Source organism: Lissotriton vulgaris, chromosome 8, assembly GCF_964263255.1.
Source record: "Lissotriton vulgaris chromosome 8, aLisVul1.2, whole genome shotgun sequence".
Taxonomy (NCBI): Eukaryota; Metazoa; Chordata; class Amphibia; order Caudata; family Salamandridae; genus Lissotriton; species Lissotriton vulgaris.
Window position 1 is genome coordinate 341,707,951 of NC_141696.1, and position 72,089 is coordinate 341,780,039.

Genomic DNA, 72,089 nt, shown 5'->3' on the forward strand with positions numbered 1-72,089 from the left:
GTACTCATCCAAGACCTCCTTTATATTCACAGACAAACTGTACTCCATTGTCTGTTTTACTTTACACCAACATCACCTCAGGCCACTTGGAATAATTTTCGATTAAAACTAAAGTAAACCTCCGGAAAAAAGTCAGAGTCATAGGCAATAAAGGAAGAATAGTAAGAGAAATAGCACTGGGAGAAAAATGAAACACAGCTAACAGATATCCTAAGAGAAACAGCAGACAAAATAGACACTGATTGCAGACACTATTCTTTATATGTTCTAGGTTTTTATCAATCACATCACCGAAAATCATTGAAAGCAAAGTATTATCATATGATGTATCCTTTGGCCCTAGCAGTAACAATGGTTTAGCTTCTCTCCATAAAGACATTTTGAAATCTACACGTGAATTACTTTTAAAATAGTTTTTCCCATCAGACCTTAAGCAGCAGAACCACAGAGCAATGTGCCTTCCAAAGTAATTGCATTATTGGTGATGTATAAGCTGTATTAGAAAATACATTAATTGAAGTATGGGTTCTCTGATTCCCTCCAGTCACTGTATGACACTAATGAATTGGAAAAATAGAGCATTATAAATGCTTCTGTTGAAAGTATTTTTCAATTAAAATCAACTTTTTGTTCTAAAGTTGAAGACTCGTTAATTGCACCTTGTGAAAGATTGGGTTGGGAAAATTGGATGAAGAAGTTTGCTAATGTAATATTTAATAATTGTATGTAGACACAATTTGACTAAATTCGAATTCATGGTCTTTAATACACTGTTGGAATATGAACGTATTGTAATTGAGCCCCCCGACAATGATGGTAAAGTAATTAGATTATCCAGCGAGAGGCTTATTGAAGGGGCATACAGGCAACTGAATGATTGACAATGTTATATAAATCTATATCAAAGATCCAATTAAGACTTTACTCAATAAACTGAACACTTTGATACACGGATTGGGCAGGGTGTACTCAGTTATGATGAGGGAAAAGCCTTAGTGCCCCAGATAGCCCCATTTTCAACAATTTGATTTTCTCCCTAAGACAGCCACATTTCTGACCATGTCCCCAGGCAGACCTATCATCGGCAGTAATATTAAGATGCATGAAACCAAATTGTAACACATTGACATGTCTGATTTTCTATATGACTGTATAAACGTCATACATGAATGATTGGGTGGATATATATACTCTCAACAACAATACCTGAAACACATTACAGTATTGTAGAGGCAATTGAGATATATGCTATGAATGAACATCTAATAATAAACCACATGTAAAAAAATACATGAAAGCCTGCTGATGTTATATATAACATTTGATGCACTTTATCTCCGACCATTCAGCATCTTACTTAGGACATAGTAATATGCAAATTGAATTTTCCGAGCACATTAAGGAAAGTAGTTATTTTCTTTTCAATGGGAAAAGTTTTCTCCAATGTTGTTCCAAGTATAATCCCCGATAGTCTGCCCATCTCTTCCGAGACTTGGGATGTATCTGGGGCATCCTCTTGCTTTATATATATATATATTTTTTTGGGAGTTCAAATCTGCTTTATTGTACAAAATGAATCGTAATACACAGCTTTTCGCGCCTACAACCCGGAGGCCGGCAACAGAGTAAGGTAACCATAAAAAAGCCTCATGACCGGCATCCCGGAGGCCCGGCGGCACTGCATATATGTGAGAAAGGATAGTAGTACAGCCTGTGTTGCAGGGCAGTTAAGGATGAGCAGCAGTAGAACAATGTTTTTTTTTTAAAAAAAACGTTATTGTTAGGAAGGAATAGTGGTTAATCAGTTGCATACATCCAATCGGTAATCGTTACATTTCGTACAAGTTATCTTCGCAGTAACTTACGGGCTACATTCTCGTAACTAAGACAGAGTTTCTGCTGCGTCACGGGTCTCGTCTATGCACCCAATGTATGATATTTTTTTCCGTAAAATGCATTCCCTTGATAACCCCTCCCCCCAACCTCAGTGATGGCTACATCTCTTTCCATTTAAACCATTAAGAACAAACTTCCCAACATACCCCCCCAACCATGTGTCATCGTAACCCTTTGACGTCTCCCACTGTCGTAATTGGCCCGTTCGGATTAGCGATTAGCTGAACCTACACGTTGTCCTCCTTAACTTGGCTATATACGATAACGCCATTTTTGAATGTTGCAGCGGCCATCTTAGACCATGAGCGGCCTCGTGGCCGACGTGCCCTTTAGTCCTTTGTCCGTTCCACTGACCACTCTTGTCTGCCCAGCAACAGGCTATTTTTAGCCCTGGTCAAGCCACACATGCGCAGTTCCCACTGACCCGTAAACCTTCAGGAATGTGCCGCTAACTGACCAGTGGGTTTGAAACCCTCCAATGAGCTGGCAGTATTCCAAAAGATGACCATATATGTCTCTAAAACTGTGTCTTTACTTGTGTCGCCTATCTTTTATTGCCCCAAAATTGTATATAAACGGGGTCACACCGGTGTTCGGTGTGATACCTCTTGCATTACCGAAGGGTGCTGTTTGAGTGTACCACCACCCCATGGGGTCTTAATAAACTTGTTCTTTGCCTTTTACAGTTTCCGTGCCAACAGTTCTTGTGTGTAAGTGGGTAATCTCTGGAGCGTGTAGGCCTTGGGAACCCCGAAATACTTCAATTGGCGACCACGAAGGGACTCATCGGCGACTCGGATGCCCGAAGGAGAGGTCGTGACGAAGGCTTGGAAACCCGCCATGGGCGCGCGCTGCCACGAGTGACCCGAGTCTTGGCTGCCACGGTGTTTTTTCCTTTCCTTCCGATCTGACCTTCCAGGTGGCGCCGGTCTCCGACTGAGTCTTTGAAGTGTCTGCATCGCTGCGAAAGTGCCGTTTGGCTGATTTGGCTTATAAGACCTTGGCAGTTGGAACCTGAACATTTGAGAATTTGGTAAGCTTTGTGTTCGGTAAGGTAGTCTTCGGACGCTTACTGAAGTTCTGCGATTTGTGTTCGGTAAGGTAGTCTTCGGACGCTTACTGAAATTTTGTGATTTGTGATCGGTGAGGTAGTCTTTGGACGCTTGCCGAGTTCTAGGAACTTTGATTTGAGTTAGCTAACATTGTGAATTTGTGATCTTTGAACTTATATGTGTAGTGCACTTCACATAGGCAGGCATGTAGAGATGTTTCTCTAACTTTGTTTTTTTCCTTTGAGCGGTACAATCGTGTGGAGAACTGTAAGTGCCATTTTTGTCTGGTGTCACGCTTTCGTGATACTTTTTGAACATGCCTGTTTTCAGCACACTCCGAGGAATGTGTTGTTTTGGAGAAGGTACCTCAATTAGGTTAGCGGAATCACAGCCGGCTCCCCCAGAGGGAACACCAAATAGGGACATGTATATCAAATTCGGCCTTCCACCTATTATGTACAGTAAATTATGGCATAAGTACACCAAGGCCGATCCTGAATTGCAATGGCCCCTACACGGGTCGTACGATTTGAGTAAAATCCAATTTGTAGAGCAATGTATGTTTCAACGTAGGTCTAGACAAAACATGTTTGATTGCGTGCGAATGTGGGAGAAAGCGGCGCGTGAGCGAATGAAGCGTGAGGTTGCCTTGGCGGACAAAGAGCAGCGCAAGGCTGCTCGGGATAAGGCTTTACAGCTTGAGGAAAAGGAGGCTCAGGAGAAGAAAGAAAGGGAGGAAAGGGAACGTAATTTGCAAACGACTGGTCAATTTCCTATTCGCCGACCACTTTATCCTGTCCTTAATAATGAAATCGATGATTTTTCTTTGTTAGATCGGTCACCGCCCCCGTACGTTTCGCCGACGGCTCCGGCTGCGGACCTTGAGGACGATGGACAGGATCAGTCGAGCCAGAAGGGGGTATCGGCTCTCAGGTTTACTGCGGATAGGTCCGCTCATTTACGCAGTTGGGCTCGTAAAGTGAATAAGCATTGTGTTACTCAGGAGCAGTTGTTAACGGAAAAGAAAGGGTGGTCGGATCTTGAATTAATGTATTTTCTGTCCAGTCTGGCGGATGAAGTTGTAAACGCATATCGTGAACTTTCTGATACGCTTGAGCCTAAAGTGTTGTCGGTGTATCGTGAGAATTTAGCTAAAGGTGATTTTGATCTTTCAGATGTTGATGACCTGTTCAAGCAATTGATCAAGCTGCGGGATGAGACAACCCATTTGCGACAGGAACGGAAAAGGAGGCAAAAGGAGTCCGAATTGGAGAATAATGGGCAGGCTAAAGAGTGTTCTCTCCGTGGTTCAGATAAGAGTTCTGCGTTGCATGTTATGCCTATGCGTGAAGCTGCGCCTTTGTATCTTCCACCAAAAGGGGAAGGTACGGATGATGATAAGTTGTCGAAGGATGCGAAAGGGTATTTTGTGTATAATTGGGTATATACGCCATGGAATAGAGCAGATGTCATGGCATTGAAAAATTCTTTACCTGATCTTCGGAAGAATCCAGTGGCATTTTATGAAGGGGTGGAGGGGGCTATATCGTCTTGTGTGATGACTCTTGTAGACATAGATTTGTTTTTTGGGCTAATTCTACCACCCGATATGTGGAGGCAAATTCGTAAAACTAATGATGAAACGATTTTGGGGGGGACATGGAAATAAATAAATGCTGCAGACTTAGATAGGGAACCAGCATGTAAGCCTTGTCAGCTAATACTAGATCTCCCAGCAGCTATCTTGCATAAATTAAAAACGCTTGTTCCCTCCAAAAAGATTGATTGGACCATGTTAACGTCGTGCAAACAGAAACCCGATGAAACGGTTTCAGATTTCTTTACGCGCTTCGAGGAGGCTTTTCATGATTACAGTGGTCAATCTTTGACAGAAGATACGGGTCGGCATTTGTTTGTAGATAAGTATGTGGCTAATCTCCTACCAGAGATTGCAAAGCGATTGAAGTCGAGTGAAAGTTCCTGGGCCACGGCGACCCCTGCGTCCTTGTTAACTATGGCTATCGTAGACAGGTTGAGGAGAGGGGCCGTGGCCAGGACGAACGAAATACGTTTGATAGACGGAATCAATATCAGATTTCGGAAGGAGAGAATGTGGAACATCAGGATTATGTGCATGCATAGGATTGCGTAGGATGGGGTAAGGAATCAGTTGAAGTGCCAGTAGATCAGCAAGGTCCATATGTAACAGCGGGTATTTTGGGTTCTACTGATCAATTTCTAGTCGACACCGGAGCTACTCGTAGCGCGCTGTCGAAAAACTTGGTTCCGAGGGCTCCCCTGTCTGGCGAAATGATTACGTGTGTAGGGTTTGATGGCACACCCTCCCCCAGCCCATTGTCCAAGCCCCTTGCACTATGCATTGACAAATACTTTAGTTTTGGGCAATTTTTGTTATCACCTCATACCCCAGACAATATCCTGGGCATTGATTTGCTTAAATATTTCCGAGCGACGATACGCTGCGCTCCAGAGGGAGTGCGGGTTATCCTGAACGACAACTACCCTGACCCTGATGATTGCCCTGACCCTGACAGATTTTATGCCATTTTCGATATTCCTGCTTTGGCCTCTCTGCCGCACACGTTGTGGGCGACATCAGATACGGATGTGGGAGAGATGCGCATTCCACCAATACACATTACTGTTAAGGAGGGGGCCCCTCTACCACGAGTGCCACAGTATAAGATCTCGAAGGAAGGTGAAATTGCACTGACACATATTGTTCAGGATTTGATTTCTGCAGGGGTAGTGGAGGAGGTCCCTTATAATGTTTGTAACAGCCCTATTCTACCGATTCTTAAAAGAGATTCAGATGGCAAGATCTACCGATTTATTATTGATTTGCGTGAAATAAACAAAATTGTCATTCCCCAATATCCAGTGGTGTCCGATATTACGACTTTACTTACTTTGGTTCCACCGACGGCCACCACTTTTAGCGTTATTGACTTAAAGAATGCGTTCTTTTCGATCCCTGTTCACCCAGATAGTAGATATCTGTTTGGTTTTACGCTCAATAATAAATCGTATAGATTTTGTCGTGTTCCCCAAGGATATACTGAAAGCCCTAGCATCTACAGCCAGGCTTTGAAAAGGCAGCTAGATTCGTTTAAATTACAGCCTGGCGTTGCTCTCATCCAGTACGTGGATGACCTTTTGCTTGCCGCCGACTCCTACGCACAATGTGAACAGAGTACACTTGCATTACTTTCCTTTTTGGCACAACATAATCACAAGGTTTCCAAGAAAAAGCTTCAATACTGTAGACCCCAGGTGACCTACCTCGGTCATCTGTTGTCTAAGGAGGGGCGGGCATTAACATCTGATCGAATTCAAGCAATTTTAGATACACCAGTCCCCCGCACACAGAGAGATGTGCGTGCCTTTATAGGGTTGACATCCTTTTGTAGACAATGGATCATGGGTTTTTCACATATCATAAAACCTTTGCTAGCATTACTGTCCAAAGCTACACCGATGCCGCTTGAGTGGACAGACGAATGTCAGAAAGCTTTTGAACAGTTGAGACAGGCCCTTTGTTCCGCACCCGTGTTAGGAACACCAGACTACACGAAACTTTTCACATTATACGTGCACGAGAATGATGGGTGTGCGTTGTCAGTGCTAGTGCAGTTACACGGGGATAAGCAGAGACCATGTGCATACTTCTCTGCCATTTTGGATCCTGTAGCACGAGGGCTGCCTGGGTGTTTTCGAGCAGTAGCGGCAACAGCAGTAGCCATACGACAGAGTGAGGGCATAGTGTTATCACACAAATTGTTGGTGTTAGTTCCTCATGCAGTAGATGCCCTGTTAAACCAAACAAAGACCCAATACCTCACGAGTGCACGACTTACAGGATACGAGCTGACACTCTTAGCGCCACACATAACATTGAAAAGATGCGCTACTTTGAACCCCGCGACTTTATTGCCCTATCCGGCCGAGGAGGGTCAGGAAGAAAAACATCACGACTGTGTTTTCCTGACTGAGGAACAGACAAAGAGTCGTGTTGACTTACAGGATGTGCCACTTCCTGATGTGGATGGGGAACTGTGGGTTGATGGATCGTGTTTGAGGCTGCCAGATGGTACGACTTCCGCAGCATATGCGATCACGACTCTTAAGACGGTGGTCGAAACAGCTAGAATACCACAAAAATCGGCTCAGGCAGCAGAGCTGATAGCTTTAACAAGAGCCTGCGAATTGAGTGCTGGCCTATGTGTGAACATATACACGGACAGCCGGTATGCCTTTGGAGTGGCCCATGACTTCGGGCTTCTCTGGAGGGAACGCGGGTTCCTGACGTCACACGGGGAGCACATTATGCACGGAGAGCTAGTGCGTGATCTCCTGAATGCGTTGCTCAGCCCTAAAAAAGTAGCGATAGTGAAGTGCAGTGCCCATAAGAAGATTACGGATAAAGTGGGTCAAGGAAATGCCTTTGCAGACAGCATAGCAAGGCAGACGGCTATGTCCCGAACTAGCTCCCCTATGTACGTGGTACAATCACAGGCTGAGAGATGGAGTGACGCTAGAGCAGAGATACGGGATATTCAAAAATCAGCTACAGAATCTGAACTTGCGGCTTGGGCAGCAGATGGGGTACTAGATGACGAAGGTTGTTGGAGAAGCAAAGACATGGAGAAGTGGAAATTGCCTGCGGCTTACTTACAGGCGATGGTCCAGATGACTCATGGACTGGCCCATGTCGGAGCCCTTGCAATCACTCGTCTTTTAACACGAGTTTGGGAACATCCGGAGATTGCAAATACTGCAAAGAGAGTAGTGCAGACCTGCCTGGTGTGCTTGCAACACAATCCTGGGAAGGGGACCCATACTCCGAAAGGAGGGTTCGTTCCACCTTCTGCACCGTTTGAAGTGCTTCAAATGGATTACATCCAACTCGAGCGCTGCAATAACCTGAAGTACGTCCTAGTGGTGGTGTGTGCTTTTAGCAAATGGGTTGAGGCCTACCCCACGAAAGATAATACGGCTTTGACAACAGCTAAGGTGTTGCTTAAGGAATTCTTTCCTCGCTTTGGAGTTTGCAAGTTTTTGTGGAGCGATAATGGGCCCCATTTTGTTGGAAAGATTGTGGAATATGTACTGAAGGGGTTAGGGATTCAGCAAAAGTTCCACGCTGTATTCCACCCTCAGTCAGCAGGTTTGGTCGAGCGGTACAATGCCACGTTGAAGCTTAAGCTGGCCAAAATTGTGCCGTCTACATCGTTGAAGTGGCCAGATGCGTTGCCGCTAGCACTACTATCTCTCAGATCAGTACCCCACTCACGAACCGGCCTTACGCCCTATGAGGTGGTGTTTGGCCGCCCTATGAATATCTGGGGGGTGCCCAAGCCGCGATTAATACATGATGTGCCTTGTGTTATGATGAATGATTATTTGGCACGATTAACAAATGATTTGCTCTCTATTCATCAACAGGTTCGAGAAGCGCTCCCTGATAACTCCGCTGGAGAGGGCCACGATCTTCGTCCTGGGGACCATGTAATGGTCCGTTCGTTTGAAAGAGCAAGCAGTTTGGAGCCCAGGTGGAAGGGCCCTGAGCAGGTCCTCCTGGCAACCCGCACCGCAGTACGAGTGACGAACAGGAAGCGGTGGGTGCATTCGACACATTGTCGCCGTGTCTCTCCGGATCTGGTGACTCCTGCTGTGTTGACTGATTATAAGGAGATCTTGGAGAAAGAAAAGAGCCCAGCTGTGACGTCGGCCGAAGTGGAGGGAGCCTTCCCGGACCAATCTGCTACCGGAAGAGAGCGCTACGATCTGCGTCCACGATAAGAAGATTTTTGTTCTTTTTGTTAATGACTGGTTGGTTACCGCTCCAGGTTTGTGAAACGGAAACCGGGAATTCCAAGGGGGGGGGGATCAGTTCTGCCAGAGTAGCGACACCCGTCTTGGCCCGGAGAAGAAAACAACGGCTACCTCGGAGTTCAGCACCGCATTTTTCCTTTTTTTAGGTATACACGCACGTGTATCTGAGACAATCTGTGAACAATTTGTGAACAATTTGTGCCACTTGAGACCTTGCACAAACTTTCTTGAACTATGGCATCAACGGCATCCCGTGATAAGAAAATATTGGGTGCCTTTCTCTTTGTTCTAACTATTGTGGTGATAGCTGTTATGGCCTGGGTAGTCGAACTTGTGGTGCCTGTACGTGAACATTTGCTGCCGACTACCCCGGCACCGTCTGAACACTTTCATTTTACATTGCCTTTCCATGAAGAGCGCCATCGCCAAACGTACTTAAATAACAGCTTCATTCAGATTCTTCACCACACGCATAATATGACCAATACCTCTAATTGCTGGGTGTGTGGAATGTTGCCTGGGCACCAGAAGAAAGGGGGCACCCCACTTATTCCACTCCCGTTTTCACACAATGGGTCATGCAATGCCTGGTACACCCTCCTCTTTACTCTGAGATGGCCAACTAAAGGGGGGGTGCTTTTCCGTTTGAATAAAGTATGTTCTCATGACAAGGATGGGTTTCCCCGGGCTGAGGGCACACGTTTCGAATGGGAAGAATACAGGCCTGACAATGTATCTGCTCCACGTGTATATAGCAATCAGCGAAACGTGAATGTATCCAGTGCTCATGTCATAAATGTCATTGCCACAAAAGCCGATTTATGCATTAGAAACAAGGGCACGATTGCGGTGGGGAAAAGCGAATGTAATATTACTCTCACGTTTGATAGCCCGAATGGCATTTCATTTGTTGCATCTCGAAACACCTACTTTATCTGTGGGACGAAGGGGTACCATCAGCTTCCAGTGGGGTGGTTGGGCACGTGTTACGTATCGTTTGTGCTACCTCCTGTATTCATTGCCCCTCCAATGTACCACAACGATTACACTTTGTACCACGATTTCGTTTTGAACAGGGTTAAACGAACTGTTGCCCTAGAGGACATTGATCAAACGGACACTACGTTACAACAGTATGTGGATTTTAATCTGGGACTATTTTCCTTTGTGGGGGCTGCATTGAACAGCCGGAAAATAAGACGGCTGACACGCGTTGTTGAGGCTGTTGCAAATGACACCGCCGTTGCCCTGGGGAATATTACTGAGGAACTACAGATTTCTAGAATTGTTACCCTCCAAAATCGGATGGTTTTGGACGTGGTTTTGGCAGATCGTGGGGGAGCATGTAGAATTATCGGAAGCAGCTGTTGTGTTTATGTCCCGGACAATTCTCCCTCTGTGTATGATGCTATTTCCAAGCTGCATAAAATAGCTGCCGAAATACACCCGGACAATGGAACTTGGACACTTTCTGGATGGTTCTGGTCCATGATTGCAACTTGGGGCTGGAAACTGTTGACAATTCTCTGTATACTTGTGGGAGCAATGTTCTTTATATGCTTGTGTATTCAATGTGGCCCTGCCTTATGTTCAATGTGTCTATCAGCTTGCTTGCCATCGAGGCGGGCTCTTGCCCATGACAAAATAATGCTACACAAAGAGGTGACACAAATTATGTTAATAGACATCGAGGACGAACATCCAGACTATGTTCATTATGAGGTAGATTCAGCTAAATGCTAAAAGGGTCGTCTGTCGTAATTGGCCCGTTCGGATTAGCGATTAGCTGAACCTACACGTTGTCCTCCTTAACTTGGCTATATACGATAACGCCATTTTTGAATGTTGCAGCGGCCATCTTAGACCATGAGCGGCCTCGTGGCCGACGTGCCCTTTAGTCCTTTGTCCGTTCCACTGACCACTCTTGTCTGCCCAGCAACAGGCTATTTTTAGCCCTGGTCAAGCCACACATGCGCAGTTCCCACTGACCCGTAAACCTTCAGGAATGTGCCGCTAACTGACCAGTGGGTTTGAAACCCTCCAATGAGCTGGCAGTATTCCAAAAGATGACCATATATGTCTCTAAAACTGTGTCTTTACTTGTGTCGCCTATCTTTTATTGCCCCAAAATTGTATATAAACGGGGTCACACCGGTGTTCGGTGTGATACCTCTTGCATTACCGAAGGGTGCTGTTTGAGTGTACCACCACCCCATGGGGTCTTAATAAACTTGTTCTTTGCCTTTTACAGTTTCCGTGCCAACAGTTCTTGTGTGTAAGTGGGTAATCTCTGGAGCGTGTAGGCCTTGGGAACCCCGAAATACTTCACCACAGCTCGTAATAGCCTGCGCCGCTATTCGTATTGCAGTAAAAGGCCAGGTCATTGCCGCCCATGTAACCTTGTCATGTTCCCGAGGCCATCGCCCCGCAACCGTTCAGTTACTCCTCCTCCCCCTCTGAGTCTGATTCCTCTCCCTCTGGTAAGGGCTCACAAAGTTCCCCTCTGTACATGTTCCATGCCGCCCAGACTTTGTTCCATTTCCGGGGCGCTGCTCGAAGCACATAAACCGCTCTCTCTGTCACCATTAGGATGTCCATGTTTTTAGCCCATCTACCGGCGGTGGGCACTTCCGGCGCCCCCCATTTCTGTGCTATATCCCGTTTAGCTACTGTCAATGCCAGTGACGCCCAAATCAGTTCATATCTACCCAGATCGTTTGGGTCCCAGATGTTTAGAAGGCACTTACGTGGTTCGGGTAAAATGGAAAGTTTGAGGGCCTGGGAGATGGATCGGAGCACCTGTCTCCAGAATTCGCGTATTTGTGGGCATTCCCATAGTGTGTGGAACAGTGTCCCTTCCTCCCCGCAGCCTCGCAAACAGAAGGGGTGTGTTGCTCTTTGTATTTTGTGCAGCAGTGTCCTGGTGTAATAGATGCGGTGTAAGATTTTAAGTTGTACCAGTCTGAGCTTACTAGAGATTCCCACCTCCTTCGGGGAGGCCAGGGCCTCATTCCATTCAAATTCGTCTGTCTCACCTAGTTCCCCTTCCCATTTTCCCTTAAGTTTTAGCGTCGGGTCTTTGAGATTGTTGATCAGCTTTTTGTATGTAAGGGAGGTGGCGCTTTGGAGCATGAAATCTGTTAGCAATCTATCTTCCAAAGGAGAGGAGTCTGGTAGTGTGGTGCCGGCAGGGATTGCCTGTAGTAATGCATGCCTAATCTGGACATACCGAAACGTTTCTGTGAGTCCGAGGTTGTATTGCTGTTGCAGCTGTGGAAATGGTATTACTGAATCATTGTCCCAGAGGTCTCCTATTGTAGAGATGCCTATTGAGTCCCACCGCTCAAACCCCTTACAGCCTCTCAGGTTCCCCAACGCCTTCGTGTCCCACAAGGGCGTCATTTTAGTGAGTCGGCCTACCCACCCCAGACGGGCCTGTGCCACGTGCCATAGCGCTGCCGTGTGTTTGGTCGGACCGATTAGGGCCTTCAGTTGCGACTTGTTATAGAGCACGGACAGCATACAGTCCGTCCCAAGTTGTGACCAGTCTGCCCGATAGGCCGGGTCGTCCTTCGGGGCGTGGATCCAGTAGTTTATAATCTTGAGTTGGGCCGCCCAGTAATATAGCTGAATGTTGGGGAGCGCTATGCCTCCCTTGTACCAGCTCTTTACCAGCTTGTCATACGCTATGCGCGCCGGGCCTGTGTTCCAGAGCAGGACAGTGACCAGCGCCACAATCTGTTGGAAGTAACGCTGTGGTACCAGGTGTGGAGTATTTTCCAGGACGTAGAGGAGTCTTGGGAGGGCCATCATCTTGTACAATGCCGCCCTGCCCAGTAGGGTCAGGGGGAGGGCCGCCCAGTGCTTAACATCTGCTCGCAGGCGATCTATGGGTGGTTTTAGGTTGTTCACAAAAAAGTCTGCTTCCCCGCTCGCGATGACAATACCTAGGTACTTGAAAGAGGCCGACGTCGTAAGCATAGGACAGTTCCCCTGCAGTCTTGGCTCCGGGCCTTTTAATGTGTATACGGTGGATTTCGACCAGTTGAGAGTGTAACCCGATGTGCGCCCATGCGTGTCACAGAGGTCTAGTAGGGCTGGGATGCCGGTCTCGGGTGCGGTCATGTATATGAGCATATCGTCTGCGTATAGCGAGACTTTGTCCTCCCTTCCCTCCTCCCATTTGATGCCTGCGAACAGTGGTGTTGATCTGATTTGGATGGCCAAGGGTTCAAGCACCAGCGCGAAGAGCAGGGGGGACAGGGGGCAGCCCTGCCTGGTCCCCCTGCCCAGTGGGAATCTCGGCGACGTGTGGCCATTGGCCACCACTTGTGCAACGGGTTTCGTATAGAGCAGCCGTATCCACGATATGTATTTCGGCCCAAAACCCATGCGTTCCAGTACCACGAAGAGGTATTCCCACTCTACTAAGTCGAACGCCATTTTGGCGTTGAGAGAGAGGATTGCCGCCTGTTCCGTGAGGAGGTGTGTACGGGCCAACACTCCGTGGACTCTTCTGAGATTCAACGCAGTGCTCCGGTGGGGCATAAAGCCCGACTGATCAGGGTGGATTAGGGTACTGAGATGGGGCAGCAAGCGGGTAGCTAGAAGTTTAGCTAGTATTTTGGCCTCCATGTTCAGTAATGATATCGGGCGGTACGAGGTGCACGCCGTCGGTGGTTTTCCCGGCTTGGGTATTGCTACAATCGTGGCCGTGCGTTGATCCAGCGGCAGCTCTAGTCTGTCCCTACTCTCTAGATACATGGCCAGTAATGGGGCACTGAGGTCTGCAGCCACGGTCTTGTACCACTCTACCGGTATCCCATTAGGGCCCAGTGCTTTACCTGACTGTAACGCCTGGATCGCCAGCTGGATTTCTTCCCCCGTCGGGTCTAGTTCTAGGGTGTCCCTATCTTCGTGTGTAATGCTGGGGATGGTAATGTCTGCGAGTGTTGCCGTCGCCATTTGTCGTGTGACCCTCCGTTCCGGTGTATAGATTGCCTGATAGTGTCGTGCTAATTCGCCAACTATGTCTTCTGGGTGTACCAGTGTCCGCCCATCCTCTGTGTTGAGCCTATGAATACCTCTCACTCCATTCCCTCTCTTATCCAGCCATGCTAGCATACGACCCGCTTTGTCGCCCACATCGTAGATTCTATGTCTAGTGTTTGCGATGTATCCCTTCTCTGTCGTTTTGAGGTGGGCTAGGTATTGTTGCTGCCGGAGCATGAGTGTGTGTGTCGCGGACGGGGAGGGGTCTGTCATATGAGCGTTATTGGCCGTGTCAAGTGCAAGTTCCAGGTCTATGAGTTCCTTTCGTGAGTCCCGTTTGTGTCCCGTAATCGCCGCAATGGCGGCCCCCCTGAGGACAGTTTTGTACGCCTCCCATAGGGTGGAGGGCGACTCTACTGTGCCTGTGTTTTCAGCAAAATACAGCGACGTCACCAGTTTGAGTTTCTTTCGAATCTTGGGGATTTTCAGGAAATTGGGGTAGATTGGGTAGAGTCAAGCATTCCGTTTCCCTCCGGTGGTCAGCGATAGGACAATTGGAGAGTGATCCGAGACCCCCCTGGGTAGTGTGTCCACTTTTTCTACCATATCAAGTCCCAAACCCAGTGTCATGAAGTAGTCTATGCGAGATAAGCTATTATGTACCGCTGAGTAGTAAGTGTAGTGGGTGGTCTCAGCGTGCAGTTGCCGCCCGAGGTCTACAAGGCCTAGGGCTTCCGCAAAGTCTGACAGTGGTGCAGTACCTCGTGGTCGGGTTCTGGAGGGAAAAGTGTCCTTAAGTGGATCCATGACTGCGTTAAAGTCCCCCCCAACAATCGTGTCGCCATCAGGGAGATCAAGAAGGAATTTGCCCAGTGCTGGTAGGGCCACAGAGTGTAGGGCTGGGGGAATATATACTGAAATCACATTTAGGGTCCTGCCCTCCCACTGCCCATGGATCGCGGCAAAGAGACCTTGGTCGTCCGCCATCCGGCGGGATACCATAAGGGATGAAGATCTTCTCACCAGTATGCCTGTTCCCCTGGAGCCAGTAGTGAAGTCGGCGTGGACCGCCATTGTGTACCCACGTCTGTCTAGGGCTTTGCAGGTGGATCCCGTGAGGTGGGTTTCTTGTAGGAGGACCACATCTGGGTTTTGCCGCTTTATGGCCTGGAGGACCAAGCCTCTCTTGATTTTGTCACCCAGGCCCCGGACATTCCATGTCAGAATGCGTAGTGGGGGAATCCTCCCGGCCGTGGAGGTGCCCTCGGCGGGCGTGTGATTAAGTGGCCTGGCCATTAGGCTGATAAGGGGGTCTTGCACACAACGTGTGCTGTGGCTTAACCCATGCGTCGACTAGTGTCGTGCTGTGTAGGAGACATGCAGATGTCAGGGTGATACTACAATGTAGGTGGTGAACGATGACTACAAACAAGAGTAAACATTCCAACATATAAACTTCAATCCCATCCCCCCTCCCTGCTACCCTGCTCCACGGACAAACTCCCGCCCGCATCCCCAACTGTGCAGAGTGCTTCAGCCCTCCCCTATTCATCTTACTTGCTCGTAGGGTTGGTGAGTCCCCTCTGGGCACTGCCTGTGCCCACCCTACTCAGCCACGTCCGAGCCACGGTCCCGTGGCCCACACAGTCTCGAAAAATAATACAGTTAAATGGTACACCGGAGCCAATTATCCAGAGTCTAGCGGGTCTCTCTCAAGGTCTGATTCTATTTCTGTCTCGCCTCCCTGGTGTGGCAGGTGGGAGGACTGACTGGGCGGTGTCTGTTCAGTACGGTGTCGCGGTCGGTCTCGCTGTGAGCGGTGCCGTTGCCCCGCTGGTCTCCAGCCCTCCAGCCATTCTTGAGCCACCTCCGGCGTGTCAAAAAACCAGGTCTTCCCCTCAGCCACTATCCGCAGTTTAGCAGGGAACATCATGGAATACGGCAGTTCCCTGTCGCGCAGTGCTTTCTTAACCTCCGTGAAGGACTTACGTCGCCTGGCCACCTCTGCCGTGTAGTCTGGGAAGAACGCTAAGGTTGCATTTTGAATCCGTACTGGTGGTGAATTCCTCGCCGCCTGCAATATTGCGTCCCTGTCCCTGAAGTTGAAGAGCCGGGCAAGCACCGGTCTCGGAGCCGCCCCCGTCTTAGGTGGGCCCCCCGGGACTCTGTGCGCTCTCTCCACCGAAAAGAAGTGCGACAGGCCCTTGGGCTGGAGTTTGTTCTTGATGAGGTCTTCTACATAGAGGTCCATGGCCCCCTTCCCCTCCGTCTCTGGAAGCCCAAGGATACGTACGTTGTTACGGCGTGAACGCCCTTCCTGGTCGTCCAGCTTGTCGTGCAGGAGTTTGGTGAGTTTTTGCATCCTTTCCATGGACAATTGGAGCTCTGAGGTGTCTTCCACGAGTGATTTCGTGACCACTTCCACCTGCGACACCCTCTCCGCCATTTTGTGAAAGTCCGCTCGCAGCAGAGATACTTCTGAGGAGATGGCGCCCACTGTAGTTTTCACTTCTGAGAGTGTTTTCATGATGTCTTCTAGCGTTATTTTCGTCGTCTTTTCTGCTTCCTGGGCATGGCCTGTGGAGGGTCGCCCTGTAGTTTGCTGTTGTCCCTGGTGTCCATAGGCGAATTTATCCAGCTTGGCTTGCGTGGATCCGCTCCTGAGGCCTTTTCCCGCCATGGTGTTGGGGTCTGCGAGTGCCAGGAATATGTCCCAGGCGACTGTGGCCTGCGAGTCGATCGAAGTCTCTGGTAGGCGGTATCAGCCAGATAGTAGTAGGTCTCACTGGTCGTTAGCGTGGGAGTCGAGGAGCCGCTGGTGCGTTTCGTGTCGTTGCCCCCGGTAGTCTCTCTCCGGGATGGAGCGGTCACTGTGATCCCCCCCTCGCTCTTCTGCACTGCACCGTCTCTCTCTATCACAGCGGCTAGTATAGATGTCGGGCCCGGGCTGCTGCCCTCTCTCGTGCACTGGACAGGCCGCCGCGTGTTGGGTCACTGCCGTTGTGTCGACGCTGCTGGCGTCCAGTAGGGTGCTCCTGCGTTTATGTCCGGCAGGGCGTCGTCCCCCTGGGGCACCGTCTAACTGGCTTCAGTTCTGGTATGTTGTGCGGGCCCACTGCACCCCCGCTCCCATGCGGTGACTGATATTGCCCCCCGTAGTGTTGTGCCGCCAGTTAAGTTCTCGCGGGGGGGGGGTGTTGCAGGATGTTGTCCCCGTTCCGCGCGGCCCAGGCTGGGGTTGCACTGACCTCTGCGCTGTTCAGGTCCCGCTTGGTGGTCGTAGCAGCCCGTTTGCCACCGGAGGACGCCGCCAGGAGTTTTAGGCTTGTTCGGAATTTTCCGGCAGGCACCGGGGTGCGATCACTTCCTTTGGCCGGCTCCGCTGCACTTCCGCCGGGGTCCGGATGTCACGCAAGGTCGGTGCTTCTTCACCGGCTGTAGGCCCCAACTCGCCACACGATGTAGCTCAGGCTCCGGTGCATCGATTTCTTTGAAACTTGGACCGGTGACACCGCTTGGGTCCCGGACTCGAACGCCGCCGCTTCAGGCGTGCTTGGTGGCGGATAAATGTGACGGATATGTTGAAAGGCTGCAGTGCCCTCGGGAGCTCTCACACTATGCGGCCGCCATGCTTGGCTGCTAGCCACGCCCCGCCAGAAGAACAATGTTTTTTGAAAGTTTTGTTCATAACAGCTAACGAAACACCCCAACGATAGAGTAATTAAAAGGCAATTCATGTTCGCTCAGCAGGATAATTGGTAGTGAACTTGTGTGGCAGTCCAGGCAAGCAGAGGTGGGCATAGTACTGTAGCCGCAGCACAACTGTCCTAACATTAAAACCACCAATATCAGGAAATAGTGATGTGTACGGAGCCCTGGTGTGTTGCCTAACAGAAGGTGTACTAGCATGTGGCGGGTATGGCATAGGGATTCCCTGTGTGATAAAGGAGGAATGATAGGCAACCCGAGGAGGGAGGTCTACGATGCCAGGCACCGCGTGGGGCCCGGGGAGTAGGTAAAATCACCACAGCCAGAGGGCAAGAGGTCCCTGCGAGGATCGTCCAGAAAGGAAGTGTGTATACGTGAGTGGGGTCTATGGCCCGGTCTAGAGCACGAACCAGGACGCTAAACTGTGACAGGGTGGTCCCCTGTCGGATCTACGTCATCTGAGCGTGCGAGTATATAGCTCACCAGTGGATCCCAGATGTCGCTGGGCCGACTCGAGATGGGCAATAATTCAGCGAATGTTGTATGTTGGTCTTGACAGTAGGTCAAGTCCGCCAGCCAGTCCTTAAATTTGGGCGCCCTGCCTCTGCCCCATCGGCATGCCACACGCCTTTTGGCTAAAAGTAATGCGGTATCAACGAATTTGCGGCAAGCCCTAGGGAGCTGCAGCGTGTACCCCAGAAGTGTCATCAATGGATCCATGGGTACCGTCTCCCCCGCCATCTCCGCGAGAGCATCTGTCACCTGCCGCCAGTAGCATGCCACCTGGGGGCACTCCCATGCTAAATGTAGAAAGTCGGCATGTTCGGCGCGACAGCACTCGCAGCGATCATCACCCGCCAAGCCAAATCTTCGTTTCCTCACCGGCGTGTAGTACACCAGTTGTAGGAATTTATAGTGGATGATTTTCAATCTGCTACTAGCAAAGATGCGGGAGGTGAGCGCACAGCAATGGTGCCATTGCTCGTCTGTTATGTCAGTGGCAACTGGCAAGCTCGGTAGACCAGCGCATCCGAGCACTGGATTCCGTCATCGGAGCAGCTCCCCTGAGCTGGCGGTAAAGGCCGGAGACCAAATGGGCCCCGTCCTGCGAGCACAATAGGAAATGTAGTGGAGGCAGGACCTCGGGCTCGTTGGGAAAATCGGGCAAGATGTCTCTGATCCCTGCTCGCAGACGTATATAATAAAAAATCTCGAGAGGGGTGCGGTTATGTGTCGCAAAGAAAAGGTCCGGCGATTTAAAACGACCATCGGAGAACAGGTCACCCCAACAGGTAATGTGAACCTTAGCACAAAGGTTACGGAAACCTTGTTCCCACAAAAGGGTGAGATTAGGGTGATAAGTAAGCGGCAACCTGGGCGAGTAGAGTAGGTGACAAGACAAGCTCTCGGCTATACGGCGCCATGCATCCAAAGTACATGAAACCGAAGTATTCGGCGTGGTTATGGATGATTCAGGGCAGTGTAGCAACCCATTGAGCGGGAGAGGATGCACTATCCAGTCCTCCACCGCTATGTGCGGCATGAAAGGGGTAGGAGCCATCCAGTGGTAGGCGAAGTGTGCCTGCGCACACTGGTAGTATGCCTCAAAATCAGGGATATCAAAACCTCCCCTGTCATAGGGGAGGGTTAGCGTGGACCACTTGAGCCGGGGGTTCTTGCCTCCCCAGAAGAGCCTGCGCAACTCCATCTTCAGGGTCTTGAAAAAGAAAGCACCGGGGAAGTAAGGTATATTGAGAAAAAGATAGAGAAAGCGGGGAAGGATCACCATTTTTATGAGGGATGCCCTTCCGGCCATGGAGAGCGGCAGGGTGATCCAGCGATCCACGGAGGCGGTCAGCTTGGTTATTACCACTCCGTAATTGGACCGCAATGTCTTGTCCTTGTCCCGGGAGATACGAATCCCCAGGTATCGGAGGTCAGACCGACACCACTCCAGTGGATAGTCAAGAGGAAAATCAGTCACCGCTTCCGTTAAGGGGAAGAATTGTGACTTGGACCAGTTGATGTGTACTCCTGACATCCCGCCGAACGTAACAAATTCCCTGAGTAGGGGATTGAGGTGTGTCTCAGGGTGCTTGACATATAGCGTGATGTCATCCGCATATAGGGACACATCAATTTGACGCAGTAGGCATTGCACCGCTCCATCTCGGTGTAGTTGACGCAAGCGACAGGCAAGAGGTTCAATCGCTATGGCAAACAACAGGGGAGAGAGTGGGCATCCCTGGCGCGTGCCTCTGGTGATTGCGATAGGCTGCGATAGGCGACCATTAATCAGTACCCTCGCCATGGGACGAGTGTAGAGTAGGCGGACCCAAGATATAAACAATTTTGGGAACCCCATGCTGGCTAGAACCGAGAATAGGTCAGGCCACTCAACTGAGTCGAAAGCCTTAGTTGCATCGAGGAATACGGCTGCAACAGGTATATCAGGATGAACTGTGCGGAGCAAAGAGAACAGGGTACGAAGGTTGTGGGAAATAGACCTGCCCGCCACAAAGCCTGATTGATCAGGCAGCACAAGTCTGGTCATCAGCAGAGACAGCCGGGTGGCCAGTACTTTAGCAAGTATTTTAACATCACAATTTAAGAGGGAGAGCGGGCGGTAAGAATTGCAAGATTTGGGATCTTTATCTGGCTTTAGGAGAGAGGTGATCACCACTTCGCGCATAGAACAGGGAAGCGCCCGTCACAGAGGGATTCCGAAAAAACCTCGCGGAGCACAGGGGCCATGATGTCGATGTATGCTATGTAAAACTGGGCAGGTATGCCATCGAGTCCCGGGGCCTTGCCATTCCTGAGGGACATGATGGCCTCGCGGACCTCATCCAGCTCGAAAGGTGCCGCCAGGAAAGCCCTGTCTCCATCGCTGAGCCAGCATAGCGCCACGTCGTTGAGGTATTCAGCAAAGGACGTGCTTGACCCCGTGGTGGAAGTGTAGAGCGAGTGGTAGTGCGCCGTGAATGTATTAAGTATCTCATCCGAGTCCCTGACGGTAGTGTCGGGAGTGTTTGTGAGTTTGAGTATAATATTATGTGCTCGTGGAGATTGTGTGAGTGTGGCCAGCACTTTCCCGGGCCTATCTCCCTCGCAGTATTTACGGGCTTGCCAGTGTTTACCACGGAACTTAGCTTCCCTGGCAGCTTCCTCCTCGTACCTCAACAGTGCCTCTCTGAAAGCAGCATGCGGTTCGGGTCCCGTCTCAGACACCATGCGGAGTTCCAGAGCTCGCAGCTCCTTCTCCAGCGTGCTGATCGAATGAAGGATATCACGTAGCACACCATGGCTCTTGGAAATGCAATATCCCCTAATAGTGACCTTAAATGCCTCCCATATGTGTTCAACCGAGTCTACTGATCCCTTATTTCTAGTAAAGAAGTCTGCTATCTCCTCCCCCAGTTCAGTGCGAAACAGGTTGTCCAGAAGAATATCAGGGTGGAGTCGCCATTGCGGCCTCGGGCTATCCCACCCAGGTGTACGGAAGTGTAGCAAGACAGGACTGTGATCAGAGTATGTTCTCGGCAGGTGAACCACCCCTACCAGCTCCGCAGCTATGCCCCTGGTGACCAAAAAATAATCTAAGCGTGCCCACGTTCCAGTGTGTGAGGTGAAGTGTGTTACCTCCCTCCCATGAGTGTGCAAGTGTCTCCAGGCATCTAGCAGTCCACCCTCCACGATCACTCCTTCCAGCGCCTCTCGTGCTCTAGGCTTATAGGAGCAGACTCCATCCGCCCTATCCAACTGAGGTACCAGCGCCAGATTGAAATCCCCACCCCAAAGTCAAGTCAAGTCAAGTCAAAGGATTTGTATAGCGCGCTACATACCCGGAGGGTCTCAAGGCGCTTGAAGAAGGGGGGGATTACTTGTCAAATATCCAAGTTTTAAGTTGCTTTCTGAATGCAAGGTGGTTCTGAGTGAGACAAAGGTGAGTGGGGAGTGAGTTCCAGGTTTTAGCTGCGAGGTAGGAGAAGGATCTACCTCCCATGGTGGTTTTATTGATGCGAGGTACGGTAGCAAGGGCTTGGTTGGAAGATCGTAACTGGCGAGAGGGGGTGTAGAAGGAAAGTCGTGTGTTGAGGCATTCGGGTCCAAGATCGTAAAGTGCTTTGTGTGCGTGGGTTAGGAGGCGGAAAGTAATCCTCTTATTGACGGGGAGCCAGTGGAGGTTTTTCAGGTGACTAGAGATGTGGTCTTTACGCGGGATGTCTAGTATGAGTCTGGCTGATGCGTTCTGGATGCGTTGGAGTTTTTTCTGGAGTTTTGCGGTGATACCGGCGTATAGGGTGTTTCCGTAGTCCAGGCGGCTTGTAACCAGTGCATGGGTGACTGTTTTTCTGGTTTCGGTGGGGATCCAGCGAAATGTTTTTTTGAGCATGCGAAGAATGTTGAAGCATGATGATGAAACGGCGTTGACTTGTCTGTTCATAGAGAGTGAGGAGCCCAGGATGACGCCCAGGTTCCGTGCGTGGTCCGTTGGGATGGGTGCTTTTCCAAGGGCCTCTGGCCACCAAGAGTCATCCCAAGTGGAGGGGGAGGTACCTAAGATAAGGACTTCTGCTTTGTCTGAGTTCAATTTCAGACGGCTGTGCTTCATCCACTCGGCTACTTCTTTCATTCCTTCATGTAGGTTGGTTTTGGCGCCGTTAGGGTCTTTGGTGAGTGATAGGATCAGTTGAGTGTCATCCGCGTAGGAGATGATGTTGAGGTTGTGTTGGCGTGCGATGGCCGCGAGGGGGCTCATGTAAACGTTGAAGAGGGTGGGACTGAGTGAGGACCCTTGGGGTACGCCGCAGATGACTTCAGAGGCCTCTGAGTTGAATGGTGGGCGGCGGACTCTCTGCGTTCTTCCGGTGAGGAACGAGGTGATCCATTCCAGTGCTTTTCCTTGGATTCCGATGTTTTTGAGGCGCTGTAGAAGGGTGCTATGGCAGACTGTGTCGAAGGCTGCGGAGAGGTCGAGGAGGATGAGGGCGACTGTGTCTCCATTGTCCAGTAGAGTTCGAAATGGCAACCCCCCTCGCATAGGTGGAATATGAGGAGAAAGTGCGCTCCCCGGCCCATCTGCTCGCAAAAGCGGTCCTACCCTGTGGTGACAAATGGGTTTCTTGCAACATGGCAACCTGTACATGATGTCTATCAAGATAGGCAATGACATTGCGACACTTTTTGGCATCATTCAAACCTCGAACATTCCAGGACAAGCAGGTCAATTGTGTGTTTGCATTCAGAGCAGCCATAGATAGATCAACAATAAGCACAATAGTGCCAACAAAGGCAGCGAAATAGGGCCACCCCCACCAGCACCGGTGCACACACCAGAATAGAGTCCACGCACAGAGTCCAGTCGATGAATCCCTCTTAGAACACCCCCTCCCACCCACCCAGCATCCCAATCATGCCAGCAGCCAAACATCCCCACCCAGCAGTCCTCCCCCCACCCTTTCCCCCCCAACCTTAGCAACAGCAACAACAAAAACATCAGCAATTCAAAGGGGATCACCCAGTAGGGGTAAGACATAGAGTACGCACAGCCACTCCCCGGTCCATAGCTCCATTACTGTGCCGGCCTCGGTGGAGACTAGGGCCAGGAGAGTGGTCCTTGGTTTACATTGCCACAGGAGTGTAGAGTCCGTGCAGGTCCATCATTCGCAGTTATCCCAATGCCTGCGCTCTGAGCAATAGAAAGAGTTCAAACCAGTGCAGATAATGCGCCTAGTGCAGTGAATGTCGGCAGTTAATCATCGTGTAGCGCCGGAGATAGGTCTGCATCCTCTCGTTCTTCTGCGGCCTCGCGTTCCTCTCTGCGTGCTTTCCGGAGTGATTTTAGGAAGTCCTCCACTTTCTGCGGGTTGGTGAAAAACCGTTGCTTACCCTGGTGTGTAACTCGCAGCTTCGCAGGGTATAGGAGCGCATAGTCTACTTGGGCCTCTCGCAACTTCTTCTTTACTGGGAGAAATTTGCGTCGCTCTTCCTGCACCATTGGTGTGAAATCCGGGTAAATGGAGAAAGTGACGCCATTGTACTGTAGCGACCTTTGAGACCGGGCCGCCCTTAGTGCGGTGTCTCGGTCCCGGTAGTTCAATAGTCTAGCAATAATGGGCCGTGGTGGAAGTCCAGGCTTGGGCACAGGCGCCAAGGATCGGTGAGCTCTTTCCACGATGAATTGAGGAGAGAAGGCATCCTCCCCAATCGAGCCTTTGAGCAGTTTCTCGATATATAGCTCCATCCTACCCGTGTCTGTGGATTCTGGTACATTGGTGACTCGTATGTTGTTCCGGCGGCTGCGGGCTTCCAAGTCCTCATTTTTAGCCGCTATGACCCTGAGCAGATTGTCCATCCTGGTCAGTTGTGCCGTGTGAGTTGAGGCGGCATCCGAGTTGTCAGATATGCGTTGCTCCGCAGACGTGATCCGCTCCTCGTAACGATCGACCTTGTGCACCAGCGCGTCCAGCCGAGCAGTGACTCCATCGACCTTTTCAACGACGGTGGCGAACCCTTGTCTCATTTCCTGAATCAGGTTCTGCAGGTCAATGTCTTTAGCAGGAGATATGGTAGCCTTCGGGGACGGCACGCTGGGCCGAGGATCCACCTGTGTCGATTTTGCGCCCTTTTTGGCGCCATCTAAACTGAGCTTTGTTTGGCGGTTCTCATGCCGCACCATGGTGGCAACTGGACGCAGCACCTGAGTGCCGTAGAGCGTATCAGTACTTCGGGCGATCACAAGGGAAGTCAGTCGCGCAGTCCATGCAGGTAAGTAGCAACGCAACAATCGCCGGACAGGGCAGCGCACCCGTGGATCAATAAACGCCCAGCAGGGGGCACAGGTTCCTGGCAGTTCCTCACGTTCTTCAGGTGTTCTGGTGACGAGGGGCGACAATGCCCAGATAATAGTGGCACCAAAGCTCCCCCACGCGGTGCTGGCAGGCCGCGGGTGCAGCCACGCTATGCAGCGTCGATTTGAAAGGCCAGATGAGTAGGCTCAGGAGGAGGCCGAGCTCCGCTCAGAGAGGGCGCCGCTGGGGATCCCGCCCCGCAGAGGCACAGTCCAGGGTCCCCTTATGCAGTGTAGTACCAGGGGAAAGGGCCAGACCAAGGCAGCTTGGGGGACACGGCTTCGCTGTCAGTGAACCCTGGGAGTGTAGTGGCAGGCAGGGGTGCCCTCGGCCCCAAGCACAATTCAGGATTGTTTCGAAGGCAAAGTCAGATGCAGCGGCACCGTCCGCCGCGGGGCTCAGGCACGACCCCCGATTCCAATCCGGACAGCCCACAGGTCCGCGCTGCCCCGCCGAGAGTACCAGCTAGATGGGGCCTCTCCGATCGCCCGGGGGCCGTCCCGCCCCACGGCGCTCCCTCAGGCGCAGGAATCAGCTCGCCTGCAGCCCCAGCGACGAGAGTCAGCAGCAGCAGGGGGGGGCCCTCGCATGGGAGAAAGCGATAGCCACTTACCCTCGCTCCGAGCCCCCACGCGGTGTCCGCTCGAGATCCGGGCGGCCGCCCAGATTCGCGGCCTTCCTCCTCGTGGTCGTCCCCGATGTCTTGCAGGTAGCTGCCAGTTCCAGAGCGATCGCCAGTGATTTTTCAAAAGCCTGTATCTCCAGTCCCGAACCTCGCAGCGTCACCAGAATTGGGTCAAGTGTGGGCAGTAGCGTCCTGCAACAGACTAGGGAAAAATCCAACGATTTAGCACCCAGTGGCAAAGGATATATATATAGGATAATTAACCAAGGAGCGGGAGCTACGCGCCTAGGCAGCCATTCCGCTTGTGCGCCCTCTAGCGCCCCCCTCTTGCTTTATATATTGGTAGTTTCAGCCCCATGCAAAAATCAAGGCCCTTTTTCAATACCCCAAACCGTGGTGGGGAGGCTTCTTTCCATGCCCTGGCTATATCCAGTTTCACCAGCGTGGGGCCCAGGAGCAATAGGTGGCTTTTATATATGTTGCCCCCGATATCATCAGTAATGTGAAGCAAGACTAGCTGAAGCGAGTAGTGGATATCCCAACGTAGGACTTCTGACAAACATGTGATTACACCCCGCCAGAACCTAGAGAGTGCATTGCACGGCCATAAAAGAAACGAATTCTAATTCAATATTATTAGCAATACAATACCATCTTCATATCCCTATAGATGCCTCTCCAAAGGACAGATCCATTCATGCATGGAGGATTTGTGCAATTAACACAGATTATATAAAAGCAGTCAGTGATACTGCAGTGGGATTTCGATGCAGAGTCTATCTAGATAGTTGCTTAGTGTAATTTAGGCAAAATTGTTATTTAGCAGGAAGTTCTGACGTCAGACATAATAAAGAAAATAGCATCACATTCTTGGTAAGTTAATTGAGGCAAACAAATTATTTGTGCAAAATTATGAACACTGGCTCGCATTCACTAATATTAAAGAAAGAGTTGCCAGACATTTATTCAAATGTAAACAAACTGGTAAAAACTCAGCAATATGAGAATACTTTGTAATGATAGCGATATTTTCAGTATAGAAATTAAGAAATTCAAAGTTTCCTGGGAAATGGTTATCAGTTTATTATAAGATCTGTATCGATTGCAGAAGTATGATTGTCGTTTACATTTCAGTGTCCACGTGGTCTACAATATGCAGGCAACATTACTCACCACATATTGGTGCAAACAGAAAGAAAGACAAACTTTTTCCAGTTGCTTTCTATTTTCAGGAATTTCATAACATTGATATGAAGTATCTGTTATATGATATAACTATCCTTTCCCTGACACTCTTCAACCTTTATGTAGAACTACTAGCTGAAATGTGCAAAAATGCAAACCTCTATCAACCAATATGCAGACGACATGCATAGTTACCTGAAAACCTAAACATTTAATGAGCACTGGCAAAGCTAATAGGTCTTGCCTATGCGAGAGCTAATGGCTTTAGCAAGGTGTGGTGTAGACTGGACTGGAGTAAATTGGGGTAGATTAGAGTGGGGTAGATAAGGGTGAGGTAGATAGGGTAGGGTAGATTGGGGTAGAGTATAGTGGGATATTTTGAGGTAGAGTGGAGTGAGATATTTTGAGGTGGAGTGGAGTGGGATATATTGGAGTAGATTGGAGTGGAGTAGATTGGGGAAGAGTGGAGTGGTGTAGACTGGGGTAAATTGGAGTTGAGTGGGGTATATTGGGTGGATTATAGTAGGGTAGAATGGAATTGCACCTGCCTCATGAATATTCATGAGGCAGGCAATATGCAACCCCATTAGTAATCGCAAACAATGTCTAAGACACTGTTGTACATTCCTATTTGCAAGTCACAAACGACACAATTTGCGACTCGCGAATGGTAGGGTCTTACATTTGGCCCTAGGTCTGACGTATTTATTGTGAAAAGTGTATGTTAAGATCAATAGGCATTTAAGTGTGGATTCTTATTACTCTATATTAAAGCCTACAGATAGGTATTTTGTTACATGGAATCTCACTGATTACCATAGTAGGGAATGGTTTTGGGTGTTGTTTACCCTATGTGACAAACCATGGGTATAGAAGGTTTGCGCTGTGATAATTATTTTTTGGCCCTTTTATGAGAGAGGTTATTTTTCTTAGCCAACTGTAATATTGTATATCTTTTTAATTTTATGACCATGTGTCTGATGGTTGCCTTATGGGGAAATCATGCGCTCAAAACAGTAGACTTGAGTCGGTTATGGCTACAAACTACAGGCCTGGTTGGTGCACCAAGAAATGGGAAGTCTGATGCCATAGGTATGGTCTGTTTATTTTGAAACGTTAGGACAAAGGCAGTTAATCTAACTTATTGTGAAATCCATTTGTTAAAGCCAGTAAGCCTTGGGCAGGTATTTTGTTACATGTAATCCCATAGATTACTGTAGTAGGTAAGGAGTTTTGCGTTGGCCACCTGCTCTGAGAAATCCTGGGGGTTTTCACTGTGATGATTCTTGTTAGGCCCTGTTGAGAGGAGTTGTATATTGTTTTGCAATCTGTGTTGTTTTACATATTTGTAATTTTATAACTATATGAGTGATGCTTTTGTTTATGTGCACTTGAATCCGCTGCCGTTGGGTAAGGTGTAAAGCCAAAAGTAAAGGGTCAAGGTTTCCTCAGTTCATTAGGAAAAGTAATTCCGGATTTCATAGGTTTGATCTGTTTATTATGGAATATTATGACAAACCCAGTAGGCCTTTTTTGTTATTTATTTTGAGAAACATGTGTTAAGGGCAATAGGGTTTAAAGGTGGGTTGTTATTGCACTGTGTTAAATCCTGTAGGCAGATATTTTATTACAGACAATGTTGCAGATTATTGTAATAACAAGGGTTTAGGTGTTGGTGACCCACCTGAATAAACCATAGATAATATTCACCATGGTTATCCTTATTAGGTTTTATTTGTTGGGATTTTATATTGGTCTGACAACTGTGATTTTTATATATTTGTTATTTTATCATGGTATATCTGATGCATACCTTGTGGCAGAACATATGACCAACACAGGAGGCCCGAGTAGGTTATAGGAATAAGCCAACAATAAAGGTTATAGGCCTGATTGTGTATCATGAAAAGTTATGATAAAGGGAGTAGGCAGACATATTGATTGTTACACACATATGTTAAAGTCAATATGCATTTAGGAATAGATTGTTCTTACTTCTTATTAAAGTCTACAGATAGGTATTTTGTAAGATGGAATCCATAGCAGCCATATTTCTTTTTATAATTTACCCCCTCTGACAGATTGTGGGTAGAGAAGATTTGCACTCTCAGAATCCTAGTTACGCCCTCTTATGAGAGATAGTATTTTGCATTGCCAGAAGTAATTTTGTATACTATGTCATTTTAAGACTGTATCACTGACGCCTGCCTTGTGGGAAAGCTTAAGCTCAGTACACAATGCCTCTTTTGGTTATGGTGACAAGCGAATACTAAAAGCTAGAGTCCTGATTAGTTCACTAGGAAAAAATATGTTTGATGCAATAGGTCTGATCTGTTTATTATGAAAAGTTATGATAAACAAAGTAGGCCAGACATATTGACTGTGAAAAGCGTATGTTAAACCCAATAGGCATTTAAGGGTGGATAGTTATTTCTCCTTAGTAAAGCCATCAGATAAATACTTTTTTATATGAAATGTGACAGATTACCTTTGATGGGGAGGATTTTTTTGTGGGTAGTGGTGCTACCCGGGCACTCCTCGTTGGGGTGAAACATGGGTCTTTAACTGCTCACAAATCCAGAACCACTGATCTTCAAGTGGGTATGTAGCGCAGAGTGTTCACACATGTGGATCATGCGAAGGGTTTAGTTTAGCACCACACTCACTCCTTAGCAATGCCAGCGGCAATAAGGCACGTTCCCCAAAATCAGAGCACTTGCTTTTGCAGGACGATGCAATGCCGGAGTTAAGCAGGTTAATGTAAATAACAAGGACCCCCTGTTCAAAAACTGAATTTGTAATACAGGGAAATAAACATTGTGACAAAAATTAGACAATTGATAATACAACCAGGGAGGAACAGTATGAAGAGCACAACAAACAAATAAAAAGTACCAGATTAAATTTATTTCTAAATGTACATATTCATGTTAAAAACACTCAGTGCAAAATCATGAGGACCAAATAATTGTAAAAACAATCGATCATATATAAATAATATATTTATAACACAATTACACAAAAAAATATGTAGTAAAACAGTGGCGAACAATATAAGACATCGACGCGCGTTTCGGCGTTATCAACAGAACGCCTTCATCAGGAGCCACAATCAATCTGTAAGACATATATAAAATAAATTAAAAACATGAAGGAGTCGTATGAAACTCCCATTATACAATTAACAATACATGTACATTTTTTTTGTGTAATTGTGTTATAAATATATTATTATATATGATCGATTGTTTTTACAATTATTTGGTCCTCATGATTTTGCACTGAGTGTTTTTAACATGAATATGTACATTTAGAAATAAATTTAATCTGGTACTTTTTATTTGTTTGTTGTGCTCTTCATACTGTTCCTCCCTGGTTGTATTATCAATTGTCTAATTTTTGTCACAAGGAGTTAAGCAGGTCACATGGTCTTTGATGTCCCTGAGACCTCGGGGAGAAGAGGGGGCAAGCCAGCAATCCCTTGGAGTCTCTGGGGCTTAGTCCTCTTAGTCAGGCAGAGGTCAGCTGGAGCAGGGCAGCTCGACAAAGCAGGGAAGCATTTCCTTAGAATAGTCAGGCACAGCAGAATGGTAATTCTTCAGGGCAGCAACCTTTACTCCAGCAGAGCCTCTTCCAGGCCCAGTAGTGTACTGATTTGATCAGCACTGAGCCCTAATACGTATACTCCAATATGCCTTTGATCCAGCTTTACAAGCCTTTTCAGTGCTGTACCTGATCCACTACCAGCAAATAATGGACAGTCATGGACAACGCCACAGGTATGCAATCACACAACTGCGCACACAACACACAACTCCTGGAATGATATACAGTTCCTGTCCACATCAGACACTCTGGTTGGGACAGGAACACATCCCCAAGTGTACCCACACATGTCCTACCTGTCACAAAATCACCCCTCTGCATCCAGGTCACCCATCAACTGCAAAATCACAGCAATGTCCCTGTCAAGTCTCTGCAGCGGTGCAGACACAGGAAAACCTGCAAACAATGTAGTAGGCAGGGCCAGCGCCAGGCATGGGCAGTCCACAAAGATTCACAGGGCACCACCTCCACCCTTCACACACTACACCCCCACAGCCATTTGGGGACATGCTGTGTGCTCCTCCTATGCCGCCGCATATTTAACCAGCCCGGTGTACCCAGACCCTGCACAACACACACCAAACAACCAGGGAGCCTGTCTTATAAGGTGGGGGTGAAGAGGAACACCCTGGACAGAAGCTCAGGGGCAAGGCATTCCTCCTCCCCCACCTACCCTCCACTCATGTCAAGCAAACTGAGTCCAATCACAAAATGAAGACTCACACTGCATGTGAATAACCACTGAACTGTCCACGCGGCCTGTCAATTCACACACAAACAGCCAATACTGACACCCAGACACATACTCATACCATAGGGCAGGAGCAATGGAGGACAATACATGGGCTAGCCAAAGTGAAGTGGACAGTGCTGGAAAGCCATGGAGCAAGCCCCAAAGCATATGTACATCACATGCAAGAGAAAGAACATATCACACCACACTTAGGTCATCAAATCAGACATGGGTGGCACAGTGAGTGGAGTCAAACCAAAGTGACCTCTGTGCAACAAATCAGTGAGACATCAAGGCAAGCCATGACTAGGCACAGGAAAGATAGGAAGTGTCTGAAGTCAAATAGTGATCAGCCACACATCTGTCTCAATTTAGTTGATATGTGTGTGTCATCAGCACAACACACATGGCTCATTGTCACACTCCCTGACTGTCAAACACAAGTTGGATCCTTCACACATACCCCTCCTCTACCCAACTCACACCTGCAATACTCAACACCAATGTTAAACACACAAAATGTCCTGTCAGTACACTGACAACCAATCACACTCACTGGGGTGCATCCACAAACATCACACACACACTCAGGGATGCATGTAACAATGCTTACACAAAAACAGTAGCCAAACACATACCTCACAAACAACATATACATGAGTACAACAAGCCCACATATGGCCAGCCAAACAGTGGAAAGGCAATGGGACCCCAGACAGAACAGGAGTACACACCATTGTCACTCAGGACCAATGCACAGACACCATACCCTAACACAAACAAGAATTGCATCATCTCAAAACAATCATGACGCAAAAAACTGAAATCAATGGGACAACAGGCTAACAGAGACACCACACCACCCATCAAGTCAACATGGTGTCATAGTGTACCACACACATACACATGCAAAAACCTGACAAGTGGCAGGTCAAAGATAGGATGACATAGCACTAGTGTGCACTCAAAAGAAACTCAGTAACGAACACACCTTGCTGCATGTGACAGACACACAAATAATGCACACTACACTTACAACACACATCTGAATGTATCACAATGCACAAACTACTCACACACAATGTCGTGCAAATAGATCCTCACACTCAGAGCATCTGTCAGCAGAAAGAGTCAACACAGGCCAAGCACTGCATACATTAACAACAAAATCACAACAGATGCACATGCCAATCCATCACATTGCAAACTCAGCTGGACATCAGGGGGATGCACACCAGGCAAGTACAAGGCAACATATAGTCACAACACTGCATACAGGCCAGGCAGTGTGTGCACATCAACCAAATCAGTAGCACACATATCTCAGTGCCACAACATGTACCCCCACAACATAAATCAGCACACAGACAACATCACACTCAGGAAGGGTAGCATTACCTCAACAAACACACATACAGCTCATCCAACACCCACAGATGGACAACTTGGGGACACCCAGGTGCAAACAACATGACCAGAGGACTGTGCTGCCCAAACAGTTCCACTGTACATGAGCAACCATTACTGCAAACCAGTAAAAGAAATTGACACATAACTATTTGGGAAACTGTCCTGAGTGGCACATTGGTCATGTGCACAGGTCAGCACCACAAAGCATAGTGTAACAAATGAGGTGGTGGGGAGGCTCAAACACTGGTAACCCAAGGGGTACTTAATATGAGATTGAAGTGGTTTGTACGTCAGTAGTGGACAGATCAGGAGTGTACTGTACACAAACACATGGAGGAGTCACTCACAATGGGTAGGCATCAGAAGCACAGATATTGGATGGTATGACTCTACATCCCACATACCATACTGGAGCCAAAAATGTCCCAAGTTACAGCAGTGCATGAGAAAACTCAGCAACAATGTCAGTGTGGCTGAGCAGGTCTGCACAGTGAGCACAGACAGTAAAAAGACACATGGATGATCAACAAAACACAACACAGATTTGGCCACATACTCTGCATACTCACAACTGGCATCAACAACAACTAGGTGTCCCCTAGGAGTGCAAGGACACGCCAACACACTGCACAGTGCACAACCTACAACTCCTGCACGTGCACACAATCACAAGCACATGGCAGACAATTCAAACAAACAGGCACCCAGTGTAGGATAGTAGGATCTGCTTACTATTGTAACCTCCACTTTTTATTGGTGTTTCACTGTTTGTCGACTTTAGTCTGGCTCGGGCCCTGCTATCCAGGACCCCAGCCTAGCTGTTTCCTCGCTAAATTGATTGCATATACATTAGGTACACCCCAGATTGGTTACTGGGTTACCCTTGTGAGTCGCTATTATATGGTACTTTAGGTACTAAGGGCATAGGTACCCCAAAGGCCTACCAGGGGCTGAAGCATGTATTATGCCACCCCTGGGAAGCCTTCCAAAATGGCACCACAGGTCTGCTACTGCAGCCTGGGTAAGGTGGTGCATGCACCCCTTACTAAGATATAGGTTACCTATATCTACCTTTAAATACTGACACATATAAACCTATAAATCAATCCTATGGCAGGCCTTATCTATCCTGCAGCTTTCGGAATCTATTCTCTGATGCTGTTCTGTGATGCAGCCATACCATATACTCTTAAGTGCATTATAACCTCACGGAAAATGCTAACTTTGGAATGGCTGCTTGGAAACATGTTGTGTTTGGTGTCAAATACTTTGGAATCCTACCCCCCCCCCCCGCCAGTCCTGGCGGCGGGGCTAGGATTCCACCCTTCTAGAGGGAGAAGACATGTACACACTAACCTAACCGATAATAGATTTAAAGAGCCCCAGCATCACAAAAGGGATGCTGCACAGACCAAACTCCGGCAGAGGAGGCCTGAACAATAGGTTTCCTGTCACAGGGAGGTGTAACCACTTCCCAGACAGGCTTAAGTGTATTGGGGCTGGGTGGGTGCATTCAGAGAATGGTTTTCAGACAGTGCTGGGGGCACACTGGTGTCCCTGTGTGTACCCCAGTTCAGACCGGTTGCAGGGGCACTCAGCCCCTGCTCTGGCCCGAAACTGGACAAAGGGAATGTGTGTAACCATCCCTCTTCCCAGACCCTCCCATAGGTGAGTCCCCAGAGCATGTCCAACCCCCTAACTTTGTATAAGTATGGGAACCCAGTCCTTAGGACTTCAGATTCCACCTGGACGAAACTCTGCAACATATATCCTGGAACTTCGACATTCTACACGACTAGAAGACGGAAGAATCTCCCTTGGGGTCAAGGAGTGACTCCCCTGTTCAAACAGGCACCAAAGAAGCATCTTGCCGGTTCTGCATTTTTAAGGCTCCAGACGGATCCAGACGGATTTGTGACTCAGGACATGGACTTCTAGACTTCTCAGAGGACGACATGAGATCTCAGCAAAGCTAAAACCCACAGCCCTCACGAGTGACGTGGAACGGGAACTCCTGGATACCTTGCACATTTGCCAGAGCATCAACTTCCCTAGCTTTCCCCAAGTTGTGCATTGGGCTACTTATAATCCAAGCCTCGAGCACCATTTGCACTGAAGATTGCGGGCCTACACTTCACGAGTGTTCTGTGGGCCCGCTTCTAGCATTTCTGCTCGAGGATCCTTTGCGATCCCTGGTCTGTCGACTGGTGGGTCCACACGAAGATAACTCTTCTGCTTCTTTGACTTCCTGGTTGTTCCAGATGTGCCCTGACTTCCCATTGAGTGGTGAGTCCTTCAGACCTTGCTGGTCTGCACCAAAGCCAATCTTTGCTTTCTGTGTGGGTTGCTGTTGCCAAGGCTTGATGGGTCCAATTTGGATACCGACATCGCAGCACTCAACATCCTTTGTGGAACAGCTCGAATCCAGCTCTTGGACATCGTCGACGCCTCCTGGTCCTCGTGGCTGAAGAGTCAAGCTTCACCTACTTTACCTGAAATCATCAGACATCGGTGGGCATATGCTCATCGCCTTCCTGGTCACTGGCTAGTGACCCAGACTCTGTTCCCTCTGCTTTCTGGTTCTTCAGATCTCCGATCCACGCTTGGATCCACCCGGACACTTTCGACTTCATCGCCAGCAGCACTTTTCAGCAGATCGCCATTGAAAATTATGACGAAACCCGACATCAAAAGACACCTAAGCACCCGGCTTCCCTGGGTGAGGTAACTCGAGTACTCCGGTGCTCCTGTGGGTATTGACACTAGAACTGCCTAGTTCTAAAGGGGTTCGCTCCAAGTCCTCTTCCAAGTGTCCTTAATCTTTAAAATTCCAACTGTGACTTTCCCCATACAAGTTAAAGGTGATTCGCGGCTGTGTCTAGACACTGCACGCGTCCCCCGCGGGTCCCCTGTGTCACTACCTTGGGTGGACCCTGGTGGCCCCAGCAGTTCTTAAGGGTCTAGGCCTTGTATGTATGTCATTCGTGGTTCTTATACCACTTTCTTTTTTTTTTCTTTTTTTTTTTAAAAAGCTTTATTGATAGTTATGATTATACAGTAACAAGCGTACAACCGCCAGGGCTGGCTGCCACTAATATTGACAAGTGCAGAGGATAATACAGTTACACAGCGCTTCAGTCGGCAACCTGAGGGTCTGGCGGCGATTGAGCAAACATGTCACATCTATGCATTTTGGTCACAGGAGAAAGAAGGTTTTAACTTTTTATGTTTTATAAAAGGAACCAAACAAAGTAGAAAGGAAAGAAAAATACAAGTAACTGTCGAGGCAAAACAGGAATTATACACACGAGTGATTCCTCCGGGAGGGGGAGAACCGCAACTAAAAGGATCTTATGTGTCAGCAGATGAAGCTTGAAAGCTATAAAGATGGGGTAGGGGGAAGGGGGAAGAGAGCAAGCAATCAGTGCAGTAGCGAAAATCTCGACTAGAAGGAATATCTGGCTAAGGGGATTGCAGCACCTCCGGTGGGTTCACAAAGGGGGGAGTACAGATCTCTCCTCGATACTGGTTCCACTGGCTCCATATCCTCCCCCACTTCTTGGGTCTACCCCGTGCAACGTACACTGTTTTTTCTCGAAACATGCACCAATCCATGTTCTTTGACCAGGCGGACAGACTTGGTGCCCTCAGGGATCCCCACAGTTGTGCAATGTCACGCTTGGCGACCATATTCCCTAAAGTGGCCCATTGTGTCTGAGCCACGTTGTAGTCGGTGGGTTCCAACACATTCAGCAGACACCTACGGGCCTCAGGCAAAATCGAAACTCCTGTTACCTCTTCCATGACGTCATGCACACGGCTCCAAAAGGACACTACCTCGGGGCATTCCCACAGAATATGGAGGAAGGTACCCACCATTCCACACCCACGCTTACATAGTCCATCCACAGAGTATCCCATACGTAACAATCGGGGGCCTGTCACATCCACGCGGTGTAGAATTTTTAGTTGCACCAGTCGCAGACGGGCCGGGATTGCCACCTCCTTCAGAGAGGATATTGCTGCCTGACAATCCTCATCATCTAATTCCAGTCCATCGCTGGTCCAGGCCTCCCGCAGTTGTAGAAGTAAGTCTGTACGGTCGTTTATCAGTTTCTTATATATAAGAGAGATGGTACTATCTGGGACGTGACCGTCAAGCACCCTGTCTTCCAGGGGTGAGGACTCCGGAATGAGGGTGCCGGTCGAGAAGACTGAACCAATAGCGTGCCGGACCTGTAAGTACCGGAAGTATTCCTAATCGCTGAGTGCATATTCAATCTGCAACTCATCGAAGGTCTTTACCCTATCCTTAATCCAAAGGTCCCCCACCTTGCTTATACCGATGAGGTCCCATTTCTCAAAGCCTTTAGTGGTCCATAAATTGCCGAACCTCTCAGAGACATATAGTGTAGCCGCTCGAGTGACAGTGTCCGACCAGCCCATAGCTGCGTTAGCACTATACCAGATCCGCACCGCCACCTTGGTGGGTCCAGTTAACGTCCTATCCGACCGCCTGGAATAGAGTGCCCTGTAATAGTTCCCACCCGGGAGCAACCATTTATCCATGGCGAAGGCCGGGTTGGACACCGAGCCATACAGTGCGTGATTGACCGCGCTTAGTTGGGAGGCCCAATAGTAACGCCTGATATCAGGCAAGGCTATACCTCCATCGTACCAAGGCAGTGTGAGCCGAGCCAGGGCAATACGGGGTCGTCCGGTCCACAGTAATTTTCTGTGAAGGCTTTCGATCTCACGGAAATAGCTGGAGGGCACAAGGTCAAGAGTGTTTTGGAGTGCGTACAAAAATCTAGGAAGGGACATCATTTTGAAGAGAGCTGCCCTGCCCACAAGAGACAGCGGCAGCCTACGTCAAAGCTTTCAGATCGGCTTTCGGAGAAGCAAATTACGCTGGTACCTAATGACAGGGTCACGCGAGATATATATACCCAGATACTTGAAGCCGGAGTGCGAAATCTGTATCGGGCAATTACGCGGCTCGAGACGTGTGTCATCAGTGAGCGAGAAGACACAGGATTTACTCCAGTTATCACCAGACCAGAGTTCTTACCAAAAGAGCTGAGGACATCAAACAGCACCCCCAGTGATTTCCGAGGGGAGGTAAGAGAAAGGAGAATGTCGTCCGCATATAATGATATGCGGTCTTCAAAGTTGGGGGCCCACCTGATACGCTTGAGTGATGGTTCTCATGCGGCCAGAGGTTCCAAAGCCAAAGCAAAAAGCAGCGGGGACAGGGGGCACCCTTGTCGCGTACCTCTCCCAAGAACAAAGGGAGCCGAGACCCTACCATTAACGACAACCTGAGCCAGAGGCTCCTCGTAGAGTAGCCTGACCCAGCTAATGAACAGCGGCCCGAAGCCAAACTTCGCTAGGGCCGCCCACAAGTACGGCCATTCCACTGTATCAAAGGCCATAGTGGCGTCTAGAGAAACCAAAATGGCCGGCTCACGCAACGTCTCCGCCCTCGCAAGAACGCCGTGCAGACAGCGTAGGTTCAACGCAGTGTTGCGGGTTGGAATAAAGCCAGATTGATCTGGATGTATCAGGTCCCCAATCACTTTAATCAATCGATTCGCTAACAATTTCGCCAGGATTTTAGGTTTGGCATTAAGAAGTGAGATTGGTCTATAAGAGGTACACAACTCACGGGGTTTCCCCTCTTTATGAATTACGGCGATAGACGCCAATCTCTGGTCTCGGGGAAGTGAGCCACTCTCCCTGGACTCCAAGAACATCGATCGAAGATATGGCGCCATTTTGTTCGGACACAACTTGTACAACTCGATGTGTATACCATTCGGGCCTGTAGCTTTCCCCGAGCGAATGGAGGGAATAGCGAGCGCTATTTCATCGGTGGAAAATTCTGCCTCCATAAGCTCTCTATCAGAGTCAGACAAGCTAGGCAATGCGATATCTCTGAGTAAAAGATGTGAGTCCTCCTCCAGCCTATCGAGGACCGGCGCATACACCATCTGGAAATGACAGGCGAACTCCTCCACGATCTCCAGTGGATTTACCACACGCACACCATCCACACGTTCGATAACCGGCACCACTCGATTCAGTCTTTCTCTCTTGTCCAACCATGCAATCAATTTCCCTGCCTTGTCGCCCACATCATACAACCGACCCTGTTGCTCACGACTCATGGCTTCAGCAGCATTCCTCACCAGGGCTTTATAGTCAGACTGTTTCAAATTCAAAACATGCACTTTATCTTGCGTGACCCCGGATTCAAGATCCGCCTCTAGAGCAGCAATGTCAGATTCAAGTTGCACAACCTCCTCATTATGGCGTTTTCTAGAACCGGCAATCAGCAACAGCATCTGGCCCCGAATAACAGTTTTGAAAGCTTCCCACAGACGAGGACACCGATCCCAAATTTTCGGCAAAATAATTGTCGATAGCCTTGACCACACCAGCCCTGGTTTCCGGGAGACGGAGATGCCAAGGATTGATCGGGGCGACCCGACCCCCGGCCCCCAGATGAAGATCTATGAGTAGCCATAGCGGGGAGTGATCCGAGATGCCTCTCGGCAAATGTCGGACCTCTCTCACCGATACGGCCTGTGCCGCAGGCATGAGGATGTAATCCAGCCTGGCAAGGCTCCCATGTGCCCCAGAGTGGAAAGTGTATTGAGGTTGCCCAGGGTGAAACATCCGCCAACAATCGATCAGACCAAATGTGTCCAAGAAGCCACCAAGATAGGACTGCGACCGCGTGAGAGCTCTGGGAGGATGACGATCTTCCATGCCACTAACAACGGAGTTAAAATCTCCTCCCACCACCAAGATTCCCTCGGGGAGTTCCAACACCAGTTTCCCCAGGTCGGCAAATGTGGTGGTCTGTAAACCCGGGGAAACGTATACTGAGAGGATGGAGATCGCCTTCCCCTCCCACCTACCAATAATGGCCGCATACCGTCCCCTATCGTCCAGGACAGTATCATCAACCTCCAAGGGGAGGGAATTTCGAACCAGAACACCAGTCCCTCTGGATCCAGAGGTGAACCTTGAATGTGCAACCAACCGATAGCCCCTCCGATTCATAGCGTGAAACGTGTTCCCCACCAAGTGTGTTTCTTGCAATAATACAATATCAGGGGAGTGGCGTTTCAAGTATTGAAGTACTATCCCCCGCTTTATCCTGTCCCCCAAGCCATTAACATTCCAACTCAAGACTCTCAACCCCCTATCCCCCATCCCATAAACACTGGCGGGGTCCCCCAAACCCCGAGAAGGAAACACAGATCAAAATGTACAACAATGCGTAGCCTCTAGAACGATTCAAACAGAAGAAAGAAACCCCCCTCCCCCAAAAAGCCCCACACACACATCCCACCTCCCTGCACCCCTGTGATAGTACAAAAAACCACCCCAACTTGCAGTGTGGCTGTCGCCCTACCCTAGAAAACTAATCTACAAGAAGAAAAAGGAAACACCCCAGGAGGAGGAAACGTCCCAATCCCCCCGCCGCCTCAGGGTTTACATCATGAAAATGTCATTGACCCAAAGAGAAGACGAACCACCGCAACGCGGTGTGATAGTTGCTCACGCCGGTCTCCTCACTCCTCCTGGTCCTTCTGGCCTCCCTCCGCGCCTCTGGATTGCTCCGTACTGTCCCGTTTCGATGACAAAGTGTCCAGCCAGTCACTTACCACCTCCGGCATATCAAAAAATAGCACACGTTCATTATGTTCAATCCGTAGTCGGGCCGGAAAGAGCAAGGCATACTTCAGGCCCAGGTCTCTCAGTCTACGCTTCACCCGGGTAAATCCTAGTCTCTGTTTCTGCACCGATTGGGTGAAGTCGGGGTAAAAGCTGATGGATGCATTCTCAAAATTAGTGGGGCCGTTGGTCCTCGAGGCCTGTAAGATGGCATCCCTGTCCCTGAAGTTGAAGATCCTAGCAATTATGGGCCTTGGTGTGGCATCATGTTTGCGTCTTCCACCCGGAACTCTATGGGCATGCTCCACCGCAAAAAAGTTGCTAAGGCCCTTAGGAGCGAGATGGTTTAGGATCAGATTTTCCACAAGGAGATCTGTCGATTGATCAGCTGAAGTCTCCGGAACTCCGATGATGCGAACGTTGTTGCGCTGTGCGCGGCTTTCAAAATCTTCGAGCCGTCGGGCAAACTGTTCACTCGAGGTCTGCAAGGTCCGGACCTCGGTCTGGAGGTCAGACACGTCGGTGGTGAGACTGGCAGCTTTGATATCCAGCGACTAGACTCTCTCGTTGGTTTTGGCCAAGTCCGCCCTTATCAAACTGACATCAACAGCCACTGTGTCGATCTTGGCAGCCAAGGTTTCATACTGTTGGCCCATGGATGACTTCATGCTCGCGATGGCGCCCATTACATCTCGCAGCGTCAACTCTTCCGTTTCTGGGGGGCCACCTCCGAGGTCCTCCGGAGTTTTACCAGTTCCGCTGGGGGAACCCTTGGGGCACGTAAATCGATCCATAATGGTGGACTGAGTAATGCCACCACGAGACGTGTTCTTGGTCGTCCGTTTGTCGCTGTCAGGTTTGCCCGCCATGATGAACTGTGCGCCCCGAAGGGGTATTTGGGACCTGGTGTGAATGGCTCCCAACGGAGAGAAACAGTGAAAAATCAAAATACAGGGCGCCGGCGAGGAGCAATTGAGCAAGTTAGCTCATGGACAGACAAGACCAAAGGACAGCCGTCTTTCAGCGGACGTGAGCAGGCAAACCGAAACCGAAAGTAGACCAGGGGTATCGATCTCCTTCCTTCCGCCGTTGTTGTTCAACTACCCCCGGGGTATTGCGGATGCTCGAGTCCCTGGTTGTCTCACGGTGTAGGCCTTCAGGCTTCAGGACGGAGTATTTCAGGTGTCCGGCGTCCAATTCGAATTTTGAAAAAGGCCATGTAGATCAAGAGAGTTACAGCTATAATAACCCGTTATTAAAAACAGGATCCGTGGCAGGATAGATGTAGGAGGCGGCGAGGGTTTCGGGAGCTCTCAGCTCACGCGACCATCTTGGATGCGGACTAAGCTCCTCCTCCTCACCACTTTCTTAATATATGGTTTGGTATGCCCCTAGGGCTCAACGTATATTGTGCTAATTTACTGTGTGCTAAATAAGTTTACTGAATGTACTTTTGCCTCTAGCCTCATAAAGAGACTAGAGGGATGTGTTTAGAATAAATACATATATTTCATATTATACCTGGTGTGGTTCTCCTTTCATTTGGTCATTCATGAGATTATAGACTGGTAAAACAAGCTGCTTTACATTCCTTCAAGACTTAGCCTGAAGGCTGCTCTCCACAGCTACAACTAGGATAGCTTTCTATATAGGTTGTCTTTAAACCTACCATCAATAAGGGTCATTTGGACTGGTGCAAGGTGCCCACTAGAATAGTCGACATCATATGCCAGTCCAACTTCTCACACCCAGCTCCTGGGTCATACATGTGTGCAGTTGGCATTGCAGGGGCACACACACATCAACACTACTGTCAAAGTCACCCCTTCACACTTCGTGACCACCGCACCGCAGTGGAATTTGTGCTGCTGCCAAGGGGTTAAGCAAGGTCACTGACAAAGCAGACAACAGGAGTTACTGACTTTATTACAATTTACCCAGATAGGCATCAAAAGTAGACAACAGCAAGGCCAGTGGCCAGTCCATAGTTCAAAGTAGGCACATGTGTGCATGAGAACCTGCACAGGGAACGGGCATCCTAAGTGATAAACAGCAAGGCCATTGGCCAGTATAAAGTAGAATAAAGTACATGTGTGCTTGAGAAACTGCACAGGGAATGGGCATCCAAAGTGATAAACAGCAAGGCCATTGCCCAATACAAAGTGCAAAGTAGGTATATGAGAACCTGCACAGGGAATGGGCACCTATAGTAACAAACAGCAAGGCCAGTGGCCAGTCCATAGTACAAAGTAGGCACACGAGTGCATGAGGACCTGCACAGGGAATGGGCATCCTAAGTGATAAACAGCAAGGCAAGTGGCCAGTACAAAGTAGAATTAAGCAAATGTGTGCTTGAGAAACTACACAGGAAATGGGCATCCAAAGTGTTAAACAGCAAGGAAATTGGCCAGTACAAAGTAGAATAAAGTACATGTGTGCATGAGAAACTGGACAGGCAATGGGCATCCTAAGTGAGAAACAGCAAGACCATTGGTCAGTACAAAGTAGAATAAAGTACACGTGTGCTTGAGAAACTGCACAGGGAATGGGCACCCAAAGTGATAAACAGCAAGGCCATTGGCCAGTACAAAGTGCAAAGTAGGTAAATGAGAACCTGCACAGGGAATGGGCATCCATAGTAACAAACAGCAAGGCCAGTGGCCAGTCCATAGTTCAAAGTAGGCAAATGTGTGCATGAGGACCTGCACAGGGCGTGGCTTGAGCGCCGATGGGTGAAGCGGCGTGAGCCGAGGGCTCCGTGTTCGACCCCTAATTTATCCTGTTACAACCTCCTGAAACCGACTGAATTTCATAAGAACAGTGTCGGAAGGCTAGAGCGTGAGAACCCGACCGAAACGGTGGTTCCTGTGGCCCCGTGGCATCCTAGGCGTGGATTCTCCCGTTCTCGGCAGCTGGTGGACGACGGCAAGATGGCGGCCCCAGATCGGAGCTGAGAAGGCCCTGTGCCAGCTTCGTAGCGGTCGCCCGGGCTGACGGACTGTCCCTGGGGCGGTGAGATCCATATTGGCGGCGGGACCCCCCGGGGCGGCTGCTGGGTGGCGAGGATCGGTGGGGAGTGCTGGCGGCTGCACCCCCGAGAGGTGCCCCGCCGGACTTGGGTGGCCATGATCCGGCAAGACGACACCGAGTAGCACGAGCCTAGGAGAGATCCATTTGTGTGGCGGGCGATCCGCTGGGGTAAAAGATCAGCGGGTCTGGCCATCGCTGAGATACTGAGGGACTGAGGGCAGTGGATCGGCGGACCGACACCCAGATGCTGCGCGTCCCCGTCTGTGACTCCTGGAGGCTTGCCCACCACCTGTGACGCAGTTGTGCGTTCGGGGCCCCGTAGACCGGCGAAGGAGGAGTGCAGCTGCAAGAGAGGCCCGACTGTGATCCCCGGTGAGTCTGGTGGTCCGGGCCTGCGTCAGGCACTACGGAGGTGGGGCGGGCAGCAGGTCTGGGCCTCGCATGAGCTGGGGACAGGGGCGCGCGCCCAGTGGGACCGGGTTTCCACAGCAGGTCTGAATTTGAACAAAGCGGAGCCCAGAACAGCCGGGGATTACCATCGGTGCCCTCTGAAACACGATGGATGTACCCCCAGAGGCCTAGGCCAACAGCAAGCAAAGGGTAACATTGCGGTGAAGCCTGCGCTGCATTGTGGTGCATTTGCCGCTGGACTGGTGGCTGCTTTAGGAGCTCTACATTAGAAAAAGCAGGTTATCTAGGGCGCTGCTGGGCTGCACGCTGCACGCTGCACGCTGCGGGGGGACCCCAACGCCCGTGGGACAGCGAGGAAGACCGGACCTAGTCTTATGTGCGGCGCCAGGAGTAGTACCCATCCACAGCACTAATTGAGCACAGGACTGGCTGCAATAAGCCCGGGATCCCGCGGGACTGCACATACCTGACCTGCAGGCGCGCAAGAAGCTTTCTGTGGGGGATTGCTGGACGACATAACCCATACAGGACAGTACCAATCCCACCGTAAACCATGAAACCAAAAGGCAAGAAAGAGGAAGCTGCGGGACAGGATGACTCCCAGGGTGCGAGAAATGACCTTGAGGAAGAGCTAACGGGGAAAGAGCTGCACCAACACCTGGATAAGATATTGGAGGCGATAGCAGCGACAAAGGACTCCCTTCACCAAGACATCGAAGCTAGCAGACAGAGTAAAGGAACACAAACTGGCCATCCAAGAACTGAAACCGGCCCAAACTACAACAGACGCCAGATTGGGGGACGCCCTTGCGCGCATGACAGTGCTGGAACAGAGGGCGGAGGACTCAGAAAGTAGAAACCGGCGCAATAATATACGAGTGGTGGGTCTGCCGGAAAAAACGGAAGGGACTGATATGATCGCTTATCTGGAGAATTGGCTTAAAACTGAGGTAGCTCTGGAGGGACTGACTTCTTTCTTTACGCTTGAGAGGGCGCACAGGGTGCCGGTGCGACCACCATTGCAGGGTCGACCTCCGCGTCCAGTGGTGGCTAGGCTGTTACATTATAAGGACAGGGACATCCTGATTCAAAAGGCACGCATGGCAGGAACCTTTAAGGTTGACAACGCCACAGTTACTATATTCCTGGATTACACCCAGGATGTACAGAGGCGCAGGGCATCATATCTGGCGATCAATAAAGAACTGCGAGATGAGGGAATACAGTATTCCCTGATATTCCCAGCGAAACTGCAGGTGATCCTGGATGGCGCGACTCATTTCTTCCAAACGCCCGAGGAGGCGTGGACATGGTTCGAAACGTATAAAGCAGGTACGGACCGCCGGACCCAGGGACAGGTTGCGCCTCCGAAGCCTTATCGGATGCACAAGTCTCAGCGGATACGGGAACGGACAAAGACTCTGCAGTCACAACAGGTGGCCCAAATGGCGTTGGACAGGCAAGGTGCCCTGGCTGCAACAGCGGAGATCACGGGATCGTAGAACACTGGCTCGGTGGTGGGGACAGATTCGGATGACGAAGGAAAGAGGTTGGAAGCAGAACATTCGGAGTCAGATAGCACAACGGGGCCGGTGGTCACTCCGCGGACGGCGGAAGGAATGCTGGACGAGTGAGATGGGCACAGGATTCCTGTGGACTGTGGGTCCCTATGACCCGTTTACTGGCACAGCTGAACCTAGCAGCACTGGTACATTCATATCTTTGAAATGGTAATCTTAGGGGTCTGTGGCGGGCTGGTTTGGGCGGGCGCTGCTCCCTGTTGGACCAAGTCGCACTTCCACTGCCCTTAAGGCCGACTGTGGTGACTACCGCGGTATAGTGTTGTGAGTGTTGTTGTGAAGTTTGGATGGGGGCTGATAGTTTACTATTGGGTCCTGCTCTGGGGGGGGGAGGGTTGCAGGGGGTTCATGGGGTGTTGTTATTTGGGGGGGAGACGATGGTGTGGGCAAAACTGCTGTGCAATGGGCGAAAATGCGAAGCTATTGTGATGGGGACATTACATGATTTGAAATGTATCACATGGAATGTGAGAGGCTTGCATACAATGACTAGGCGCCATAAAGTACACGCCTACTTGCTGAGAAGGGGAATCCATATAGCCCTATTGCAGGAAACTCATCTTACTAAGGTGGAGGGCCTAGCGCTGCAGCGTAGATGGAGAGGTCACAGCATATTCTGCGTTCGCTAGGGGGGTGCTCATATGGATACGTGCAGCGGTCCCTTTTCAGGTTACAAGGCAGATACTGGATCAGGAGGGCAGATATGCAGCAGTAGAGGGTAGGCTTTATGGCAGGGACATTGTCCTATGTAGTATTTACGCCCCTAATGTAGACCAGGCTCGTTTCTTAGCTACCCTGTCGGGCGCGCTGGCGCCGTACCTGGCTGGACCAGCTGTAATAGGGGGAGATTTCAACGCAATTGCAGACGTGGACATAGATAGGTCGCACCCTCCTCTGGCGGCTGCCCCGATTTGGAAACTAGCTAAAACTAGAACTGATTGGCAGGACAAGTGGGGGCTGATTGATGTATGGCGAACACAGCATCCCTATGACAGGGATTATTCATTCTTTTCCTCCATGCATGAACTTCGTGTCCGCATTGATGCTATCCTGTGTTCTCGCTCGATTGCTCATGTGGCGGTGTACACTGAGTACCTCGCTAGAACTATTTCTGATCACAACCCACTGTTGATGTCGATAAACTAGAAAAGAACGAGATCAGAAGTTCCGACATGGCGCTTGCGACCTGATACTCTGGAGGATCAGGCGTATCGAACGGAAGTGGCAAACGGTATTGATAGCTATTTTCGGGAGAACCAAGGAATGGCGACCAAGAGAGCTGTAGAGTGGGATGCCTTTAAAGTAGTCATTAGGAGGATCTGCATCACTAAATACTCGGGGATCAGGCAGACGGTGCTGACTGATGTAGCGAAGGCGGAGAGGGTTCTAAGGGACCTGGAACAGCAGAGGCCGGAAAAGCCAGCATTGCAGGGGCAGCTAATGGAGGCTAAGGAACTACTGGCTGCGGAAACTGAGAGGCTCCGTGGTTTTGACCACAAAGAGTATCTAGCAAAAGTTCACGTGGAGGGGGATAAAGTTGGCACGCTGTTAGCCAGATTGGCTGATCCGGTGCCGAGGAGTGGTCCGATTATGCGGATAGAACAGGACACTGGCTTGCTGGTTCACTCACAACCGCTGGTGGTATCGCGGTTCGCCACTTATTATAAATCCCTGTATAGCAGTAGACAGGTGGGTACAGAAAAGGACATAGAGGACTACTTAGAGGAGATCCCATTACCACAGCTAGACGGGGACCACGCTAAATTATTGGGGTAGGACATAACACTAGCTGAAATACGCGGTGCAATTAAACACATGGCCCGGAATAAAACACCGGGCCCAGATGGGCTACCTATCGAATTTTACGCCCAATACGTTGACGCACTGGCGCCCCGCTTGCTAGAGGTATATCGGGAGGCGCTGAAGGAGGGTCAATTACCATGCTCGATGCGTGAAGCACTGATCATCCCCCTCTTGAAACCAGGGCTTCCAGATGTGGACGTGGCCTTGTACAGGCCACTTTACATGCTAACAGTGGACTACAAAATCTTGAGCCGGATACTGGCGACCCGACTCCTACCGCATATGACGTCACTGGTTCACGCGGACCAAGCTGGGTTTATTCCCACACGGTGCACGGCCTTGAATATTCGTTGCTTCCTCCGAGTTATTGCAGAATACCAGGGGGAGCTGTGCTCCGCAGCGGTTCTCTTTGTGGGCATAGAAAAAGCGTTCGACAGCTTGGAATGGGCTTTCCTCCATAAAGTCCTGAGTCGCTTCGGCCTAGGCGACCACTTTGTGCAGTGGACAAAGGTGCTGTACTCCTCGGCCATGGCCAGGGTGAAACTGGGAGAGGTGATCTCTGACCAATACCCAGTCATGCGAGGGACGAGGCAGGGCTGTTCGTTGTCGCCACTGCTGTTCGCATTGGCGGTAGAACCTCTTGCGGTCCAGGCACGATCTGGACTGTGGTATGGGGGGCTGTTGCATTGGGATAGCACACACTATATCTCACTGTATGCCGACGATTTACTTCTCTTCCTCCACGATGCTGAGACCGATCTGCGTGGGGCTACGTCTCTGCTTTCCCGATTTGGGGTGGTCTCCAGACTCCAGGTAAACTGGAGTAAAACATGCCTCTTCCCGACTCGCCGGGGTCTGCCTCCTCCCAGGTCCCTGGGAGCGATCACTTGGGAACCTACATGCCGCACCTACTTGGGGGTGCGGATTTATCACAACCAAAGGGATTTGTTGGAAGGGAATGTAGGACGCTGCATTAGGGAACTGAGGGGCTGTATGGAGTTTTGGTTGACGCTCCCCATCTCGGTAATGGGCAGAATAGCATTGCTCAAGATGGTAGCACTTCCCAGACTACTGTACTATTTTCGTACTTTGCCGATCTGAATTCCTCCGCGAATATTTAAAAACCTAAGATCGCTGACTGTGGGCTTCATTTGGGGCAGCGGTAGACGGCGAGTAGCTCTGACGACACTGATGAGACCCAGACTCGAAGGCGGACTGGCGGTGCCCGATTTTGAGCTCTACTATCTGGCTGCACAGCTGCAGGTCCTAACGCAAAATATAGCACGTGAATATAGGGGACCGGAAGATAGACGGGGGCAGGGGATCCAGTGCCACGTCCTGGCCTACATAGCTTTACAACAAAAGATTGATCTGAAAGATTTGACTGGAGAGGAGAGAACCCTGCAGCTTTGCTGGAATAGCACCCAACGTAAGGCAGGGGTTACCCACCCCTATGCGCCGGAGATCCCTCTGGGAATGTTGACAGCACTACCACATGGGGGAGATTGGACTCCGTTGGCAGACTGGGAACAGCTGGGTGTACAGATGGTGGGGGATTTATACCAGAATGGGGAACTAATGCCCTTTCCTGAATTGCGAGGCATTTATGGGCTGACAGAGGGGGATTTCCTGATCCTTGCAGCAGTCACGACTGCAATTCAAAAGCACTGGAAAAAAGGGAGAGCGGAACCTGAGTTGACACTTGCTTGTCAGCATACTGTGATGGCAGCAGGGACCATTAAAGCGGTTACGTGCCTCCACTCCCGACTGCTCCAGGAGGGCTTACGTCCTTTGACGGCTCTTAAGGCGAAATGGGAGGAGAGCGTTGGCCGCCTGATCCCAGATACTACATGGGGCCACATTCTCCAGAGGGCAAGGAAGGGCAATAGGAAAGCTAGGCTCCAGCAAATTCAATATTTCATCCTACACAGGGCCTACCTAACCCCAGGCAAGATCCGGAAATATTTCTGAGTCCTAAACGCGGCATGCCCCAGATGTCGAGAGAAGGGTGTCGAACTAGAACACATGCTATGGTTCTGCCCACGAATGGAAGGTTATTGGGAAGGAATAGGAGCCCTTTTGAACGCAGTCACAGATAGACAACTCGAATACGATATGGCCACCTGTCTGTTGCACTGGTTCCCACACACAGCTAGGCACAAGGTAACCAGCAAATTTATTGATCTGGGGATCTTATTGGCTAAACGAGAAATCACATGGCATTGGAAGGCGAAGGAGGGACCTTCGAGTAAGAGATGGCGTAGAGAATTCTGCAAGTGGGCGGGATGCGAATGTTTAGTGAGGCTCAGGCAGGCTGCCCGCACAGGCAATGAAAAAGCGCTAGAGGTGGCTAGATCGTGGGAGGCCCTGGTTCAGACGTTGAGGGATTATCAAACAACAGAAGAGGAGGAATGAGCACTCAGCATCCATGTGGTGGATATGTATGGTACATTACTTTGCTAGCCTGTTGGAACACTGTAGCGATAAGTTGTGAGAATCTGATAGTGCCCACACCACCGATTTTGTAACAGGGATAGTAAACAGTGAAAGCGTGTACAAATAGTAGTTGTGGGGATAACCTAATTTCAGTACTACGGGAGTGGTTGGAGTTTGTAGGTTGGGGGGACGGTAGAAAAGGAAAAGTGGATACACAGAATCTTGTGGATTGATCACAATTGCATTTATATTGCATAAAGGCTACCATTACTTTCCTGGCTCATGCCGCCCGACCCCCGGGTTGTGGGCTAAATGGCTGTGTGCAGCTATTTCAATGACGTGTGCGTTGCACAAGCCGGAAGCTGGATTGTTGATCGTACTAGATGTACACTGTACTATTCTGCAATAAAAATATATTTCCACAAAAAAAAATGAGGACCTGCACAGTGAATAGGCATCCAAAGTGGTAAACAGCAAGGTCATTGGCCAGTCCAAAGTTCAAAGTAGGCACATGTGTGCATGAGAACCTGCCCAGTGAATAGGTGATACCGTACACTGACATGGGAAGCAACACAGCCAGGGGGATAACAATGGGCAGTCCAGGCACCACTGTAGGAGAGATAGGTGTGGGAGGGGGGATATAGCCTCAGACTTGGCTGTCAGTCGGACTGGGAGGTGGCTGATTGTCGGGCCAGTTGGAGGACTGGACCTGGGAGAGAGAGAACCAGCTGAGGTAGAGACATCAGTGGCTTTGGGAGCCGGAGGGCCGCTTGGCCCGGGTAGTGTGGTGGCACGTGGAGGCGGAGACATGCTGCTCTGAGACACAGTGTGGGAGGGTGAATGTGGAGGGGTACCTTTCCACTTCTTGGGGATTCGAAAGGGAAAGGGAATAATTGTCTTGGGCGAAGTGGGAAGTGGGACGGGCGCAACAGACTCACTCTCCACCATAGGTGCATCAGATGCAGGTGGTGGCCCTCCCTCTGGGGATCTGCTGGTTTGGACGGTATGCTTGGCCTGTCCTTGCCTTTACCCCTTTCTCCCCTGTTGACCAGGTGAACTCCCTACAGTGCCCTCCTTTCCCAGCTTCACAGGGGTGTGGATGGGAGTTGATGTTGTGGGTGAATCTGCCTTAGAGGATTTTTTTCTGCGGACTCTTAGCAGGCACCAGCTTCACAGCAGGCTAGGCAACTGCCTGCCTGTCTTGGGAGACGCTTTTGGGACGGGAGTGTCCTTGGATGGGGCTGATTTTGAGGCATGTGAGCCTGAGGCCTGCTTCTTGGCTTGATGGTCCTGAGTGTCACCTGAAGGGCTTTTGCCTTTGCACTCCTGTGTCACTTTATTTTGTTTGGGGGATGGTGTCTGCACTCTGGCCCGCTTGGAGTGCTGCTGTTGTGTGCTGCGTGTGGTGTACCTGGAGCCTGTGGGCTGTGGTCACTCTCGTCAAATGTAGACACTGGCAGGGGGATTGGCAAAGGGACTGGAGCTGGACTCTGATCCTGTGACAGCTGAATGGCTGCTGTCACTGTGGAGGACAAAGACTGGACAGTCCTGTGTAGCCCACACACATCTGAATGAATGCCCGCCATGAAGGCAACTACCTGTGCCAACTTCTTGCCATGGTCTTGGAAGGCATTCAGGAGAGTTGTTCGACCCACACACAGCTGGCACAAAAGGTCCACCGCCTCGACACTGAGGGCAGCAGGGGAGACAGGGGCAGCGGTACCTGGGGGAAGGACACTCTTCCCTTCTTACTGGTGTGAGCACGTGCAGCACTAGTGGAAGCAGCTGGGAGGGTGGGCACTGGACGATGTGTGGTGGAAGAGAAGGCAGATGTCCCACTGCCTGTGCCTGCCAACATCAAGGAGTCACCGCTGGCGTCAGATGACGTTGAGGTTGGTTTTTCTGGGCGTGATTCCTCAAGGACACTCCTGTCCCACTCTGAGGCGCTGTTCACATCAGTGTCAGTGAGCTCGTGTGTAGCAGTCATGTACGATGCCTCACCACTGCTTTCCGTCCCCTGTCTCTCTGTGCCCTCGGCAGATGCTGCAAGAGACAGAGGCGTAGGTTCAGTTTAGTGCCATACACACAAACATCATATGCAAGCAAAACACAAAACAAGATGAGGATACCCCCAAGTTTCACACCACCCTGTGCAGTCACATTGTGCAACCTTAATTCTAAACTCAATATATGCATGGTAACAGGCACACTTGGCATGATTGATCCATGTGATGTCCACACAGCCAAATAGCTTGCTCGTGCCTCAGTGTAACCTGACATGCAGATCCCTGTGAGCATACCTAGGTCCCTGTGGGTGAAAAAGATGTACTTCACAACATGTTGTCACAGTCACATATGGAGTCAACATAAGAGCACAACACAGATTCCAAAATGTCTTTTAGGAATGGCTATGAGCTCCTGCCATCCATCATGTTATGCTTTGCTGCACAACTACAGTTGCACATTGGTGTCAGATGTGTAGTTCTCACAATTTCAAGCTCAGGCACAGCACACATTGATGATAGAACACTCAGATGAGGAACACTGCCGTTCACTGCCATGGGATGTCCCTTACTCCCCTAATGCAGCTGATGCCATAAGGCCACAACCCAGAATCCAACGTCAAGGGCCATTACATCAATGACATGAGAAAGTACATGTAGCTAAAATGCATGACAGCGGCACCCAACAGAGAGACAACGTTGAGGGCAAAGCGCACTGTAGCACAGAAAACAACCCAAATTTATGAATGAAATTCACTAAATTGTCTTTTCTGGTATGATGTCCGCTTAAACCCCAAATGGATCCAACCTCCTAAGATCCAACGAATGTCCAATGCAACTCCAATGATTCGAGGGAGCGGATCCCACTTCTTAAAAATATCACAGGGTCAAGAATTGCTGATTCCCAAGTTTTTCACTTTATTCAAGTACCAGTCACAAAATGACGACAGATTTCCAAAATCAATTTCAATATTTCAAGTAAATCCAGATTAATCAAAACATCAGACAGCTGACGCGTTTCGTTCGATGACGGACATCATCAGGGCTGTTGAAAAATAAATCAAACAAAGGAAAGTACATTAAATCTTTGTGACCATGAAACACTTATTAACACTGATTACAATATTCTGTAATAGCTATACATCAATTCGCTATCTATTCCATACCACCTGCCTACTTAACAGTCTAAAACAAGAAATTTTTAAAAAACAAAAATGTTTTTACATTAGAATAAATGTCAAAGTACATTTACCAAACTCACAGAGTTCACAATGTTATAATGCGCCCAACATTTCAAAAAGCTATTTACAAATGGAGTTTTCTTCCCCAGTCTAAATAAAAAACAAGAGTTATAAATTGCCTACCTTTCAATAGTTATTTACAGATATATTTTTCTTTCCCAGTGCATATAAAATAGCAACAAAATTCGAGATCTGTAACGAAAACACCAAATTGATATACATGGTACATGTCACAAATTCTTATTATTGTGGATGGGGAGCCTGCACATGCTGATTATTACTCAAATGCCCATCTATTCCTTACTTTGACATTTATTCTAATGTAAAAACATTTTTGTTTTTTAAAAAATTTCTTGTTTCATGGTCACAAAGATTTAATGTACTTTCCTTTGTTTGATTTATTTTTCAACAGCCCTGATGATGTCCGTCATCGGACGAAACGCGTCGGCTGTCTGATGTTTTGATTAATCTGGATTTACTTGAAATATTGAAATTGATTTTGGAAATCTGTCTTCATTTTGTGACTGGTACTTGAATAAAGTGAAAAACTTGGGAATCAGCAATTCTTGACCCTGTGATATTTTTAAGAAGTGGGATCCGCTCCCTCGAATCATTGGAGTTGCATAGGCCGCTTACAAGCCATTGCTTCACACTAGCAACATCACAGAGATCAGCACTGGCTCAGGGTTGGAATACATGCAGTCCCTCACAAACAAATCACCCTTCCCAGAACACTCACCCCCAGCTTGCTGTTGATGGGCCCTCAAATGTTCATCCAGCTCTGGCTGTGTCACAGCCAAGATGTGGGCCATTAGAGGTGTCATGCTCCTGCGTGCCAACCTGCCAGACCGAGGGAGCATCCCCAGCGTCATCTCTGCCACGTTTTTGGCCAGCCGGCAGATGTCATCCCACCTCTTGTGACAGTGTGTGTGCCATCGGTTCGAGACATCCAGAACCTGCACCTTGCATGCAATGGTCCTCCATACCGCCCTACTCTGGTGGACTTTGAGCTGCAGGCATGGGAGACAAGGAGAGCAAATGTCAGTGACACTGGGTTATGTACCGCTGTGTCTCAGTACAGGAGCATGCACACACTCATCACAGCTATTCAGATATGTTTAGCAGAGACAATACAGCATGACACGTAGTACATCAGGATGAGATAGTCATACCTAGATGCATGCAGGTTTGAGTATGGACACAGTACATGGCCATCTCATACACATGCAGAATGCCAGCACAAAAAGCCGGGTGAAGATGGCCCACATCTGCAATGCAGTATGTGAGGAAGCAAGACATACATTACATTGGAAATTATGTTTTGGGGCAGACTCACTGTGTCCAACACTGCACACTCCTCAATGTCCTTGGCCTGTGAATGGCTACCTGTGTCATGGAGGTCACATATAGGGACAGGATCTTACAATCTCACACCCTCATCACAAGGTCTGTCGTGCAATACACAGGTGTAAGATAGCTCAATGAGGAATAGGGTAGCAGACAACCCATATGTCTCACTTTGTCCATTCAGTGATGGGTCCCTGACAAATAGGGCAGCAACTGTGCAGGCCAGGGGGGCTCACACTGCGGTCTAACGTGGGTCATTCAGAACTGTACATGCATGTACAATATGTGACGAAAAAATGTGCCAATGCATGTGAGTCAGTACACATTATGAAGAAAATAGAAGGGGAATGTTTCAAAAGTACATCAGTCTGCTGTGTCATAGGTGATTTTCAAACAAAAGTGTCACTCTCAGGCATTTCACTCTTGTGCATAATACTGACATATCCATGGTGGCAATATAAAGTCAAACAAACTTCCATCAGTACCCTCTGGATGGAAACTCTGTAATGTCACAGATGAGCCTGTGAAGAACCTCATGGACCCAAAAATCCATTAGCACAGGTAATTTCTGTCCTGACTCCCACGTACCAAACTTGCTGTGTCACTGTATGGCTGCAAAAACACTACATGTCCCTCCCATCCTGATATGCAGCCAGGGAAATGTGTAACATAGGCTACAGACCCCTTTCCCCTGAAGTCAGCATGCTAGGCAGTGTATCACACAAACATCAGGCACATACTGCAGCAGGTTCACTTCATTTGGGCATTCCCTGAACTCCCCTATTTTCACTCTGAAACACTTACCATGACATCAGGAGCACCATACAGTCACCCATACTGTGTGAGCACCTCGTCCACCAGGACCTCCAGCTTCTCAGTGGTGAAGGGACGGGCCATGATGTTCTCAGTCCTCGCCATCATTGGGTCCATGAGCCACGAACAGCAGCAGTTGGTGGTGAAGGGTTACAGTCAGCAGTGTCTAGAAGTGGTGGAAATATGTGGCTCTGTCCCACACATATATAGCCCCCTGGGGTTGTTTCAGTGGTACTAAGCTGCTACAATTGGTGTTCCATGCAAAAAGAACAATTGATGGACAGAATGATGAACAATGTCATACATTCACCACAGTACAGAGATCTGGGCCTAAATCCATCGTTTTTCTGCTCACCATGCCATTCCAGTTTGGACCCAGCAATATGCAAATCAGTCATGACCCTGCGCCCAATGGGAACAGTCCAGCCAGAACTACCGGGCCAGGTCCTCCCTGGACTGGAAACAAGCATCCTAGTACCGGTTTCGTGCTTTCAGCCCTCATCAGCCAGGATAGCTTGACTCCAGTGGCATGGAGAGCACGGGACCCACGTCTGAGAATACCTCTTCATATGTCTCCTTGTGTTTGCATTGGTGTTCCAGGTCAGCTTTTTTCAAATGCATCCACTGACTGGCCCCGCGGTAGTGGAGCACGCCTACTGCGATTTTCAAAATTGCATTTGGCTACCGCAATTGCGGTTCCCATTGGCTGTAAGGGCATGGGCATTGGCGATGACACACCGCAGGGGCCAGGCAGTTGCTACCATGATCGTGCATCTTACAACTGCATCCAATGACCGGCCCGCGGTAGCCGAGCACGCCTACGGCGATTTTTGAAATTGCATTTGGCTACCGCGATTGCGGTTCCCATTGGCTGTAAGGGCATGGGCATTGGCGGTGACACACCGCAGGGGCCAGGCGATTGCTACCACGATTGTACATCTTACAATTGCATCCAATGACCAGCCCCATGGTAGCGGAGAACACCTACAGCGATTTTCAAAATTGCATTTGGCTACCGTGATTGCATTTCCCATTGGCTGTATGGCCTTGGGCATTGAAGGTGGCACACAGCAGGGTCCAGGCGATTATTACCGTGATTTGGCCGCTTCATATTGGTGCCCATGGCTGTGATTGTGGTGGCGGAGCACACCAACCACCATTTTAAAATGTGTATATCACTACCTCGATTGTGGTGGGCATTGGCGGTGGCACACCGCAGGGGCCAGGTAATTACTACCGTGATTTGGCCGCTTCATATTGGTGCCCATGGCCGTGATTGTGGTGACGGTGCACACTTATGCCACCTATGGACACATCATGCTTTGGCAGTGTCAATGGCCAGTTCTCAACGTTGTACAGTAGACACATGAATCATGCCACCAGATAGTGCAGACCAGTGCTAGTGTGACATTTAGACCACTGATGATGACACATGCCATGTCAGTGCACAGGATTACATGCATGGGCATATACTCACTCACATGTCACTTATGAAATTGTTGTGCATGTACACAGATCTATGGTGTGATGGACTCCCACATGTGTACACAGTTCAATGTGTGAGATGTTTAAGCGACACACAGTAATGAGGGTCTGACCACATATTGTGCCTATTTTACTGTATCAATTGGATCTATGTTGAACTTATGTCAATACTTGATCTTTGTACCCACACCGTGCACATTGTGTTGTTCATGTGTGCCCTGTCCAAATTACGCAAGAAGATGTAGCAGGTACAGCAGCTACGTTGAAGCTAGCAGTATTGCTGTCTCACATATGTGCTGTGTTGAGGTTCCGTGACAATTGTAAGTGGTGTTTTCGACTCGCACGAATATGGTCGAGTCTGGTATTTACGAACCGCAAATGACGAGTTTAGTAAGTGTGCGCAGTTTCGCTGTGCTAACTTAAACCTTTCGTTTGTTATGTGGGTTTTTCATCTGTACCCACGGGTTCCATCTTAGATACGGCATCCATTTTGTCTCTTGTCCTCAAGTAGCCAGCGAACGGACGTTGTCCGCTTCGCGACCCTGGGACTCCCAAGATATTTGCGGAAGACACATGTTCTTTGTAAGTGTCTTTATGATGAGGGGGATGATACTGTAAGGCAGATGGCCCCGCTCGAGGCTCATCTTGCCGTGCCGGTTTATTGTCTCAGCCGTGCATTTCATTAGGCACGTCCCTTTGATGCCTGTAGCTCGTGTTTCCCGATACCTCCCCTTTTACACCCTTTCCAGTCTCCCCACTGTCTCCATCTTCCTCTGCACCTGTCTTTGTTCCTATTTCGATCTGTTTTACTGCCGATTGGAATGCACTAATGTTGGGAAGATGGGTTTTTACAGTTGGGAACCGCCAAATGTTTCCGCACTTATGTTCCGGACCTTGTGTGTATCAAAGTGACCAAAGCGACCCCTCTGGGGGATAATTGTGGGAACCGGGTTGTAAACCTTTGTGTATCATGTTGTCCTATTTGTAAATTGTGTATAAAAGGAGCGATACACAGAACCAATTTGAAGCAGTCTCCCCAAGTTGCATGTGTTGTACTTGTCGTGACTTCTGTGTTCCCTGCAGTAAATAAACCTTGAATCTTTGACGCCGAAGGAAGTGTCCCGTGTCTCTGTCATTCGTACGCCGGAGCAGGTTACCCACGAAGGTTTCAGGTGTTGTGCCCTGGCACCGCTGGGTCTTAAAGAGCCCAGTCCTTCAGTTGGCGCCCAACGTGGGGCTGCATCAGTGGTACCGGTCCAAGCCCGACGATCGTGAGGAACTTCGTGTGAAATCTCCGAGGGAAGGTGCACTCCGCTTCATCGATCCTGTTGTCGAAACAAGTGGCCCGAAGACTTTTCCCGCGAAGATTCCCGCCTCCTGACGGCTGCGACGGACTGCTGCCCTGACTGTAGACCTGTTTTGGCGCCTGGCGTAGACCTTGGTAGAGCGAGACGACTGACGGGCCTTCCTGGTGACGCCATCGATCTTTGAGTTAAGTATTTGTGGGTCGCTCTCAGAGTCCTTAGTTGTTGACACTTTAGCGAGTGTTTTTGTTGTTGACGCTGTGTGAGTGTTTTTGTCGGTGACACTTTGCTAGCGTACTTTGTTGTGTTATTTGACGACTGCAGCCGCCAAAAACCGAGGGTTTTTGCTCTTTGCTGGGACTTGGTAAATCCCGTAACCTTTGAAGTTTGTGAAACCCGGCTAGTGTGCAAGATGCCTGGTCGTAGTACTTTGTTCAGTTGTTTCAGACCTTGTGGTGTGGATTCCCGACTGGAGGACTCGTGTCCGATACCTCCGGTTGGAACTCCGACTTATGAACTGTACAGTAAACATGGGCTAGGCCCGATTACCTTTAATGATTATTGGATTCGCTATACAAAGAAGGACGGTGTCCTTAGTTGGCCACCTCATGGTAGCTTTGAGACCCCGATCTTAGATAACCTAGAGGCTAAATTGTTTGAGAAAAAGTCAAGGCCGGCCATGTTTGATGCCTTTCGGTTGTGGCGCAAAGAAGCCCGACAGAAAGAAATCAGACAGACTAGACGTAATCAGAGAGATAATGTTGCTACTATTGTAAAGAAAGCAGAGCAATTTCAGCATGATAAGGAGGTTAAGGAAAAGGAAGTGTTTGATAGACTACAGCGTATGTCCATAGATAAATGTTATCCCGTTTTGCCTACGGAGTCGGATAGGAAGGAAGAAGCAGTTGAGGATCCTTTAATGTCTTATCTTATGAAGTCGCCACCTCCGTATGTACAGGGTACCACAGCCCTTGTGGTTCCTCCTGTACCTATTCTTCCACCTATTCTTCCTTTACCTGTTCCTCAACCTGCACCCGTTCTTTCGACTGTTCCTGCTCTTTTGCCTGTTGCTATCCCTACTGCTCCCCCGCTTCCGCATACTCCTGCTCATGCTACTGCTCCTGCTCTGTTAACTCCTGCTGTTGTTACTGTCTCTACTCCTTCACTTGTTAGTCCTGTGTCTTATACTTCTCCCTCTACTCGTAGTCGTAATTCTCCTCTTGCGGCTAGTTTCTTTCATTCGCTCGGACCTGTTCTTGGGTCCGCTGGTTCAGATGGTCCTCAGAGACGTAGTCAGCTTCCTGGTAACAGTGAACGCGCTTCGCTATATAATATGGCGATGGGTTGGATGACACATCCTCTTAGAAATTCACCCCGTGTTGTACTTGACACATTTTGCCAATTCAATATACCTACTCAGAGATTTGTGTTCGAGGAAATGTGTAAGGTCCTTCGCGATCAGATATCGGCTGATGCACCTGACGAGGTGCTGACCGCTTTGTCTGATTTACAGCTTCAGTTCTTGACTGGACTGATAGTGGATACCAATGTTCGACGTGCTGTTGAACGGTTGCTATCTTTTCGTCCCACTCCTATACCTCAAGCCTGTTTGTTGAGGATGTCGAAAGACAACCAGATGAGTCCGGTCAGTTTCCTATGCGAGAAGTTCCACCAGTGTGGATGCCAGGCGACGCTAATGCTCAACCTCCGATCTTGCCACATTTCCAGAGAGTATGGATACATCTCCCATGGAAACGCTCAGAAGTGTTACAGGTAAAGCAATCTTTGCCTGACCCTCGCAAAAATCCTGCAGGGTACTATAAGGAATTATCGCAGCTCGTAGACGCTACGGTAATGAATCTTGCCGATATTGACATGCTGTTTGGCAATGTTGTACCGCAACCGGTATGGGCTAAGATTCGTCAGGAGAATCATCCAAATGAATTAGGTGGCGATTGGGCTGCTCTTATTGCGGCCGATACGCGACAAGTTGGTGGGGCTAAGCCTGAACAACTTATTACTGCTCTCCCTCAAAGAATAATCACGTTAATGAAAACTCTTATGCCAGCTATGAGAGTCAATTGGGACAAATTGTCAGCTTGCAAACAGAAGAAGGACAAGAGTGTCTCCGACTTCTTTACGAGGTTTGAGGAGGCATTCATTGATCATAGTGGTCAGGATATGAGCACTGAGGGTGGTCAACGGTTGTTCGTGGATACATTTGTTTCGAACTTATTGCACGATTTGAGCAATAAATTGAAGAATTCAGAAAGTGCGTGGGCCGTTTCTACTTCAGCTCAAATATTGGCTACGGCACAGTATTACGAGAATAGAGAGAAACAAGAAAGCGACCGTGCTGATAAAAAGACGAAAGAGCTTAAAACTAAAGTGTTGTTGCAGCAAGCCTATCCTCCGCGTTCGAATCAGAATGCTTCGCAACAAAGTAGATCGCAGCCGCAATCGAACCGATCACAACCCCGTAATGACTCCTCTTCCCAAAGATCTTCGTTAGGGTACAATCAATGTGCCTATTGTCGACAGGAGGGTCATATCAAATTCAATTGTCCTGTTCTAAACGAACGTAATAGTGGTAATTCATCTAGAGGAGGTCGTGGTGGTTCACAGCAGGCACCACGTGGTAGAGGTCGTGGTGCTCAGAATGATCGTTCAGATAAATCATCAAATTCCGATAATTGTTTTGATCAACGTGGATCATCGCAAGGACGATCTGCGCAGTACAATGTAGACGATTATTACGTCGATCAGGGAACTGACGACAGTAATTACTAGGACAGCCATAGACAAGGAGAGGGAGTGGTATCAGTTCCGGTTGATCAGAGAGGGCCTTACGTCGCAGTTGCTACATCGGGCGTCGTTGAGCCTTTTCTGTTGGACACTGGTGCAGCGAAAAGTTCCATTAAGCATTCGAAACTCCCTGGCCCACCTTTGTCTGGCTTAACAAATGTTTCCGTTGGATTCTCTGGCGCCCCCGTTAGCAATCCAGTTTCACGCCCTCTGCCCCTTACAATTGGGCCTCGTGTGCTAGAAGCTCCGTTGATCTTGACTACTGGCTGTGGTGAAAATCTTTTGGGCTTGGATTTGCTTAAACGTTTGTATGCAACTCTGTATTGTTCTCCTGCGGGTGTAAAGCTTACGCTGGGAGAGAGGGTTGTCTCTCCTATGTATTTGTCTCTCGATAAGCTTCCACCGGAATTGAGTTCTCTTCCTGCATCTTTGTGGGCAACAGGTCCCAATGATGTGGGCTTGCTTGACATCTCCCCTTATGTCGTTCAGTTGAAATCTAATGTGCGGCTGCCACGTATTCCCCAGTATCGTATCTCTCTTGATGGTGAACGAGCATTGTTAGCGATTATCTATGATTTGATCGAGAAAGACGTTATTGAAGAAACACGGGGAAACGTGTGCAACAGCCCTGTACTGCCCATTCTAAAACGTACTGATCCTTCGAAACCACCTGTTTATCGCTTTGTTATCGATTTACGGGAGGTGAATAAAATTGTGATTCCTCAGTTCCCCGTTGTGCCTGACATCACGGCACTACTGACTCTGATTCCAGCTTCTGCATCGTGGTTTTCGGTGATTGATTTGAAGAATGCGTTCTTCAGCATTCCGATTGCAGAAGAGAGCAGAGACCTTTTCGGTTTCTCTCTTGGTGGACGCAGTTTCCGGTTCAAACGCGCTCCTCAGGGCTACTGTGAAAGTCCATCGATTTACAGTCAAGCCTTGAAGGGTCAACTGGATGCCTTTACGTTGCCGGCTGGTGCGGCCTTAATCCAATACGTCGATGACCTATTGGTGGCTGCTGATACTCAGGACATTTGCAAAATTGCTACGGTGTCGTTGCTGCAACATCTCTGCGAGTTAAATCATAAGGTGTCACCTTCTAAACTCCAATATTGTTGTCAAGAAGTAACCTATCTAGGTCACTTATTGTCAAAGGAGGGAAGGCGGTTGACCCCAGAGAGAATTGCAGCGATTGCGCGAATGGCTGTGCCAACAACCCAAAGAGATGTGCGTGCCTTTCTAGGTATCACGTCGTATTGCAGGCAATGGATTCCAAACTTTTCATTGCTAGCGAAACCATTGGTGGCTCTTACGTGCAAGGATGTTTCAACTCCTTTACCATGGACGGAAGAATGTCAGAAAAGTTTTTCTGAATTACGTGATTCATTGTGTTCGGCTCCTGTGTTAGGTACTCCTGACTATAGCAAGCCGTTTACATTATATGTTCACGAGAGAGAAGGTTGTGCTTTGAGCGTCTTAACGCAACCTTTTGGTGGTAAGCAACGTCCATGTGCATATTTTTCCTCGACCTTGGACCCGGTAGCTAGAGCATTGCCGAGTTGTTTGAGAGCAACAGCGGCAGCTGCGGTCTCCATCCGACAATCAGCAGGATTGGTCATGGATAATATGCTTACGGTGATGGTTCCGCATGCAGTCGACACTCTTCTAAATCGTACGAAAACTCAGCACTTGACGAGTGCGAGGTTGTCTGGGTACGAGTTGACGCTGTTGGCAAGCCACATTCAAATAAAACGTTGTAATGTTCTGAACCCGGCAACTTTGTTACCAAATAGCTCAGAGTCAGATGAAATAACAGAACACGACTGTTATTTGAGGACAGAGGAGGAAACAAAAGGTCGAGTGGACCTTAAAAACACTCCTTTGGAAGACCCAGATGGAACACTGTATGTGGATGGTTCATGTTTTAAACTGCCGAATGGCGATGTGACTACTGCATATGCTGTTGTAACGTTGAATACTGTTGTTGAGACTGCACGATTGAATCAGAATTCTGCCCAAGCTGCAGAGCTGATCGCTCTCACTAGAGCGTGTGTGTTAGCAAAAGGGAAACGTGTGAATGTGTTTACCGACAGCCAATATGCTTTTGGCGTCGCACATAGTTTTGGACGGTTGTGGAGAGAGAGAGGTTTTCTAACATCGCATGGTACGAAGATTCAGCATGGCCAGCTTGTAAATGATCTTTTGGACGCACTTACGTTGCCTAAGCAGGTAGCGATTGTTAAATGTAGTGCGCATCGTAAAGTGACGGATGATGTTGGTCGTGGTAATGCTTTTGCGGATGAGACTGCTAAGGAGACTGCTCGAAACCTTAGCACTCGAATGTATGTGACGAGTCCGGTTAGGTGGCCTACAGAATCGAGTATGTGTGAAGACACTATCGAGAGTGTGAAAGCAATTCAGAATGAGGCCACCGAGACTGAAAAGACGAAGTGGAAAGAAAGTACGGGAAAGTTGGATGCGAATGGTTGTTGGATTGATTTATCGGAACAAAAGAGATGGATGTTACCGGATGCATGTGTGCTAGCTGTTGTGACAATGGCGCATGGGTTAGCACATATTAGCGCGAAAGGTATTTGTAAGTTGCTGTCCCCTGTGTGGAAGAATGATGGTATCACGAAATGTGCTGAACGCTTGGTTAAGAACTGTATGGTGTGTATGTTGTACAATCCTGGTAAGGGAACCCCAACTCCTCCTGGCAGTTTTGCTCCCCCTTCATGTCCCTTTGAGGTGATTCAATTGGACTTCATCCATATGGAGCGATGCAATAACCTGAAATACGTTTTAGTTGTGGTTTGCGCATTCTCCCGATGGATCGAGGCCTATCCTCTCAAAGACAATACTGCTCTGTCCACTGCGAAAATCCTACTGAAGGAATACTTTCCCGGGTACGGAATGCCTAGAGTTGTGTGGTCAGATAACGGAAGTGAGTTTGTGGGGAGTGTGATGAAGAGTGTATGTAAGGGCCTTGGAATTAATCAGAAATTCCATAGCGCCAACCATCCCCAGTCAGCTGGTTTGGTTGAAGGGTATAACGGCACCCTTAAACTAAAGCTAGCAAAGATTCAGGCTACGACTGGTCTCTCGTGGCCTGACGCTTTACCCTTAGCATTACTGTCAACTAGGGCGACTGTACACTCACGAGTGGGGCTTAGCCCCTACGAAATAGTGTTCGGTCGTCCTGCGAATGTTTGGGGGGTTCCTAGGCCAGGTACGTTCTGTGATCTTGAGTATCCAATGTTGATCGATTATCTTCATGACTTGACTGCTAAACTGAGGTTAATTCACCAACAGGTTCACAAAGCATTGCCGACGCAGACGGAGGGTCCAGGCCACCAGCTCCAGCCCGGAGATTGGGTGGTAACGCGAAACTTTTCGCGCAAGAACAATTTGGATCCCAGGTTCACTGGACCCTTCCAGGTCCTCCTTGCCACGAGAACTGCCGTTCGTCTTGAGGGGCGGAAGAATTGGGTGCATGCCACCCACACAAAAAAAGTCCCTATTCCGTTGCCAGCAGACTCGTGGGTGAGGAGAGGCATTGCATCATCTGAAACCGAAGGATTGCCGGCGTTTGTACCTTTCAGTGATGCACAACCTGTCGGAGAATCCTCAGTGCAGCAGAAAGACACTGTTGAACATTTGTCATCAAAAGACTCAAGACCAGAACATTCAGCTGATCAACAGGACGCTGTCCCTTCGACGGATCCTTTGTTTGACGAACAGACACGTCCTGGGAAAACCCGATACTTTTTGCGATCTAGCACCAGAGACTAATAAAAGATCCTGTTCTCTCCCTTGACAATTGCATTATCCCGTTTTTCACGATCAGTTTGAACATTTGTATCATTATGATTATTTTTGTATATATTTATTGAGTTTCATTCCTTACACTTTTTGCTTCCACAGTTGAGAAACATTGTTTTCGCATATATATATTTGTGAAATAAAGACCGTAGGGCCGCGCGCGTACTTCCTTCTGGTTAGTAGGTCTTGACACTAGGTTAAAGACCGTCGGTTCCTGGGAACTCCTAGGGATTGACTAGTGCTACACAGAATGAAGTGCGTAAAGAAACGTTGCGGACGGTCGTAGGGAATGACATTTTCGAAGCTGATGGACTTGGAAGGAGCTCAGGCGCAAAGGTTCAAGTTACAACAACTTAGTCGTACCAAATGTTTTATATTCCAAATATTCGTATTGTTTTTGACTGTTTCTGCATTATTCGCGGGTGGGGTGTATTACACGATTTTTTTTTTTTTAACATCATTTTTATTGCATCACCAATATAAATGTACAGACAAGATATTCAGCAAAAAATAAAATAGCATGACATGAACCGATTCGATTGAAGACATTCGATCTTCATCCGGAGGGATCACCCCGCTCTTGACGCGGGTGGCTTCATTTCCGTTCTGGTCCCGTACTTCTTACATTGTCTGACCGCTTTATTTTGCACATAACCCTGGAATGCTTTTGTGATTTACGCCCCTCCCCCTCCCCCAATTTCGGTACCCCAACATCCCTCCAAACCAGCTTCCCACCCGCCCTCCCCCGTGGTCGCGCTGCGCTTGAGTAACCATGTATTAGTGCCCGGTGTGTTGTAGGAGGAAGCAAACAATCGCTAAGGTGTGTTCTCCTGTATAGTGTTGGGGTCTGCTCCAGCTAGTTCGCTCTCGCCTTCCTGCCCCTCATCGTCCACTTCCCTGAGCACCTGCACCATCACCTCCCATGCAGTCGCCCTTTCCAGTGCTTTCTCGTCATTCGACCTCCAAGCCATCTGGTACCGTAGGGTACTATCACATGCTGCCCATCTCAGACACTCCCCATACCATCTTTTATACGTGGGCCCCACTCTGGACTTCCAATTTCGTGTGATCTCCCGCTTGGCCAAGATAAGCCCTAAATCTATAAATTTACTTGACATCGTATTTCTAGGTGTATGTGGGAACCAGTGAAGGATGCCAACTGCTTTAGTATACTGGATATCCCTGTCCGTCGCGCCGTTAAGGGCCCGCCCAACTTCCTGCCAATAGTCGCCTAAAGAGGGGCAATCCCACAGCATATGACATAGATCCGCCCCCGCTGTATTACATCTGGGACAAGCAGCGTCGGTCGCCCCAAAGTACTGTTGGATTTTCCCGGGCGTGAGGTATGCCCTGTGGATAACATAAAAGTGGATCAATTGGAACCTGGCATTCCTCGAGCTCTTCCGCGCCCTCCTCAGCAGTTGGCCCCAGGTCGTGTCTGGTATCTCCACCTGGAGGTCCAGCTCCCACTTGGCCTTCAGGGCGGCCAAAGGTTGCAAGGCCTCCCGCTGCATCCTCGAGTACAGGCACGTGACGGCCTTAAAGGTTCCCGCCGCCATCATGGCGTACTGGCAAGCCATCGAGGTGCCTGGTTCCTGCAGCCCTTCTCCCCAGTGGGCTCGCATGGCGCCCGTGACTGCCGCGTGCAGCAGGTAGTCACCCCTCGGTAGGTCAAATCTCTCCTGCAGGTCCCGAAACGGCAGCAACACCCCATCTTCGTAGAGGTCACCCAGCACGTGCACTCCCGCCTCCTCCCACCCTAGCAAGCGTGACCAATCACCTCCATGTGGGAGGGCAGTGATCATTCCCAGCGGTATTTCGGGGGCATACATAAGGCGGACACCCGCCCGCTTACGGGCCCGGTCCCAACATAGCCGGAAAGTCTGTTCCTCGACCGTCAGGTCTCCCACTCGGAGTTTCTGGTGCAGCGTAATATAAGCCAGATCGTGTCGCGGGGTGCCTTCGGCTCTCGCGTCCTCGGGACCTCTATAAACTCTCGCCACCTCCTGAGTAAAAGTCTGCAGCTGCGCGGCGAGGTAATATCCTTCGAAGTCCGGCACTGCCATACCTCCCTCATCTTTGGGGCGTAACAGCGTGTCGAGCGCTATGCGTCTCCTACCCGTGCCCCACAGGAACGCTATAATCAGTGACCTCAGGCGTTTGAAAACCGAACTCGGGATCCATACCGGCAGTGTCCTAAAATAATACAAAAGCCTGGGCAGGGCTATCATTTTAAGCAGGGAAATTCTACCAGCCAGGGAGAGCGGTAGAGTCGCCCAGAAGTCCATAGATCCACGCAGGGCGTTAATACAGCGAATTATGTTGCCATCCAGCAGGTCGGACGGGGCGTGGTAAACATAAACCCCTAGATAATGTAGGCAGCGCGGCTCCCACCGGAGTTCCTGAGCAGTGAGTGGGCACGGCTCTCCCGGCCTCAGGGGAAACAGACAGGATTTAGGCCAGTTGACCCTCAGGCCCGATAACCTACCGAACTGCTCCAGTAGCCTCCGCGCCCCCTGAAGTTCGGCGCCGGCATCGGCCAAAAACATCAACAAGTCATCCGCATATAGGGAGATGAGGTGTGGCCTCCCCCTAAAAGGCAAGCCTGCGTAGTGGCGGCCCAGTCTGGCTACCGCAGCGAAGGGTTCCATTGCCAACGCAAACAGTAGCGGAGATAGGGAACAACCCTGTCTAGTGCCACGCCTAATCGGGTATTGTCTTGAGATCAGTGCGCCCACCCGGACCCTTGCTACCGCCTCAGTATAGAGGACCTTGGTCCACTGTATATATCCGTCTCCCAACCCGAAGCGACGCATCACCTCATACAGGTATCCCCATTCGAGGCTGTCAAATGCCTTCTCAATGTCGATGGACAGGACAAATGGGGAGACGGTGTCTGGCCAGTCCGCACCCATCAGTCTCGTAAGTCTACGGATGTTATGAGTGGTATTGCGTGTCGGTATGAAACCGCACTGGTCACCATGAACCAGGCCCGTCATGTGCACTAGTAATCTGTTGGCCAGAATTTTACTGAGGATCTTGTAGTCCGTCGTCAACATAGACAACGGGCGATACGAGGACAGCGCCGCACCCTCCCTGCCCGGCTTCAAAAGTGGGATCATAAGGGCCTCGCACATAGAGCCCGGGAGTCGGCCCTTCTCCTGCGCCTCATTGTATACCTCGCGCAGCCGCGGAGCAAGATGTTCTAGGTATTTGCCATAAAATTCGATCGGTAGACCGTCAAGGCCCGGGGTCTTGTTTCTAGCCATCTGTTTTATAGCACAACCTATTTCTCCTAGGGAGATGGGCCGCCCTAACTCTTCTGCCTCCGAGTCCTCCACTCGCGGCAACTCTAGCCCGTCCAAGAACTCCTCAAGCTCCTCCGTCCCTCCCGTGTCACCACTCAGATAGAGCCCTTCATAATAAGCTCGGAACTTGTTCAGGATCCCGGGTTGGGAGTGGCAAGGCTCCTCCCCTGGCTCCTGGATCCTCATGATCGGCCCTCCCCCCCGGATAGGGTTAGCAAGCCAAGCCAACATCGCCCCCGCCTTATCACCTTCCGCATGCGCCCTCGTCACGTACGCCTTGTGGTCGAAGCTACGCAGCCGCTCCAGCTCCACCGCCAGCCCCTCCCGCGCCCCGCTAAGCCCCTCCTGCAGTTCAGGGTGATTCGGGCGCTTCTTCTCAAGATCCCTCAGCCGTGTCTCAGCCTTGTCCAAGTCATCCAACAGTGTCTTCCGCGCCCCTGCCGTGTGCCCAATACAGTGTCCCCGCACCACCACCTTGAAAGCATCCCATTCAACCGCCCTCGTGGAAGCCGAGCCACTGTTCTCCTCAAAATACCTCTCAATACGTTCACTCAGGGCCTCCCTGAACAACAAGTCGTCCAGGGTGTCAGGTTGCAGGCGCCATGTTGGCACGCAGTTAACAGTCACCATCCATTCCAGAGACATCAACAAGGGGTTGTGGTCCGATATCGTCCTGGCCAAGTATTCCGCCCCTCCCACCGCGGGGAGCACACATTCCGAACAAAGAAACGCATCCAGCCTCACATGTAAATCATGCAGGTGCGCGTGAAAGGAGTAGTCCCTAGTGGTGGGGTGCAACGCCCTCCATGCATCCGTGAGGGCCCAGCTCTCCTGCCATTCTGATCTACGCTTGGCGATCCTATGTGCTGGGGACGCGCGCAGCGGGGGATGGGACCTATCTAGTAGCACATCCTCAACTGAGTTGAAGTCCCCTCCCAAGAGGACCGGCCCTGCCAAATAACCCGCCAATTTGCCCGAGATGTTAGACAAGAAAGCGGGCAGATCTACATTGGGAGCATACACATTACAGAGAGAAATCATCCTGCCTCTCAGCCTTCCTTCCACCGCCACATATCTGCCCTTTGGGTCTATCGACGACTTCGAGACCTGGAAGGGGACCCCCGCCCGTATCCAAATCAATGTCCCCCTCGCAAATGCTGAAAATGTCGTATAGAATAATTGCCCCCTCCAGCGCCTTTGTAGAGCCGCCCCTTCCTGCTTATTGAGGTGCGTCTCCTGCAAAAACGCTATGTGAACCCCCCTACGCTTGAGGTACGCCTGAACCTTATGTCTGCGCGTCATGGATTGCATACCCCGCACGTTCCAGGTCACACATTTCAACGCTCCAGTACTAGCCATTCCCCCCTACACAACCGGACCCCACAGCAAAGAACAGTGTTCGTATAAGTCCCGCGACCACGGGCCCCCCCCCCACCCTCTCCAAACAGGAAGCCAAACCCCTCCAACAACTACAACCCCCTGAGCAACCCCAACTGCTCGCAACTCCCACCCCCCCAGGACAGGCCCCCCCGCAACTGGAAGTACCCCCATCCAAACCAACACTCCCGACCACCCCTCAAGGAAAGGTGGTAATATTCGCAGTCCCCACTGCGATGACCTTAGGGGCCAGTAAGGCGCGGCTCAATGCTATAAGACCTCCAACAAATCAGCCCCGCGCGCTCCACCCCACAATCCCCACATTACAGCTCCCCAAAACCTCAATCAATATCTTTCCACTGCTGCGGGTCCATCGCCCCGGTGTCCAACCAGCGAGTCCATTCCGCCATACCAGTTCATCACGCCTCCAGTATCTCTCCCGAGGTCTGCGGCGTCACAATAGGGCCCCGGGCTCCACCAAATTCCGATTGTCCTGTCTCTGAGCCCGTGCCCGGGGCCTCTGAATCCGTACCCTTCCCAGACTGAGTCCTGGCGGCTCTAGATAAGTCCACCACCGCCTGTAGGGCCGCCTGCCTCTCCGCCTCCGTCTGCGACATCGAAGGTTTCCCGGTCCTCTTGCGGTTCCTTCTGATCCGTTGGGACTGCCTGATCGGCTTTTCCACCTTAGCCTCTTCCTCCCTGGCCTTAGCACCGTCCGTTCCTGCCTTATAAGTGTCCCACCAGTCCCATGCGTCCGCGGAAGTCGTGAAGAATAAAGACTTCTCATCCACCACCACTCTTAGCTTGGCAGGAAACAACAGGGAGTACTTGATGCCTTCCTGGCGGAGCTCCCGTTTGAGGGACAGGAAGTTTGCCCGGAGTCGCTGAGTCTCAAACGTGTAGTCCGGGAACATGGTGACTCTGTTGTTTTCCACTTGAAAGGGCCCTGCCTCTCTCGCCCTCTGCAAAAGCCAGTCTCTGTCCCGGTAATGGAGCAACTTGAACACCACCGGGCGAGGAGGAAGGCCCAAGGCTGGCGGACGCGCCGGAACTCTATGTGCCCGCTCCAGGGAGAAGAAGGGGGACAGACCTTCTGGTGCTACCTCCGTCTGCAGCCAGTTATCCAAATAGCCCACCATGTCGTCGCCTTCAATTTTCTCCGGCAGGCCCACTAGGCGTACGTTGTTGCGCCTGTTCCTGTTTTCTGCATCCTCGGCCCTCCTTTCCAGCACCTTCAGACGGTCCATCACGTCGGCCATCTGGGCCTTCACCGTTGCCTGGGCCGGGGCTAAGTCCTTAACCGTGGACTCCACGGATTTCACCCTGTCTTTGAGTTTATCGTGGTCGGCCTTCAGGAGGCCCAAGCCCGTTGCCACCTGAGCTATATCTTGCTGCAGGGCATCCTTTGTGGTGGCGATGGCTTCCAGGATACGATCCTGCATCCGCTGTAACGCCGCTTGGTCTCTCTCCGCTCCTTCCGCCGCCTCAGTGTCGGTCGCGCCATCTCCCTTCCCCTTCGGCTTCCCCATCTGGGCCGGGGTGGGCGGTGGTCCTCAAGTGTGTACTTGGTCGCCCTCCGAGCGTCGCCGGGCACCGTCCTCCGGCCGGGTTCTCAGGCCCAGAAATGTCACCAAGAAGCAGGAAGCACCGAGCGGTCGTGGCCCGGCCAGCGCCAGTTGCGTCAGAGGTCTGGGGTCCTCGTCTCCGGGTCACTGTCGCACCGTTGTTGCCCCAATCAGGAGACGGTCCTCAACCACCGCCCAAGGGCGCGCCAAAAGTCCATCCGGCACCTGGGGAGAGGCGCGACTCGGCCGCCAACACCTCTAGCGTGTCCGGGAGTGGTCTTCAGTGGGTCTCCGGGCAGATGTCTCCGTCACAAGCTATCCCATGCCCTCGCCGCCATTTTGGGGTCCGCGACTTCTCGGCCGAGTTCAGCTTTCAAAGTTGAGTTACTGCTGTGGGAAGGCTCGGTGTCGTCCTCCGTGGGTCCCGGACCCTCCGCAGTACCGTCCAGTACCGGATAGTGTCCTTTATCTCGGGGTTCAAATGAATTTTCAGGATATTTTCCGGGATCGGGCACGGAGCTCCGAGCTCACGCTGCCTACCTCCTCGGCATCCAAGCCACGCCCCCCCGGGGTGTATTACACGATGTCTTACTTCTTACCTTCTGCCATACCTACTCCTACCCCTGACCCTAAACTCACCTCCACTGCTTCTCCTCATTCTTTTCATATCTTACCTGAACACGAGCAGGCTAGACGTGCAGAATTCCGCAACAATTCCTTTATTCAGCTCCTTCATCAGCATCAGTTAGTGGTTAACACTACTAATTGTTGGGTGTGTGGGTTGATGCCACACACTACGGATAAGGGAATTCCATATCTGGTGTTACCGTATAGTTCCCAAGGGTCTGCTCGAGCATTTCAAACAATGTTTCGAAGCGCACTAGGTTTCCACCCCATTCGAGAACCACGTTCCGCCTACTCTGGTCCTACCTCGTATCAAAAACCTTTGTCTATAGCAATAGAGGATTTAGATAGCGATATCTATGATCCCTCGCTTATTCCTGAAGAAGAGGTACAAGCTTATAGGGTCCTGAGTAGAGGCGAGTATAGTGTGTTCACTAGTGAAAAACAGCTTAAAAGTTCGCCTCCGATATGGGTCGTACCCCACATTGGTAATTTTTGTCTAATAGGTCGTGGCCGAAGATCGAAAGCCCGACTTGGAGAAAGTGCTTGCACTGAAAATTACATTCTGCCGATGGTCTCGTCCCCTGTGTTTCTGGCTGCCAAGGGTACATACTTTATCTGTCATGATCGTGCGTATGCATGGTTGCCCTCTGACTTTATGGGCTCATGTTTTATCGCAAACTTGTTGCCTCCGACGTTTACTGTAGATGCAGATTATCACAAGACTAGAGTTGTGAGAGGCGTAATTAGCGAAGAGGATACTGCCGGTCAAGAGGCAGGAGACTTTTTCAAGGGTTTCCTCCCGTTCTGGGGACCTATGGTTAATAGTAGGAACCTGAGACAGTTGACTCGAGTGGTAGAATCGACAGCTAATATTACTGCCAGTGCCCTTGGTAATATCACCACTGAACTTCAGGCGGATAGACTTATGACGTTACAAAACCGTATGGTTTTAGACGTGATCTTAGCAGATCGAGGTGGGGTATGTAAGGTGATCCATTCGAGCTGCTGTATTTTCATTCCTGATAACGCTCCGACTGTCTATCAAGCCATCTCGAAATTGCATAAGATCTCCGAATCCATACACGTGGATGTAGGGGATTGGACGCTACTTGGATGGTTTTGGGGCCTGATGTCGACTTGGGGTTGGAAGATTCTGATGGTCATCGGAGTCGTTGTGGCGTTCCTGTTCACGTGTTGCCTTTGTGTGCAGTGCGGTCCTGCCTTATGTAACCTCTGTGCTACAACGTGTGTGAGACAGCCACCTGTTACCAAGGGGACTCGGTTGGACAGAGCTATGCTACAGCAACATCTAGATGGTCTGATGAATATCGAGTATGATTCCGACTAGTGCTTGCCTACATGAGGGCAAAAGGAGCGTCTGAGGTTCCGTGACAATTGTAAGTGGTGTTTTCGACTCGCACGAATATGGTCGAGTCTGGTATCTACGAACCGCAAATGACGAGTTTAGTAAGTGTGCGCAGTTTCGCGGTGCTAACTTAAACCGTTCGTTTGTTATGTGGGTTTTT